The following is a 72,089-nucleotide window of genomic DNA, read 5'->3' as shown; positions in this document are numbered from 1 at the left end:
ACACTGGTGAAGGGAAGTTGACCCTGGTGGTGGCAATGGCGTTGGAACATAATATGCATAAAAGTCAATTGTGAATAACTTTGTAAATAAGTGTCTTATTTTTTTTAAAAAAAATCCTCACTTGTTTTTATGTACTTTTCTGATTTTATAAGAAATTATGATAATACTGTCCTCACCGGGGCCCCTTGGAGGGGAGCGGGTTGAGTTTGCCTCCCCGCCCCGACCAGGGCTCCGGCAGCCGAAGACCTCCAGAAGCAGCCACCACCATGCTGGGACCACTCTCCACATGCATGAAGGTACCGGCAGAGGATCATAGGCATGCGGGTCCTGGGGCTGAGATCTCCAAGCCTCCTCGGATCAGAGCTCCTGCTCACACGGCCGCGCGACATCTTATTATCTCATGTTTACTTTGGACAAACTGGCAGGCTACCGAATGTAACCTGCCCACACGGCAGAGTCTGGCAAACTCCCCGTGGCGTACCCAATATGCCAAATACCAGTAACAATGATGGGTCTCATTCTCCTAACCCTGAAAGAGCCTTGAATCTCAGAGTAGGACAAAGGAGACGTTACTGGGGTCTGACCGAGGCAATCGACGAACAACAGGATGGAGGATGCTCGTGATCATGATCGTGATGATAATACTTGATTTTTGACAATTTGTTTCTATATTTATTTTTCCTATTGTCTGTAGTTTTTATCTTTCTCTAAAAAAAGGCCTTGATCAACAGTTTGAGTCATTTGGTCTCAGTAACTTTATTAACAAAGTGAATGTGCAGACTATTAATGCCTAATTGCTACATATTTCAAATGACTACTCTATTTTCTCTGTTACCAAAAAATGTACTTATAATTTCAGGGGCTTAAAACAACCACAAATACCTATATAACTAATTCTGCAAATCAGAACCGATGCAGCTCTCACCTGGCAAAGATCAAGATGTTGGCAAAACTTTGATCCATTCTGTTTAGTTCTAATGCTGTTTAAGAATTGGGTCTCTCTGTGAGCTCTAAGTTAGGACTGCCTTTACTTTCCCAAAACTTCCTTTTTATTCTTGCACATATGTCCTGATCTCTCAGAACCAACAAAGGGATATGAAATAATTTTCAGATTGCTATCTTCAAGTTCACCCTTTTGCCCTTAGAATCTCTCTGACTGCTCCTGGAAAAGGTTCTCCCCTTTCAATTACTTGTGTGAAAAACATCAGACCCACTTGGATAGTTCAGGACAGTTTCCACATCTTAAAGAGTTTAACTCTAATCTTCCAACAGAGTCTCTGACCATGTAAGGAAGTAAAAATATTCTAGGGAAGATTCTCAATGGGGGCTGCTATTCTTCCTCTCCCACTTTCCACATCTGTCAAATATCCTGATCCTGATCCTGCTGCATCTGTTTCAGAGGGCAGAGACATAGGGGATGTCTTCTCCTATGCTTTATTTCACCAAGATATTGACCTGGCCAATCCTTTTGTTGTGCAACCAAGAAGAGAACAGAATACAGTGTGAGGTAATGGCTTCCTGGAGTTAGGAAAAAATATCTCTTAACTGAAGGATATTTTTTAATGCCACATACCCAGGAAATCTTTATCTACTACTAACCAATTCTGCTGAAGCCCTGGCTGGCATACTTTAGAAAACTACTGTAGCACTGTTCTCCCATTGTTCATAGATTTGCTTGAGCGGGTACCAGTAATGTCTTCATTGTGAGACGTGTTGTTATTGGCATATCAAATACGTCATGGGTAGCTTGCCAGGCTTTGCCGTTAGAAAACTAGAGAAACAAAAATTAATATAAAGTATAAATAAACTATTTTAAATTATTTAAATAGTTAAAGTTGATAATACTTGCAGGATTGTGTAAGGAGTAAAGAAGAAGTTCATACAGAAATTCAAAAACAGCATTAATGTTGAATGGGAGGCCCACGCTTTTAACCAGATATTCATTAATTTAAAATGTACTGAGAAAAGAGGAAGTAATGAAATTTGCCTATAAGTGGATAGACATGGAGAGTATCATGCTAAGTGAAATGAGTCAGAAAGAGAAGGACAGACATAGAATGACTAACTCATTTGTGAAATATAAAATAACATAGTATGAGACTTAACACCCAAGGATAGTAGAGATAAGTGTCAGGAAGACTGCTCCATGGTTGGGAGTCTGCCTTATTAGCTGGGGATAAGGCAGCTGGGTTAGAGAAGGGATCACCAAGTTAAGAATGGTTGGAGGGATTGCTTGGGATGGGAGATGTCTGCTGAAAGTTGATACAGGACCAAACATCACGGCCTCTCGGTATCTGTATTGCAAACCATAATGCCAAAATGAGAGAGAGAGAGAGTAAGAAGGAAACTGTCTGCCAGAGGTAGGGGTGGGATGGGTGGGTATGGCAGAGGAATACTGGGGACATTGGTGGTGGAAAATGTACACTGGTAGAGGGATGGATGTTCGATCATTGTATGACTGAAACTCAATCATGAAATCTTTGTAACTGTATCTCACGGTGATAAAATAAAATAAAATAAAATAAAATAAAATAAAATAAAATGTCCTGAGAGTAAAAATGGGAGCAATTTCCTTTCTTAAAAGTATCATGAAAAGCTTTGTGGAGGCAAAACCTTGATATTGGATGGATAGTGACAGATGATGTTGGGGAGATGGACAATCATGCATCCTTGCTTTGATGGAAAGTATGTGATTACACAAACAATATGATCCACAGATTCATATTCAGATGTTACCAGGTCATATAATTAATTGTACATTCCACAAAAATTGAGCTATGACTATGTTCCAGGCACCACATGTCTCTCTTATAAAGTAGTACAGTCCTGCTGGTTTTCCACTGGGACGAAACCTTGCATTCAGACAGGTAGTGTGTGAAGAGTCGAGCCAGGGTATTGATGAGTACTGATGTCAGGTTCTTCAGGTGTTTGAGTGTAACCTTGTCTGGGCCGGGTGCTGTTCACTTCTTTACCAATGAAATATCCAGTTATTTATATAATATAATAAATATCCAATTATTTTGTAAGAATAAGGAACCCAAATAAAAATTATGAAGCATAATTGTATTCTTGTATTCTATGATAAATATACAGAAAACATGCTTTAAAAATAGTATCAGAATTTATAGCAGTGTAAGAATAAAAATTAGCCAAGAAAAATATTTTCCATGAATGAAAGGTTTCAATCTTCTACCCTATTAGATATTTTCCAAATAGGAAAAATATGTTATTAAACCTAGTTCCACTCCCAGTTTACTCGTTTGGCTCTTGTTCCATCTTAGAATACCTCCAGCAAAACTAATCAAATGTGTGTGGAAGAATCATTCCTCATCTGCTCTGAAATGGGAAAAATTGTGCTACATTTTTTATGACCACTACTGAAGTATCTTTAGGATATAATTTACTGTCTATAATGGGCAATTTCCTGGATCATTGATACAATATATTCACACGTCCACCTAGACCTGCAAGGACAATCACCCTGAAAATAAAAATTTAGTTACTTTTACTAATGTAGAGTCATTGGAATATTTTTAGTTCTATAACCAAAAATTTTATCAGCCTGCAAAATTCCCTCTTATATGTACCCTTTTCATGTAGGAAACTTAAGCTACCCAATATAGCGAGTTTGTTCAAATATATCAGGGATTTATGTAAATTTCTTATTTTTATTAACATTGTAATCTGGCTTTGTTTTTATTAAATAGCAGCACATTAATCTTGGGAAATTTTTTTTGTTATAAATTGTTCAGAATTGGAAGTTAAGCCCTACAGATTATGATGAGTGTTGTTTATGGGCAATCTCATCTACATTATATCATCCTGACATGAACTTTTATTACATAAAATATTTCTTGCTCGGAGAAAGTAGGACAAAGAATGTTAGCTTACTAAGATCACAGGAAAATTCTTTCAGTCTCTGTGTTAGAGGTTTTATAGTACAAATAAAGGGATCTTTAATGATATAGGTATTACCTACTTATGAATTTCAGATCTTTCTCAAACATTATACTTTTACAATTGGGAAAAATATAAAGGAAGTCCCTGTCAAGATTGCTCTTTTTGAAATTGCAAAGTTTTACACTTCAAATATTATGGTGGATTCTTCAGAGTAGTGAGGCAAAGAATTAAAGAAACAATAAGCCACAGAAAAAAGCAGATGTGCAAAAATCAAATGTTCAGACTAATAGCAGGCAATAAATTACTATTGAATATATCTAACCCACAAGAATTTGAAGAAAGGATAAAAAGATACCTGTACATTCCTTATGTAGATTTATTAATTTTAATGTTTTATAATAGCTTCATCTCTATTTCACAGATATTTATTCCTGAGTGACTGCAATAGCTGTCTTAAAGTCCTTGATATATTCAGCATCTTGAACATGTTATATTGGCATGTTGAATATCTTGTTTCCTTAAAATTAGGCACATTTGGGGGGTTAATTTTCATTTAAAATCATTCATACAATATAATTTGTGAGAATTCTGAATACTGACAATTTATCTGGTGAAAATTCCTTTGTTATCTTAAAAGGAAACTAACCCAGTTATCTTCAATCCATGAGAACAATTAAACTTTCTGTGGATGGTGATTCTAGCATCAGTGTAGTCTTTAAAGCCTTTTCTTTTTCTCTTAGGGTTAATTCTGCATGTACATCTTAAGGTTAATCCTGGGACCATTATAATACAGTAGTCTCTCATTCTGGGGTTTCCTTCAAATTTTTCTGCTCTCAATGTTTTCCTTCTCTCTCTCTCTCTCTCTCTCTCTCTCTCTCTCTCTCTCTCTCTCTCTGTGCGTGTGTGCATGTGTGTGTGTGTGTGTGTGTGTGTGTGTGTGTGTGTGTGTGTAGGGAACTAGTGGTGGTTACACCAAGCTCTGTGATTGGTGATCATTCTAGGTCATGTTTGAAGGCACACCAGGTAGCACAGGATATCTGACCCCACCTTGTTCCCCCTACCATCTTTCTGGCCTCTCCCAGTGTTTTTTTTCCCTAGTAAAAGAATTCCTTGAAAAATTTCATCACTTGGGGCTGGAGAGATAGTACAGTGGGTAGGGCGTTTGCCTTGAATGCGGCCGACCAGGGTTGGATTCCCAGCATCCCATATGGTGCCCTGAGCACCCCCAGGAGTAATTCCTGAGTGCAAAGCCAGGAGTAATTCCTGAGTGCAAAGTGAGGAGTCACCCCTGTGCATCTCTGGGAGTGACTCAAAAGCACAAAAAAAAAAAAGAAAAGAAAAAACGAAAAATTTCATCACTCTTATTTTTGTACAGTTTTAAAAATTTGAGATCTTTTTGAATCAAAGCAGAGAGAGAAAGAAAAGTAATGGAATTCCCTTGTTATTTTTGGACTACGGAACACAGAAATTTTCTTGCCCTTCATCATTAATCAATAATAATACATCTAAATTTCCCTTGGATCAGCCCTGAGGGTAAAAAGAAAAATTTGACAAAATGTGCCAATTGTTCTTCATTTATTCTCTCATCCTTAATGTTAGTGATTTAATTTCTTAGCGTTTTCAGGCTGTTGTTTACATTTTTCCCAAACAGGTTTTTGGTTGTTATTAATATGAATTTGATGAGAGTGTGTTCTGTCTCCTTTGGCACTGGAACTCTCTATGCTTGCATGATCTGCATTTTAAAATGGTCTATTGCCAGAACAGTATCTTTTAATGAAATTTAGAATATTGTGCATGGACAACAACAACATATCTTTGCCTGGGAACCTTGATGCAGTAATGATTTCTTTTTATTCTAAGGAAGGAAATGAAATAACTTCCTTTTATTCAGTGGCTGTTCACCTTCATGACCTTTTAGTGCCATAATGTATATACCATTTTATTACATTTACACATCATTTTTACTAGTAATTTATAACAGATACCCTAACAATCTTTAGTAAATGTAGAGTTAAGATAAAGTATTATCAAACTTTTTGTGACAAAACTTCTCCAAGTAATTTTCAAACTGTTGTACATTGTACATAATTTCATTTTCATCTACTTCTAAGAATTATGAGAGCAGAGTCAGCATATGGAAACACAGAGGAAGTTTTGATAGGAAATAACAAGAAGGCTGTGGCGATAGGGCATAGTGTGCACAGAGTGTGCACTTAACCCAGGCATACCTAAAGTTCACTGGGGTAATCAAGGGGAGGAAAGTTATAAATAAACCTTGACTCATATTTGCTGAAGTTATTTTCATTCACATTTCAAACTTTTCCAGAATATGGAAAAAGGTACACTGTGAGTTCACAAAGTTTGGGGGTGCACAACAGGTGCGTTTGGTGACCCAGAACCATTTTGCCAACCTCTCCATCAGAGAGACAAAGAGACGGGGACCATGAAGCAGTTCAGACTGTCTTCTGTCAGGTAACATTAGAATGAGGGAAACTACCGTCACTTTTAGCCCTGATTCAGAAAGAAAAGGAGATAAATTCTGAAATTATGTTCCCATAACAGATACCAGTGAAAATTATGAATTTTTAGGGTGATGCCGTAGTCCACAACTTCCCTAGCCTTTGGAATTTCCTAAAGGTAGACCACTGTAGCACTGTCCTCCTGTTAATCGATTTGCTCGAGTGGGCACCAGTAACATCTCCATTGCGAGACTTGTTGTTACTGTTTTTGGCATATTGAATACACCACAGGTAGCTTGCCAGGCTTTGCTGTGTGGGCAGGATACTCTTGGTAGCTTGCCAGGCTCTCTGAGAGGGGCAGAGGAATCGAACCCTGGTTGAACCTTGTCTTGTGCAAGGCAAACGCCCTACCTGCTGTGCTATGGGATAAATACATCTTTATAATGTAAATGAGGTAACCTTTTGAAACACCTAAGGACTAGGACTGCTTGTGTATCCTCTAACCATATGATTAGAGGGTTGGTGCTTTCAGCCTTCTGGGAGGGGAAAAGTGGTGAAGGTTGAATGACTCCTTGACAGCCAATGATTTAATCATATAGAAGTCTTTACAAAAACCCAAGAATAGGGTTTGCAGAACTTCTGAGTATGTAAATACGGAGAAATTTCAGATCCTTTTAATCACGAGATTATTGGTTTACATTTCATAATAAACCAATAATCTAGTGGTTAAAAGGGTTTCATGAGTTCTGTGAGCTGTGCTAGCAAGTTGATCAAACCAGACAAGAAAGTTATAGGAATCTCCGATTTACAGTCAGAAGTACAGATAGCAAACTGGGCTTATTACTAGTGCTTGAAGTGGAAGATTTTCTCAGGAACTAAGGCCTTCCTCTGGGACTCTGTTGTTCTCTTTGGATATATAGTCAGGATGGAGCTGTTGTTGAGTTGAATTATTGGGCAATATACTGGTGTGCAAGAATTGCTAATTAACTGGAAAAGCTCCCATGTACACTCATGTTGAGTTTGGATCCAGGAACCATATTTATTTACATAGTGACTGAGATTTCATACAACCTGTATAAACATTTACTTCTTTGTCTAAAGTCACAGTTGTTTGTTCCTTCATTCACTATATCCTTCTAATTACCAAAAGAACTGCCCAGTACACTTAGGGAGGCATTCAAATCCTTGAATGAATTTCAGTGTAGAGGTTACAATCCTAAATTTTCATATGAAAGATGGAAGTCGAGAGACTCTCCCATTTCCAATGTGTTAGTTTGAGTAAATTACTAAAACTTATTAAACCCTAGCAATGTATAAACACAGACATATGTCTATGTGATTATATAGTAAGAAACTTACAAGATAATTTCTATGGAATTTTATTTTACCTAGCTTTCCCCCAAGATTCAGGGTTTTAACATCTTGTTTTTATAAAATAAATTTTAGGTCTTTCCCATACACGGTCAGTTTAAAAATATTTTGTGTTAATTTTATTCATAAAAATACAATGAAGAATTGAGTTGAAAATTAGCTGTAATACTATGACCTCATTTCCCTTACTGAGCAGTAGAGCTGTTGCTGTTTTATTTTTAAATCATAATTACTCACCAGTTGTTCACCTACCAAGACAATCAGTGCCATTAACTCAGGGTGCATTATCGGTAAAGGTTACCAAGATTAAAAAAATATACACGATTAGAAGACAAAGTTGACTAATGGGTATGCAACAATTTAAAAGAATGTCTCTCAGTACTTACGTTTATTAACTGTAAGAAAAATAAGAAAACTCTAGGGCTCCATTTTGGTAGAAATCACTATAGCACCAAAAAGCAAAGGAAAACAATTCCAGACAAGGATTACCAGGAGCTACATATAGAAAGAATGATGAAAAGTCCTTCTGGGGTAATTAACAAAAATGATTAAATCCTGGAATACCAAATGTTGATCTCCTTTCAGCAGTGTTGGCTTTATAAGGGAGCATTTTGCAAATGCAGATTCTGAGAACACTGGTGGGGGAAGTTGACACTGCTGGAGGAATTGGTATTGAATTATTGTATTCATACAACACAACTATCAGTACCTTTGTAAATCATTTGATCACTTGATTACATGGTATCCAGTTACTCATCAATTTGCTCAAGCAGGTGCCAGTAATGTCTCCATTTGTCCCTGTCACATGCTAGTGTAGCCCAGTAGTGTCTGCTCACTACAGGAAACGAAGAGCCTCAAACCGTTTGTTCAGGGTCTTGATGAAGAACTATGATGATCTCGTAGGTGGGCAGTCATGCGCTCTTTTGACGTCCCATGGAATCCAGTCAGTAGCATCTCTAGTCCAGCGGTTGTCTTCAAATTGCATTACATGTCCAGCCCATCTGATTTTCTATGCCTTGGCAAACGAGACAGCGTCCCTGATTCTTGATTGTCAATGGAGGTTAGAACACTGGATTCCTTCTCTCACTTAAGTGAAGCTACAGACCACTTTCTGGATGGTTGGGCCAAGCCTCATGCATGAGAGAAGCCCCACAGAACCAGGTAAGTGGAACTTTGTGACCTTGGACTCCAGGCTCAACGCAATCCAGAAACAGAGATCTTCTGCCTGCTTCCACTTATCTCTGGCTACCCGAGATCACACCCAGAAGCCCCACTCTGCCAGTGCCAGATAAATACCCCATCGGCCAACCTCCACTATATTCACTACCTTCACCACCCAACTGCCGCCACACTCCAGGCCACTTTCTAAACCACGTGACCTTCGCGGCCTGCATGACACATCATGAGACACTTAATACTCATCTTCCAAGATTACCACACCATATTTGATGGGATTCAAATATGGTGTGAACCATGGAAATACATATAAGGGCGATTAGAGGCCACCCTAATAACCTTCATCCCTCTTGGAGAGCCCGGCAAGCTACTGAGAATATTCCGCCTACATGGGAGAGCCCGGCAAGGTACCCGTGGAGTATTCCATATGCCAAAAACAGTAAAAACTTTGTAAATCATGGCTCTTTAATCATTTTTTAAAAATAAAACCAAATGTAGATTTCCTAACCCCACCCCAGAGGATGACATTCCCTAAATTGAGAACTTGCTTTTGTCACTGTCACTGTCAATGTCATCCCATTGCTCATTGATTTACTCGAGCAGGTGCCAGTAATGTCTGCATTCGTCCCAGTCCTGAGATTTTAGCATCCTCTCCTTACTTGTCTTTCCCACTGCTGCTGTATTGGAGGCTCTTTCAGGGCCAGGGGAATGAGATGGTAATTTTTACTGTTTTTGGCATATTGAATATGCCATAGGTAGCTTGCCAGGCTCTACCGTGTGGGCGGGATACTCTGGGTAGCTTGCCGGGCTCTCGGAGTGGCTATATATATATAAGGTAAGGTAAAGGTAAAGGCCCTCCCGTTGATCGTCGATTTGCTCGAGCGGGCCCAGTAACGTCTCCATTGGAGACTTTGTTGTTACTGTGTTTGGCATATCGAATACTCTCGGTAGCTTGCCGGGCTCTCCGAGAGGGGCGGAGGAATCGAACTCGGGTCGGCCATGTTGGCTGCTTGTAAGGCGAACGCCCTACCGCTGTGCTATCGCTCCAGCCCCTATATATATATATTTATATATATTTATAAATATATAAAATATATATTTATTTTATATATAAAAATTTATAATATTTATATATTATAAGTATATAATATATAAATATATTTATATATATAAATATATATATATTTTTTCCCCCTCTATGATTTGTTGCCTACTGTCTGAACCCCATCAAATATGGTGTGGTAGCACTGTAGCACTGTCGTTCCCTTGTTCATTGATTTGCTCAAGTGGGCCCAGTAACGTCTCCATTGTGAGACTTGTTTCTGTGTTTGGCATATCTGATATGTCACGGGGATTTTGCCAGGCTTTGCTGTGTGGTGAAATACTCTCGGTAGCTTGCCAGGCTCTCTGAGAGGCGTGGAGTATGGAACCTTGCTGGCAGGGTCAGCTGCGTGCAAGGCAAACACCCTACCCGCTGTGCTATTGCTCCAGCCCATGGTGTGGTAATTATAGAAAATGGGTAGGAAGTGTCTTATGATGTGTCCAGGAATATGTTCACACTTATGTGAGGCTTGGCTCGAGCATGTGGAAAGCAGCCTGGAGCATGGTGGTGGTTGGGTAGTGGAGGTTGGCTGCCGGGGCTGGGTCCCTTGAGGCAGGGAGGGCTCTTACCTGCTCCTCCCCTCTAGGGTGCCCTGAGTGAAAAGAGACTGACACAGAATCCGTTGGCATGGTTATGGGAGCCTCATTTTATGCTCCCTTCCAGGAGAAACAGACATGACTTCTGGAGGGTGGTTGATGAGGAGATTACCTCCTGCTGGGGTCAGATAATCTTATTTAGAACTTGTTTTTAAGTAAAATAATGTTTGAGAAGCAGTGGATTATGTCATTAGAGAAACAGAATAAGAACTGCGTTAAAAATAATTTTTTAAAAATAAACGAGCACAGAAAGTTTTTTAAAACATTTTTTGTTTGTTTGATTTTTGGGGCACACTTGGTGGTGCCAGGGAGATCAAACCTGGGTCAGCTGCAGGCAGCTGACTTGCAAACACTTTACTTGCTGTATTATCTGGCCAGTTCTATTAAACAATTTAAATGACACTGAAGCAAGGATTTAGACCAAAATCCAAAGATTCTCATTATGCCAACACCTAGTGATTTTTACTATCATGTAATCTAAGTGCAATTGTGCAATTTCATCTGTAGCAGATCATACTATTTGGTAATATGATTTTACTCCAAACAATAATACATCATGCTAATCTATTTATGACTATAAGAAAATGCTCTATAACATCATCTTGAAGCACTGGATAGGATTCATGTTTTTCATATGCTCTTGTCTATCAAATACCTATAGATTGAAATTTAAGTTATTCTCAATTTTATGTTATATTTTTGTGATGTTTATTCAGTAGATAAATACACTTGTGAATCTAAAAATAGTCATCATTTGTCACAAGTCACAAAATGCTTTAGCAAAAATAAAATACTCGATCAGTAATCAGGAGACCTCGATTCTAATCTCAACCTTGTTTGTTACTAAATTCTTCATTGTCTTCATCACACTTTCATAAATGAGAAGCTTATAATATCTTAAGATGCTCCAGAATCTCAAGAGTTCACTTAAAATAGGCCTCTTTTATCAAATATTAAAGCTCTTTCTGTAGAGAATTAATTATATCATTGATTAAGCTCCACAAATTATAGAGTGTAGTCTAATATCAATTTTTTGATTGCGCATGTTCAAAGAAATCTTTAGTACAGGTTTGGCGCAGAAAAAGTATTCAATGATTTTTCAGTTACTCAGAACAGTAATTTAGAATTGTAAATTTCTGCTCACTTTAGAAGCTTTCGGGACCATGAGAGAACAAATTAAAATGCCAAATGCTACCACTGAAGAACATGCTAAAAATATGAAGTGAAGTAGAAAATCTTCCTGAATGTAGAGTTGACCTCCAGAAGGTTAGGAAAGGCAGTTTATTATAACGCGTGCACCCTGGGGCTTCGATCCAGGCTCTCTAGCCAGCGCTGGCGCCTGGGATGGGAACCAACAAAGGCAGCCAGGGCTGGGAGCCACAGGCATCTCGAATTGGGTCTCTGACTTTCTAAATTTCAGACCATCAGCACAAGCAAGGGGTTAAAACGTGGCAGGGAGTTACTTATCTGAACCAGAGAAATGTAAACCAAAGGAATGTAAATTCCTGGCTCTTTAGACATTAGGGTTAGGTAACTATGGCAATGATAAAGCGCCTAGGGAGCTGGAGCCTACAACGGTCAAAGGTGGCAGAGTTGAACAGAGAAAACAGAAACAGATTAAAAAAAAAGAGAAATAAACCCGAGCAACACCCTTAAGAAACAGGTTACATATTTCATAATGCTTAGGTGTTACACATTATTCTCACACAATTCTCATAGCCAGCCAAGTGTTTGTCACTGTTCAATACTGTCCTCTCCTTTGTTTCTCTATATTCCACACAAATTTGTGAGATCCACGGCTATTTGTCTTTCTCCCTCTGACTTATTTTTCTTAATCTGATACCCTCCAGTTCCATCGTCATTGCAGATGGAGAAGACAGCTTTCATCTTTTTTCTACAGCTGCATAGCATTCCACTGTAAATGTTATGTCACTGTATCATAACTACTTTATCCATGTATCTGTTCTTGGATATTTGGATTGTTTTTGTATTTTGGCTATTGTATTATGTGCTATAATAATTGTGTGTTACATAGGTGTATATTCTTTTCAAATTAATGTTTTTGTGTTAGGATGTAGCCTCCAAGAAGAAGAATCTTCCTCCTTTTTTTCTTCCAATTTTCCCTTCTACCCAACAATCTTTCTTTTTCATAATTAACCTATTCAGAGGATCATAGTGAACTGGGGCAAGACAAGAAAATATATTCGAATTGAGTCTTGCCATCCACTTGGGGGTTAAAAAATAAAGTAAAAAAAAATTTATGTCTTAATACCGTTTAGTGTAAATTACTTTGCATGGAGTAAATGCTAAAGGAGCCAGTTATTATCATAATGCTTATTGTTTTGTTTTGGTAGGTTTATTTGAAATTCACTATACAAAACTTGTTCTCTGCTTCTTTTTTCCAAAATATATCTTTCTTCCAAAATATAATAAAGTGGAAAATTATAAATTTGGGAAATCATAATGAAAATTTAAAAATAAAACAAAGTCAAACACAATTTGAGAAAGAAATGACTGATTGCAGTTGTAGACTGTCACTTTTGATTCATCTGACTTGGGAAAATCTCGAAACATTGAATTTTTGTCCAGAAAGTGCTGAAATAATTTTTTTGATCACTTTACCAAAAAGTTAAGCTAAAACTTGTAGGAAATTCTTTGTAAACTTAATGAATTTTGTTTTGTATTCATAATCATTGATTTGGTAATCTAATTCATAGGATTTAGCCTAAGGAAAAGATTACAAAGAAGTAAGAAGACTTTACAAATACCAAGCAATTGGAAACAACTAAAATGTGCATTAGTGTACTTAATCTGTTTTAGGTAATTTATCTTAGGTAAATGCAAGTGAATGTTATGTTAGTATAAATGACTATTATGCTAATGCTATATTAATGCTAATATAAGCTAGCTTTGCTATAGAAAAATGTTGTCTTCATGAATATAAAAATGGTATTTTTCTGAGAGAAAAGTTTTGTGACAGATTATATGGCAAAAAGTCATAGAAATCGTATTGTATTACAAACATAATAATGTAATATAGGGTAGATTTGGAAAATGGGGAAAGAATGCAAAAAGGATAAAATTGTCTTATTGCAGTCATTCATTCATTCATTCATTCATTCATCATCCTGTTATTCGTCGATTGCCTCGAGCAGACCCCAGTAACGTCTCTTCCATCCTAGCCCTGAGATTATATTCAAGGCTCTTTAGGAGAATGAGACCCATCATTGTTACTGGTATTTGACATATTTGGTACGCCACGGGGAGTTTGCCAGACTCTGCCCTGTGGGCAGGCTACATTCAATAGCCTGCAAGTTTGTCCAAAGTAGGAATGAGATAATAAAATGTCATAAAAAGATGTCCTGATAAGATGTCACTAGGCCGCGAATGCGGCCGCGCGGTTCCGGGAGCTGGATTTCATAGTCTCTGAGTCTTGGCCGCTGATGGGATTACACGGCACCAGGGGGCCAGGTGGTGGGTGTGACCCCCACCTCCTGGAATTTGGAGGATCTGGGTGGAGGATGCTTGACTCCAATCCGAGTAGGCTTGGAGATCTCGGCACCGGAACCCACGTGGCTTTGTCCCTCTGCCAGTACCTTCATGTGTGAGGAGAGTGGTCTCGGCACGGTGGTGGCTGGTCCTGGAGGTCTTCTGCTGCCGGAGCCCTGGTCGGGGCGGGGAGGAAAGCTCAACCCACTCCCCTCCAAGGGACCCCGGTGAGGAACAGCCAGGCGAGGGGCAGGAGACTGCACTGGTCTCATCCGGGAGCTGGATTTTATAGTCTCTGAGTCTTGGCCGCTGATGGAATTACACGGCCTACTCAGATTGGAGTCGAGCATCCTCCACCCAGATCCTCCAAATTCCAGTAGGCAGGGATCACACCCACCACCTGGCCCCCTGGCGCCGTGTAATTGCGGTCATGGATTCTTTTTCACCTTTCCTCCACGGACACCTGCCGCCAGTCATGGGTTTCTATGCTATAAAAGTCACGAGCAAAATTCAAAATTAAAAAAATATCATTATAAAGTAGGTATAGTAAAATAAGGCAGTAATTTAGGGGGTTCACGGTCCTCCCGTTGTTCATCGATTTGCTCGAGCGGGCCCAGTAATGTCTCCATCGTGAGACTTGTTACTGTGTTTTGGCATATCGAATACGTCATGGGTAGCTTCCCAGGCTCTGCCATGCAGGCGAGATACTCTCGGTAGCTTGCCAGGGTCTCCGAGAGGGGCAGAGGAATCGAACTTGGGTCGGCCATATTGGCTGCATGCAAGGCAAACGCCCTACCACTGTGCTATCGCTGCAGATGTCAGCCTGGTGAATCATCTCTTTCAATATGACTGTATTTTTCTTCATATCAGACCTACTTATTTGACTAATCATATCAATAAAAGTAAATTTTCTGAAACCTAAGGAAAACATAGAAAAGGGGACAACTTTCAAAAATTGGAAATGCATGTTATTTGATGACATTTCCTCCATACCAGATAAGACAAACGATCAAAACAGCCCCTATATTGTCTAGGTTGGAGGCAACCCTACACCGGTAGATGGTACAGGAGAGACTTCTGACAAACATACTTTGCTTTCTACACTATTCTTTTCTCTCTATGGTTTGAATTATCTTCTCCCAATAGTTTGAATTATCATTCCCTCAGGAGGACTGAATGGGAAGGGGCAAATCTTAAGGAACACTGGTCTAAAGCTTGGAATGTGCAATAAAATGAACCATGTTTTATTGACAACACTTGACAGAGACAACAGCTGTCTTTCACGTCTTTAACTCGAGTTTACAAACTCAGAATAAGAAGCTGACAGATGGTACAGAATATGGTGAAGTTGCTGAATTCTCATACGATCTGGAGTAACACCTATTTTGTTGCTTTAGAACATTATGCGAACTAAATGTGCCAACTACATAGAACATAGCACTCTGCTAATCTGCTCTCCCTCATGCCTGCTATTCAGTGGGAGTGGAGAGTTACAGTGGTGCTCAGTGGTAATTCATCATGTCCAGTGAAGAGATGAGGAAACTCATCTCTTTGATCATCCTTACTTTTCTCTTCTCCTTTGCCACAGCTGTTAGTTAACACAGATTGTCCTACAATCTACTTGTAAGAAAATCTGAGCTTGAGCCAGAAAGGATGTCTACAGCTCCTTGCTGCTCAATACAGTAACGAACGACCCTCTGCCCCATCCCCCACACATGTTTCTAGTGTCCCTGTCCAGTATCTCTGTCTTTCCTCACCATCCTGGTCAATTCTTGTTTATGTACCCAAGAACTGGGCTTCCCTTTTTTACTGTCTTCTTGGGCCTGAATTTTCAGAATATGACCCCCATATTAGTTCCTTAGAATTGAAAGGCAGGTTCTGTCTTCACAATTAATATGGCCTCCTTTTGCAGTCCACTGGTAAATGAAATATGTGGAGGAGAGGGAAACATGAATTTTCTCTAATGTGATATCTATGGACTGGAGCTATAGCACAGTGGGTAGGGCCTTGCATGTGGCCAACCCAGGTTCAATTCCTCCATCCGTCTCAGAGAGCCCAACAAGCTACTGAGAGTATCCTGCCTGCACAGCAGAGCCTGGCAAGTTCCCCATGGCCTATTTGATATGCCAAAAACAGTAACAACAAGTCTCACAATGGAGACGTTATTGGTGCCCGCTCGAGCAAATCCATGAACAACGGGAGGACAATGCTATAGTGCTACAGTGATATCTACATGTATGGGATAACAATTTGATTATAGAAAAAGGGTTTTCAGTGACTTAGACTCAGATGATCAACTGCTCTTAGGATTTTATCAAAAGTGGCGGTGAATCTACAAGAATGATTTTAAGATATTTGCAAATATATTTGTCAGAGCTAAAGACAACATTGAGTTTCTTTTTTGCCAATGAAGAACGTTGGTGAAAATTTGTTATTGTTATGCACCCATTACTATATACTTAGTGCTTGGAGCTATATAGAGAAAGTAAATCATAGTTTCTGTCTGTAAAAGTTTATACTCTAGCTTTGATCATGCACAATCACTTTCAGGAAAAGAGAGGAAAAGTATTAGTACAGACAAGATAATAATTATCAGCCAAGCGGCACAAATGCTGGCCAACTTTGACCGTGAGTGTGGAAAGGTAGGACTACAGCTGAATCTTACGAAGACAATGTTTATGAGAAACAGCCTCGTTCCTGATGCCCCATTCGCTCTCAACGGAACGACCATCTCCGAATGCAACAGCTATGTGTACCTAGGTCGAGACGTCAACATGACAAATGACCTGGCACTCGAGCTGCGCAGGAGGAAGAGAGCGGCTCGGAACGCCTTCAAGAACGTCGAAGAAATAGCTAAGAGGATGAAGAACCTCCGGCTCTGGGCACATCTCTTTGATTCCACTGTTCTTCTTGCATTAACATATGCCTCAGAGACCTGGGCCCTACGCAAACAGGATGAGAATGCTATTCAGGTCTCCCAAAGAAGAATAGAAAGAGCTATGCTTGGAATATCACGTTTCACTCAAATGAGAGAAAAAATCCGGAGTTCCGACATCCGTCGATGCTCAAGAATCAGGGACACTGTCTCATTTGCCAAGGTGTCAAAAATCAGATGGGCTGGTCACGTAATGAGATTTAAAGACGACCGCTGGACTAGAACTGTTACTGACTGGATTCCACGGATGTCAAAAGACCATCTGGTAGCCCACCTACCAGATGGTCAGACTTCTTCGTGAAGATCATGAACGATCGGTTTGAGGCTCTTCATGTTCCCAGAGCGAACAGATGCCATTGGGCTACACTAGCACGCGACAAGGACAAATGGAGATGTTACTGGCGCCCGCTCGAACAAATCGATGACTAACGGGAAGTTAAGTGATTAAGTGACGTGAATAATCAACTGTCAGGCTGGAAAATTTACCCAAGAGACTGTGTAGCCTCACAACTCAGGACACTGTTAATTTCTCTTCTCACTATACACATTATCAACTGAGATACAGAATCACAGTCACAGTAGAGCAGCAGTGCCCAGGGTATTTGACTCCAAGCTGTTTTTTCCTATAAGTGAATTCTTCTCATTTTTTACTACATCTTTGTATCATAAGAGATACTTAAAAAAATACAGATGTCTGGGCCAATCTCTCAGAGATTCTGTTCATTCGAATTCAAGGTATTAGAGTATTTAAAGTTTCTGTAGCACTGTAACACTGTCCTCCCATTGTTCATTGATTTGCTTGAGCGGACCCAGTAACGTCTCTGTTATGAGACTTGTTGTTACTGTGTTTGGCATATAGTATATGTCACAAGTAGCTTGCTAGGCTTTGCCGTGCAGGCAAGGTACAATGGGTAGCTTGCCGGCCTCTCCGAGAGGGGTAGAGGAATCGAACTCAGGTTGGCCAAGTTGACTGCATGTGAGGCAAATGCCCTACCGCTGTGCTATTGATCCAGCCCTGTTAAAGTTTCTAGGTGGTTCTAATGCCAAAGTAAAGAACCACTGAGTCAAGAAGTGGTTCTGTTGGTATTTGTGCATCCTATTCATTACTACTGACACTGTATCTGGGTGCCTTTATCTTTTTGAATGTTACAACCTGTAGCAGTGTGGACCAGCTCATTTCTTTACCATTGAGAAGCTGAGATCCAGCATCACTAAGTACTAAATATCATCTGATAATTTGGTGACCCCATCCTGATTTATTTCTTCACATCACCTATACACAACTCCTTCCACAGGCCTGAAAGTACATGGTACTACTGCAAATTGAATGGTAAGATCAATAATCTAAGAAGGTGCTAATTGAATGGGTTGAAGGGCAATAGTTCTATTAAAACCAATCACAATTTTAGGCAGCAATGTTTAAACTACTATGACAGATATAGCTCAGCCTGTATTATCATAATCATCCCTCTCAATGATTTAGATTAGGTCGTGCATGCTCATGAGTTTATGAAATGCTGATAAACACATTTTATGCCACAAAACTTGCTCAGAGCATTTAGTATGCATTTCTTCTTGCCTTTCACTCGCTTGAACATAATGACATGAATCATTTCAAACCATGACCAGGGAAGGCACAGGAATGCCCATTCATGCATGAGCAAAGCATTGAATTTGTAGTTTTTAGCTAAGTTACCCTATTTGGCTTGTGCTGTTAGAAAACAAGTTGTTATAGAATAATTAATTTGGTGATGCAGCTACACAAAGCTTCAAAAACAGAGTGAAGAGCTGAAGTACCAGATGGTGTTATCAATGAACAACAGATGTTTGCCAGTGAGTTGGGATTATGGGTTTAAATTCCCAGACAAAAATAATTTTCTGAAATAGAAGAACCCACTGTTATGGGTCCTCTTTGTAGAATATCTATACACTTTGAGCTGTGCTGGAATGGGAAAATCAGATCATTCTGTGTGAAGTAGCAGCACTACTTTTATCTTTTTTATCTATTGTTGGACGTTTTACTTATCTAGAAGAACTAGTAAAAATGTGTCTTTCTGGTCACAGAAAACTATTAATTTGTAATTGAAGACTAAGGAAAGAGAGTAGCAGAAAAATTTTCTAAATGATTGAGCATCATCATCTACTGAATAAAATAATAGTAATGTGACAAATTAAAAAGATAAAAATTAACCAATGTGAAAAAGCAAATGTTACATACATATACTTAATTCTTAAGAAAATGTGTCTGCTGAAAATATTTCTGAAGAATTATAATCATTAATGTCACTTACATATAAGAACAGAGTTATTAGCTTATAGTCACCAGATATGGGTTTAAATTGCTAATAAATTCTATTAGCAATTCTAGGATGAATCGTTCCTTTTTGCTTTCAGATAGCAAACAGTTAATTAAATGCAAAACGTCCAAATCCATGAAAGAACTGGAAAGCTGGATCTTGGAAAGGAGACGAAACAATCGCTCTTTTCTCAAGGAATTAAGAGTGACTGTCATTGTGGACAGCCTTATTCAGACAGCGACATGTGTAAATTTTGAGAGAAAAACACAGTAGCCTCCTGTGTCCCCCCTGGAGTATTTGCTCAGTGCATCTCTGAGCCCTTCGTTTATTTGGATGAATGGGGAAGCCCTCTGGTTTATGTGCTGCATATGCTTTTGGGGTTAGTTGTGTTCATTCTCTCAAGTTACTGTGCACTTGGAAGAGTGTTGTTATTGTCTGTGGAACATGAAGGAACACTGTCTAACAGGAAGTCCCTCCTCAAAATGCAGCTGAAGGAAGATATTAGGGGCTTAAATACTGGGAAACATTTTAGCACTGTCTTGTCATTCACAAAAAACACTTCACTTACATCAGCTGAGAAAAATGTGACTGGGGACATACTTTTCCCATTTCTAACACATTCTTTTCATTCAAAGTGAGGATCACTGATGTCTGTGGCACAGGTAAAAGGAATAGAATTAAAAAGTCATTTCTCCTAACCCACATTTCTCCTAACCTCACAGGAGAATAAGAAACACTTTTTTATTCAGCCCCAAATCAGAATGTGGTTCACATTACTGATAATCTTATGGCTTTAATAAACATTGACAAGCATGAGAAATTGGCCCCTTCATCCTTTTGCAGGTCAATGTCATCACATTCACCCAATAGAAGTAAATCAATACGAGGTCTCTATATTTAATGAACTTTTGATTGACACTTGTCTTCCTTTCCTATGGGGAAAACAAATTCTTTCAATTCCTCTATCAAGGTATCACCCTACTTCCTCTTCATCTTTACTTGCTTGTTTAGAGACAGACTGAAAGAGTCAGGAAACCTTTGCTTTTCCAGAGGTGTTATCCCCTAATCAACTGGCAGCTGTCATGTTGGTAAACATGGTATAGCTTGAAAATAAAAAATGTTTGCAAGAATGATGGAAGTGTTCAGCCATGCATGACTAAACCTAAGCACTTTTTAACTCATATCCTTGAGTCTCTTATAGAAAGGGCTAAGAAAATCTGTGCATTTATTATTCACTTTGGAGTGCTGTAGTTTTATGTTGTCTAAGCTGGAAATAGATAGAGATGTTACATACATCTACTGTGAAAATAATTACCACCCATGATTGCTATTTATCAAAGATTGTAACTATAGAAACTGCACAGTAAACTTTAAAACATTTTTTTTAAAAAAGGGTGTGGGTGTTTTTCATCCAGTGTTTTTCAGGTTTTACTCCTTACTCTCTGCTTAGGGATCATTCCTGGTGGTTCTCAGGGCACCATATATGGTGCCAAGCATCAAATGGGTCAACCATGCCCAAGGCAAGCATATCACCCACTGTACTATCTTTTTGTTCCTCTCCGCAGTAATCTTAATAGCTGTGAACAGAAGTATATTAGTTTAGACATGCAAGAAATATTAATTTCATTAATTTAAATAAGTGATTTAGTCAAATTATTACTAGCTGATTAGTAATTAAGCCACCCCTTTCTACTTAGAACTATTATAGCCTTTTGGGACACCATCAACATTCAGAAAAGGGAGTTTGAACCTTCCATTTGAACTTTCCTTGATCCTGGCTGCTGAATTCTCATTGTCCATGCTGGAGAGGACACTGATGTATTGTTGAGGGGAGCTCAAAAAAAAAAAGATCATATTCATGGCCCTTTCCAGTTCTTCTACAGAGCCTGTTTAGGAGCTGTGTTTGCTGGCTCCCTTTCCTGACCTGCTCATGGAGATATAAAGGTAGAACTTCCTTTCTCCTCCAGCATATGGGACGTTGCTTCCATGCCTTCTACAAAGCCCATTCTTGCAAAAGATTGCCTTTAAACCAATTTCCAAATGTTAGCAAATCCATTATCTATAGTGAGTTTGGCTTTCCATTAATTGCGGGTGATAAAAGATTGGTAAATTCTTTCTACTTTCCATCCTGTTGGAGGCTCCCTCGATTGAGACAATTTTAACACGTGCACATATACATTCATCACAGATGATTCGGAGATTACTTTACATTTTTTCAGTGCTATAGATGACAGCCATGTACTAAAATTGACATGGACAGGGAAATGAATGCAATATTTAGAAATTCAGGTGATCAGCATTTACATAATTATCCAAGAGATCTTTTTTTTTTAAGATGGCAAGTTGGACCACACCTGATAGTACTCAGGGTTATTTCTGACTGAGTAGTGAGGAGTGACTTTTGATGGTGCTCAGGGTATCTTACATGATGCCACAAATTCAAAGCAAGTTTACAGTTGAAACAGACTATTGTCAGGCAAGTACTTCCTTCCTATATCATCTCCCTGAGTTAATCTTTCATTAATTTTCTAAAAAGTTATTTACTTATTTTTGTATATATATATGTATATATATATATATAGAGAGAGAGAGAGAGAGAGAGAGCAAAAACTGTAGCTATTCTCAGGCCCATATAAGGCTAAACAGACTAGGGTAGATTGAACAGGAATAGGTCAGCCTGGTTCCTGCTCAAACAGAGGCCTCTGCAGCCACTTGTCCCCAAATCCAAAATTGTCCCCCTGCCACTGGCTGGACTCTACCATTTCAGGATGGACCTACCAAGATATTAACCTGCTGAAAATTCAGGTATGTGGGTTTTGTGACTGAAATCTCCAGACTATTTGAGGTTTGGATGGGCTGCCTTCTCCCACCTTCCTTATCTCTGGAAGTCTGGGTAATCATATCCACACCCCCAAGCTACCACCCAGTTAAAAAAAAAGCTGCTCTAGCTGTGCTTCCCAATAAAAGTACTGAAACCCTGAACAAACACAACGACCTCTTAGTACCTGTATTGTAAACCATAATGCACAAAAGGAGAGAGAGAGAGAAAGAAGAAAGATGCCTGCCAGAGAGGTCATTGGGGGGGTGGGCGGTGGCAAAGGGGTGAGGGTGAGAGAAACTGGGGACATTGGTGGTGGGAAATATACACTGGTGAAGGGATGGGTATTAGAACATTGTGTGACTGAAACCCAATTATGAATAGCTTTGTGATGGTCTACCTTATGGTGATTCAATAAAATTTAAAAAAAAAAAGAGGCAACAGTCAATCTGTGCAGAGATGGCAGAGCAAGTAGCTTTCTGAAAGTGATGTGTTATTCTGAAGAAAGAGAGGGCATGGAGCAATAGCACAGAGGTTTGCCCTGAATAGCGTCAACTGTGGTTCAATCCCTGGCACCAGGTGTGGTCCCCTTGGTCTGCCAGAAGTGATCCCTGAGTGCAGAGTCAGGAGTAGAACCCGAGTAATGCTGGGTGTGGCCCCCAAAACACAAAAAATTTTTAAAAATTAGCAAAGAACCTAAATAACATTTTTATTAAAAAAAGATATTCAAATACTCAAGAGCTATAGAAAAAGGTGCTCAACATCACCTATCATTAGAAAAATGTAAATCATAACCAAAATGAGATATCACCTGGGGTCAGTTAGAATGAATTTTATAAGAAAGACAAGATATTGCAAATGCTGGTAAGAATGCAGAGAGACTACCACTGTACCCTGTTGGGAAACTTAGATTACATAACTCGTGAACCAACTACCAGATTCAGGGGAAGAGAGTGCTCTTGTTAGACAGTTCTGGGTCATGTTAACTAAAACTGAGCTCTAAGGCACCAGATTGGTCCCATGATTAGTAGTTCTACAAGAATTTCACCATGTGATGGAAAGTATAATGCAGATGAACATCAGATATCCATGAAATGATATTTGGAGAAATGATATTATATGTCATTAATTAATGAAATGATATTATATTTCATTAATGGAATTATATGAATGAGTAATGAAATAATATTATATTTCATTAATCATTTTACAACAACTACATAAATCTAAGAAATCTTATATTTCATGAATCAGTAGCAGAACAGGTTTTGATTCCAGATTTGAAACGCTGAGACCTCATATGCTGCATAGCTTCTCTGGTTCTTATCTTGGAGATATTTAATTTAGTACATCCTGTGAAGACTCTTACTCTGTACACATCCAGGTCATTTGATTGGTTGAGATATACATATATATATGTATATATATCTTTATATGTGTGTGTTACTTGTATATATAAGAAATCAAGGCTTTTCACCAAAATTTCATAAGCATGGAAAATAAGGAATATTGGAGAGATACAGTGAACCACATAAGTATTTTTGAAAGAAATAAAATTTAAGCAGATTTGAAGAATGTTACGTAACTGACCAAAGAGAAATAGAGGAGGAATTACTCTTTTGTTTGATTGTTTAAAAGTGATTTTTTCTCTAGTTCTAGAAAGAAAGTTATGTTAAAAACCATTTTATTGAGGTACTGGAATTTATAATACTGTTAATCACACTTCTCTAGCTAAGATACTGAACTACTTATAACTAAAGAGATGTGATTCTAGTCCAGATTCAGCTGCCCACTCAAAGACTTTGAAGATACAAATCACACTCTGCCCACAGTTTCCGCTATCAAATACAAACATTCACACTAGCCGTATCATTTCACAGAGGTTTCATGGGAATTAAGAAGGAGAGCAAATACCAAAGTGTTTTGAAAAGCTAAAAACACTTTCCAATAGAAGATTACATCTTTACTTCTTATTCTGTGCTTCCTCCTGGGAAGTTTTCTCCTGACAGTCTTTTTTGAAATTAGAGGGAGAGTAAGATCATATCACAATAGTGTTCTATGAATAGGTAGATGAAGAGAGAAAATGTACAGAATTTATAGGAAATAATACCCCCATTTCTATTTTATCCTCACATAATACTTCTAAATTTGATGAAGCTCTCTATGATAACTAATATTCTCTAGCTAGACTATTGCAGGATAAATTCTGTGTCCAACAAAAGGTTTTGCTTGCAATCCAATAAAACAATTTTTCATATTTACATGCATTTGATGATGTGAGGTAATTTAAAATGGTTTTATTTAAGAAAAGAGAAGAAAAGGAGAGTGGAAGGGAGGGAAGGAGATTCATAAAGGATGAGAAATTATATATCCTAAGTTGAGGTGTGATTTACACCAGAATGGAGTACCTGGTGAGAGATATTGTATTTGATGCCACCTTCCTAGGAATTAATTCATAGTTTTATATACTGCATACAAAACTTCTTTACAAGGTGAGCCAAAATTTCTCCCTGAAAATCAGTTCAACTCATCCTTAGAGTTCTCTTAATTCCAAATCCATCAATTGAAACTGAATGATAATTCACTTATCATTAAGGAAACACATTGAGATGTTGCATTTTGACAAGAACTAGAACAGAGAATAACCCCCAAATGTGATCATTTGAAGTAATGAAATTCAATCTTGGTTTAATTTATTTTAACATCTTCAATTATGTTTGATCACATAAAGTTACTGACATAGTGTTGGCAAAACATCTTTCTGTAGTTCCTGAGCATTAAACTTTGCCCAAAATGGCATCATCACTTGTGTCTTCTAACAAAATGCTTATTTTGTAGGTGTTGGGAATAATTTCCAAGTCTTGTCTGGCAAGGAGAGATATAATTAAAAGCATTACATGTAGGTCCCCCGTTTCACCCCTGTTCTTGAGGGTTGAGTGGCTGACTTTGGCTCCTCTCACTTTCTGAGAGGACATTGATCTTAGAGGACTCTGGGTTTTGAGCATGGGTGGCAGAGAGATCCCCTTATTTTTCTCAAGGCATTCTTCTGCTGGATTCAAAGCTGGGAGGGTATAGCAGCTAGAAAAGAGGAGATACAAAAAATATGTAAAGTAAAGCAATGCCTATATAAAGAGAAAAAGAGATCATACTGTGGCATAATTTTTTTCTGTCAGGGGTGTGGGATGGGGAGCACATTTAATGGTCCTCAGAGGATAAGATGTGGTGCTGGGGACTGAATTGGGGTTGGTCTGAGGCTAGGCAAGTTCCAAAATTTATACCATCAACCTGGCCTAGTTGTATCATAAATTAACCTTTAAGAGTTAGGGGGTAAACCTTCAATAAAAGAGAATAAAAATGATTAAAGCTAATTATTTCAAGAAAATGAGATTTCACTTGGTAAGTTTTGGAATAGAAAGATCTTGCTTTTAATTATAAACCCAACTTTACATTTTAAAGCTACAAATATATATGTATATATACATAACTTTGATATAAATGATAAGTAATACTACAAGTATTATTACAAGTAGGCCATAGACCAAAAGGACCTAAGGTTGGATGGAAAGAAAACTAAATCTTAGAATTCTGGTTTAAAGACTCATGAATATATATTTCACTAAGAATTCACTATGTATGAGACATCATTTTCAAGGCTTTATATTTATAAATTTATTTAATTTTTAAGAAACCCTTTGAAGTAGGTACTATCACCCCCAAATTACTAAGTTATGTAAATTTGTTAAATTATGTCTGAGCCTCTAATTTATACCACTAGCACCAGCGTGAGAATTCAAATCCAGTACTTGTCTGCTATAATTAGGTGATTCCAACACCTGAGACATTCTGAGGATAGTGAGTCACAAGAAGTAATATACAGAAGCTTCTGATGTAGATAGTCCTAGCAAACTTGAGAAACATCACAATAAATGTTTAGTTAAAAATAGTCCTCCCTCACTTTTAAATAGGTTCTCTCCTTTACTCATAAACTTGCACCTCTGGCAAAGACAAAACTATCAAACTCCAGATTCTTACTTTCTATAACTGTGCTGCATGCTTCAGATAGTCTTTGCTTTGTCTTTACAAAACTGTCCTGTGATTTGCTCTCTTTTTTGTTTACTTTTGGGTCACACCCAGGCTGCTTCAGGCTCTTCATTCATGGATCATTCCTGATAGGCTCCAGGGACCATATGAGGTGCATGGGATCACCACATGCAAGCATCTACTTTACTTGCTATACTGCCTTTCTGGTTCCATGATTGGTCCTTTTTATTTTTTTTTGGAAACCCTTTGTTAGGCAGAGCAAATAACATTTCTTTCCACAGTTGAAACCATCTGAAACCTTGAGAAACACTCTCACCCCACTTTTCCTGATTCCCTGCTATTACCCAATTTATAAGTAACACTAATCATTCCTGTTTTGAATCTCTCACAACACCACAATATAAAAGTCCTTGTAGGTTTGTAGTAGGAATACCTGTTTTCCATGTCAAGCCTGAAGTTTGATCCCTTGTACCATTCCATGCCAAACCTAAGAGTAGGAAGGAACCCTTAAAGAACTTGCTGATCTCGTTTATGTATTGATTAAACTTACAATGCATCTTTCACTGAGACTTTTGTGCTATGGATTTTAATTACTGACACATTAATAATATCCCTTACAAATGACCTGGCCAACCCGAGTTTGAATCCTCTGTTCCTCTCGGAGAGCCTAGCAAGCTACCGAGAGTACCTCACCCGCACAGCAAAGCATGGCAAGCTACCTGTGACATATTCGATATGCCAAAAACAGTAACAACAGGTCTCACAATGGAGACATTACTGGGCCTGCTCGAGCAAATCAATGAACAATGGAAGGACAGTGCTAGAGTGCTACAGTGCTACAAAGTTTAGGGGCTTTGTTAGATGTAGGTAATCCTTGGCTATAATTTTCAAAATTGTTGCTTTGTTCTATTATCTATTCAAACAGCAAGAATAATGAAATGTGTGCACTTTGAGAATTAATGACATGAAAAATGATCCAAAACAAATGAGCAAATAAAGAAAATAAATCTATCTAATTTGTAATTAGAGGTCGCATTTCTTGATAATTTGAAAATGAGTTGAACCCTTATGTTACTGTATAAGTTTTAATGCAGTTATGTTTTCATTCAACTTGAAATGACCTCAATAAAAATGCTATCAAGTAAAGGGTAGAGAATATTAACAGACAGAGACAGAGAAGTTTTAGGACAGTAGGACTTCTCTGTAAGGTACTTTATAACAGATTCGTGTCACTACACTTTTTTTCAAATTAAATGACTATATTCTAAGAGTAAGTAGAATCTATGAACTCTGGGGAAAATGACATATCAATCAATGTTCATTCATTCTAACAATTTGGTATATTTATACTAAGGTAAAACTATCATAAGAGTTCTTCGCTATGTGTAACAAATTATAAGTTATAATAAATGTGTCAATCTGATGAGGTTTTGATCATGAGCCATGAACATGTAAGAGAAAGAGAATAAAAGAAGTCTATGTACTTTATTTTTAATTTCATAGTGAATCTAAAACAGTTTTAAAAATTTAAATTTTTTAAAAAACGTGATCAAGAAAGGTGAAGTAATGAAGTAATACATTTATTCTTATATAAGGAAAGTTACTAACAAAATAGAGTCAATTTGTTCTGGTTAGATAGGTAGCATTTAAGGGGCCATATATACATGAGAAATGTGAATATCCAATGAGACACTAGAGAAAACAGTCAGTCATAGCTTAGCAGTTTAGCATATTTACAAAGCCTGGCAAGCTACCCATGACGTATTTGATATGCCAAACACAGTAACAATTGTCACAATGGAGACGTTACTGGGCCTCCTCGAGCAAATCTATGAACAATGTGAGGACAGTGATAGTGGCAGTGACACTAACTTAAAATTATTATAACATTTCATTGTTATTTGTAATTTTTACAAAAAATAAAAATATCTTTCTACACACTACAGATGAGTGAGAACATCTGATTTTTGTCTTTGCTCTGACTTTTTCACTTAATTGATGCCCTTCAGTTCTATCCAAGTTGTAGTGAACAAGAAACTTGCATATTTTCTTTCTTTCTTTTTATTTTTTTATTAGTGAAACACCATGAGGTACAGTTGTAGACTTTCATGCTTGGGTTTCAGTTATTCAATGATCAAGTACCCATCCTTCCACCAGTGCCCATTCTTCACCACCAATGATTCCAGTAGCCCTCCCCCCACCCATCCCTCCCGCCTTTGTGGCAGGGCATTCTCTTTTGCTCTTTCTTTCCTTTAGGGTGTTGTGGTTTGCAATAGAGTTATTGAGTGGCCATCGTGTTCAGTCTATAGTCTACTTTCAGCATGCATCTTGCATCCCAAGCGAATCCTCCAAACATCCTTTACTTGGTGTTTCCTTCTCTATCTGATCTGCCTTTCCCCCCCAGCATGTGCTGCTGGCTTCCAAGCCATGGAGCAGACCTCCTGGTACTTATCTCAACTATTCTTGGGTGTTAGTCTCCTATTTTGTTACTTTATATTCCCCAGATGAGTTCAGTCTTTCTATGTCTGTCCCTCTCTTTCTGGTTCATTTCGCTTAGCATGATACTTTTCATGTAGAACCACTTGTATGTAAATTTCATGACTTCATCTTTTCTAACAGCTGCATAGTATTCCATTGTGTAGATATACAAAAGTTTCTTTAACCAGTCATCTGTTCTCGGGCACTTGGGTTTTTTCATAATTTTGGCTATTGTGAATAGTGCAGCAATGAACATAGAAGTGCAGATGTCATTTTGACTGTACTTTTTTGCCTCTCTGGGATATATACCCAGGAGTGGTATGCTGGGTCAAAGGGGAGCTCAATTTCTAATTTTTTGAGAAGTCTCCCTACTGTTCTCCTAAAGGGCTGAACCAATCGGCATTCCCATCAGCAGTGAAGGAGGGTCCCCTTTTCACCACATTCATCCCAACACCTGTTGCTTTTGTTCCTTTGGATGTGGGTCAGTCTCTGTGGTGTGAGATGATATCTCATTGTTGTTTTGATCTGTATCTCCCTGATGAGTGATGTAAAGCATTTCCTCATGTGCATATTTTCTTACAGGTGTATATTTTTCTATTGTGTACCAGTACCAAAATTTTACCCATACATCTGTCATTGGACATTTGGGGTGTTTCATTATCTAAGATATTTTAGTAAGAACTCTAATGATTTATATTTTGGGCTGGAGCGATAGCACAGTGGATAGTGTATGTGGCCCACCCAGGTTCGATTCCTCCATCCCTCTCAGAGAACCTGGCAAGCTACCGAGAGTATCCCACTCACATGGCAGAGCCTGGCAAGCGACTGTGGTGTATTCAATATGCCAAAAACAGTAACAACAAGTCTCACAAAGAAGACATTACTGGTACCTGCTCCAGCAAATCGATGAACAATGGGAGTACAGTGCTACAGTGCACATATATTTTCAAATTAATTTTTATGTATGGGGGGGTAGGTACCAAAAACTAGGATCACTGGGCCATATAGGAGCTTTAATTTTACTATTTTGAGAAATTGCCATACTGTTTTCTACAGAGGTCCATGCAGGTGACATTCTCAGCAACAGGGAATGAGGGTTCTTTCACAACATCCCCACAAACACTAGCTGTTTCCAGTCTTTAGACATGTTTGGTCCTCACTGGTATGTAACAATATCTCTCATGAAAATTTTTTTAATTGAATCACAGTGATAAACACATTTACATAGTTGTTTGTGATTGAATTTCAGTCATATAATGTTCCAACACCTGTCCCTTTATCCCTTTTCCTACCAACAATGGTCCCAGTTTCCCTCCTGCCCCCCACCCCTCTGCCTGCCACTATGGCAGGCACTTTTTTCCTCTCTCTCTCTCCCTCCTTCTCTCTCTCTCTCTCTCTCTCCTTGCAACACATATAATGAAAGATTATCAAGTTATTCCCTTTACCAACTAATTTCAACATTCATTTCCTAACCAAAATGATCATTTCCAACTATTATTGTCATGTTGGTCCCTTCTCTATCCTAACTTCCCTTCTCCACTTTCCCCCACCCCCCACCTCCCTACTCTTGCGGCAAGATTTCAACCATTGGCCAGTCTTCCTGGACCCTGTTTACCCTTGTCTTGGATATTAGTTTCCACAAATGAATGCAGTCATTCTATACCTGTCCCTTTGCTCCTGAGTCATTTCACTCAGCGTGATACTCTCCATTTCCATCCACTTAAAACAAATTTCATGACTTCATTCTTCCTAACAGCTGTATAGTAGTCCATTGTGTAAATGTACCATAGTTTCTTTATCCAGTCATCTGTTCTTGGACATTCAGGTTGTTTCCAGATTCTGGCTATGGTGAATAGTACTGCAATGAATATTGAAGTGCAGATGACATTTCTACCGTGTGTTTGTGTGCACCCAGGGTATATTTTTAGTTTTTTTTTTTGAGGAACGTACACATTGTTTTCCAAAAGGCTGGCTCAGTCAGCATTCCCACAAATAATTAAGGAGAGACCCTTTCTCCCCACTTCTGCTATAGCACTAGCTGCTCTTATTCTACTGGATGTGTGCCAGTCTCTGTGGTGTAAGATGATATCTCATTATTATTTTTATTTGCATCTCCTTGATTATAAGTGATGCAGAGAAATTTTTGATATGCCTTTTAGCCATGTGAATTCCTTCTTTGAGGAAGTTTCAGTTAATTCCCTCTCCCCATTTTTTTGTGGGGTTGGATGTTTCTTTCTTGCAAAGTTCTACCAGTGTCCTATATAACTTTGATATTAACCCTTTATCGGATGGGTATTGGATAAATAATTTTTCACATTCTGTGGGATGTCATTGTATCTTAGATACTGTTTTTTTTTGAGGTACAGAGCTTCTTAGTCTCATGTAGTCCCATTTGTTTATCTTTACTTCAACTTGCTTGGTCAGTGGTATTTCATCTTAGAAGATACCCTTAGCTTCAATGTTGCAGAGCATTTTGTCTACATTTTTTTCCATGTACTTTATGGATTCAAGTCTGATGTTAAGATCTTTAATCCATTTTGTTCTGAATTTTGTGCATGGTATTAGAAAGAGGTCTGAGTTCATATTTTTTACATGTAGCTACCTGGTTTTCTCAGCACCTCTTGTTGAAGAGTTTTTCCTTGCTCTGTTTCATACTTCTTGCTCCCTTATCAAAAATTAAGTGATCATTTATTTGAGAGTATATGTCAGGATATTCAAATTTATTGCATTGGTATGCAGGTCTATTTTTGTTCTAATATCATGCTGTTTTAATTTCTAATGCTTCATAGTACAGTTTGAAATTAGGGAAAGTAATGTCTCCCATTATTGTTTTCCCAAGGATTACTTTGGCTATTTGTGGGGGTTTATTGGTTTGTATAAATTTTAAAAATGTTTGGTATATTTATTTGAAAAAAGTAATGGGTATCCTTATAGGGACTTCATTGAATTTGTATAATGCTTTAAAGAGTATTGCCATTTTGACAATGTTAAACCTCCCAATCCATGAGTAGGGGATGCATCTTCATTTCTTTGTGTCCTTTTTTATTTCTTGCAGTAGCATTTTGCAGTTTTCTTTATACAATTCCTTTACCTCCTTACTTAAGCTAATTCTAAGATACTTAATTTTCTGAGAATCAATTGTGACCGGGATGGTTTTTTGAATATCTTTCTTCTCTTTCATTATTTATATATAGGAAAGACAAAAACTAGATATAAATTTTGTAACCTACAACTCTCCTATATAAATCTATTGTTTTTAAAAGCTTCTTGGTATACTCTTTATTATTCTCTAAGTATTGTATCATGTGATTTAAAAATAGTGAGAGCTTGACTTCTTCCATTCCTACCTGGATGCCTTTGATATTTTTATCATATGTAATTGCTTTGGCCTGTACTTCCATTACTATATTGACAAGAAGTGGTGAGATGGGCGACCTTGTCTTGTGCCTGATCTTAGAGGGAAGACTTTTAATTTTTTCTCATTGAGGATAATGTTTACTATGGGCTTCTGTTAGATTACTCTGACTATCTTGGGGAAAGTTCCTTCAACTCCCCTTTGGTTGAGCGTTTTTATCATGACAGGGTGCTGAATCTTGTCAAATGTTTTCTCTGCATCTGTTGATATGAGCATATGGTTTTTAATCTTTTCTTTTATTGATATGGTGAATTATGTTGATTGACTTGCAAATGTTTATCCATCCTTACATCCTTGGGTTGGGCTAGAGTGACAGCACAGCAGTAAGGCATTTGCCTTGCATGCTGCTGGCCCGGCTGACCTGGGTTCGATTCCTCCTTCCCTTTCAGAGAGCCCAGCAAGCTACTGAGAGTGTCTTGTCAGCATGGTAAAGTCTGGCAAGCTACCCGTGACATATTCAATATACCAAACACAGAAACAACAAATCTCACAATAAAGAAGTTACTGGGCCCGCTTGAGCAAATCAATGAACAATGGGAGGACAGTGCTACAGTGCAGTGGTACATCCTTGGGATGAATCCTACCTGGTCATGGTGTATGATCTTTTAGATGAATTGTTGGATTCTATTTACTCGTATTTTGTTGAGGATCTTTGCATCTCTGTTCAGCTGGGATATCAGTTTGTAATTTTCTTTTTTTTTTTTTTGTGGTAAATCTGTCTGCTTTGGTTATCAGGATAGATATTTGCATCATAGAAACTATTTGGGACTGTTTCTGTTCCTCAATTTTCTGGAAAAGCTTGAAATGGGTTAGCAGTATGTCCTCCTTAAAGGTTTGAAAGAATTCAGTACTGGATCCAACTTGTCCTGAACTTTTGTTTTTGGGAAGACTATTGATTGCCATTTCAATTTCCTTAATGGTGATAGATCTGTTCAGGTATTCCAAATCTTGTTGGTTCAGCCTTGGGAGGTTATAGAAATCTAGGAATTTATCCGTTTCTTCAAGTTACTCTTGTTTCCAGCCATAATTATTTTAAAACTAATCTCTGATGATCTTTTCAATATCTGAGGTGTCTGTTGCAATGTCCTCTCATTTCTCATTTGGTTTACTAGAATTCTCTCTTTTTTCTTTGTGAATCTTATTAGTGAGTTATAGATCTTGTTTATTTTTTCAAAGAACCAACTTTTGGTTTCATTGATTTTTTTAAATTCCATCTTGTTATTTTCTGCTCTGAGTGTTAGTTCCTCTTTCCTGATTGGTTTGGGCTCCTTTTGTTGATCATTTTCTAAGATCTTAAGCTATGAAGTCAAGTTGTTTTTGTGGGCCTTTTCTTCCTCTTGATGAACGTTTGCAGAGCTATAATCTTTCCTCTTAACACTGCTTTTGCTGTGTCCCACAAGTTCTGGTAGCTCGTATCCTTATTTTCATTTATTTTCAGAAATCTTTTGATTTCTTCCTTAATTTCCTTTCTAACCCGCTGGCTGTTCAGTAGTGAGCTGTATACTTTTCAGCTGTTCGATTTGGATCTCCGCTTCTGTGTGTGATTAACTTCTATTTTAAGTGCATTATGGTCTGAAAATATTGTCGATATCATTTTTATCTTCTTGATTTTATAGAGGTATATTTTGTGGTCCAGCATATGGTCTATCTTGGAGAATGTCCCATGTGCACTGGAGAAGAATGTGTATTCAGCCAAAAAGCTGAAAGATGAAAAAGATATATACAGGGATGAAAAATCCTGTATATATCTACTCCCTCTTCTATTTCTTCCTTCGAAGCCAGTACTTCCTCGCTGAGTTTTAGTCTCATTGATCTATCAAGAGGTGACAAGGTGATATTGAAGTCTCCAACTACTTTTGTGTTGCTGCCAATGACCTACCTGAAGTATGTAAGAAGTTGTTTTAGGTATTTTGCTGGTCCCTCATTGGGTGCATATATGTTTAGGGGTGTAAGTTTTTCCTGATTTACATATCCCTTGTATATTAAGAAATGGTCTTCACTGTCCCTTCTAATCTTTTTTCAGCCTGAAATCTATGTTGTCAGATACTAGTATGGTTACCCTAACATTTTTGCAAGAGTTGTTTGTTTGAAAAATTGTTTTTGAGTCTTTGCCTTTTAGTCTGTTTGCTCTGACTATTTAAATGTGTTTCTTGTAGGGAGTAGAATGTTGGATTCAGTTTTTTAATCTATTTTGCCACTCTCTCTCTTAATTGTTGTTGAGAGAGATTATTATAATGGAGCTTTGTGCCATCTTTCTATAAAAATTTGTTGTGTTTGTGGGATTTGTCTTGCCTTACAGTAGCCTCTTCAAGTCATTCTTTTCAGGTTGGTTTTGATTCTATGAAGTTACTGAGCTGTTGGGCATGATTCCTTCAAACCTAAATGAGCGTCTAGCTGGGGAAAGTATTATTGGTGAGGCATTCATTTCATTAATCACTTAATCACTTAACTTCCCGTTAATCGGTGATTTGCTCAAGCGGGCGCCAGTAACGTCTCCATTTGTCCCTGTCGCGTGCTAGAGTAGCCCAATGGCGTCTGTTCACTCTAAGAACATGAAGAGCCTCAAACCAATCGTTCATGATCTCGATGAAGAAGTCTGACCATCTGGTAGGTGGGCAGCCACGCGGTCTCTCTTCAATAGCCATGTCCACTTGCCAACATACCAAATTCCACAGGATGGATATGTCGTTCCCAACGTTCTCCCTTCCGAAATCCGACACGCCATTTCATCGGTAAAGAAACGAACAGCACCCGGCCCAACCTGAAGAACCTGCCGTCAGTACTCATCAGTATACTGGCTCGGCTCTTCACACGCTACCTGTCTGAATGCAAGGTTCTGTCCCAATGGAAAACCAGCAGGACCGTGCTACTGTTCAAGAAGGGAGACATCCATGACATTGGCAACTATCGCCTGATCTGCCTATTGTATGTCATCTACAAGTTGTTCACTCGAGTCATCCTAAATAGGATTGGCAGAACATTAGATGAAGGACAACCATGCGAGCAAGCCGGGTTCCGCAAAGGATTCAGCACCATTGACCATATCCACACGATAACCAAGCTCATTGAGATTTCTCGGGATTTCAAGATGCCGCTCTGTCTAAAGTTCATTGATTTAAAGAAGGCCTTTGATTCTGTTGAGACGGAAGTGGTCATTGAAGCCCTAGCCAATCAGGGCATTCAAGCCCAATACATCAAGATCCTCCGTGAGCTGTATTGCTAATTTACTACCAGGATCTCACCATTCTACAAAGAAGTAATCATTGATGTCAAGAGAGGGGTTCGGCAGGGTGATACCATTTCACCGAAACTCTTCAGTGCCACCCTCGAGAACATCATGCAACGACTAGAATGGGAAGGAATGGGAGTGAAGATAGATGGTCGGCAACTACACCACCTCCGCTTTGCTGATGACATTGTTTTAATAATACCAAACATCAGCCAAGCGGCACAAATGCTGGCCGACTTTGACCGTGAGTGTGGAAAGGTAGGACTACAGCTGAATCTTACGAAGACAATGTTTATGAGAAACAGCCTTGTTCCTGACGCCCCATTCACTCTCAACGGAATGACCATCTCTGAATGCAACAGCTATGTGTACCTAGGTCGAGAAGTCAACATGACAAATGACCTGGCAACCAAGCTGCACAGGAGGAAGAGAGCGGCTTGGAACGCCTTCAAGAGCTTCGAAGAAATAGCTAAGAGGACAAAGAACCTCTGGATCCAGGCACATCTCTTTGATCTCATTTCATTAAGTTTTTTAAAATTATATTCCACCATTGAACTCAGGCCTGAAGAGTTTCATACCATAGATCTGTTGTCAATCTAAGGGATAATCCTTTGTATGTAATTTTCTTTTTTGATCTTGATGCTTTCAGTATTGTATCTCTATCTGTGATATTTAATATTCTGACTAGGATATGTTTTGGGGTTTTTTTTTTGTTTGGTTCTCTTTTAGCTGGTACCCTTTGGGCTTCCTCACTCTGAATGCCTATGTTCTCCTGCTCTGCAAACTTTTCAGTGATGGTTTCTTTAACTATTACTACCTCATTGGGGTTGCCTCCCTGTCCCTCTGGGGACTCTGATGATTTGTGTGTTGTTCCTCTTGATTTAATCCCATATGTCTCTTATCTGCCCTTGAGCTATTTTGAGATCTTTTTCCATCTTCTGTTATTGTCTGTGTGCTTTCTGCAGAGCATCTTCAAGCTCACTGCTTTTGCCTTTGGCTGTTGTCATTCTCCTGTTAAGAGAATCCATTGAGTTTTTCATTTCATTTACTGAGTATTTTATTGATGAAACTTCTGTTTGTCATTTTCTTATTTCTACTCTCATTTCCTCCTATATTTTATTGGTTGTTGGTTTCACTGTCGCCCTTGCATCTTCCTGTATTTTATTGTATGTCTATTCAATTGTTTCTTTGAAGTCATTGAACATCCTCACCATTTTATCTCTATATTCTTTACCACAGAGATTTTGTATGTGGGTCTTTCTGGTTGGGACTCTTATCTTCCTCCACTCCTTCTGGTGGGGTTCTGTGCTGTCTTTCCATAGTGTCTTTGGCAGTGTGTGCTTTATATATCTTAAATAGTTTCTGTTCTTTTATTTTTATTTTCTTTTTTGGTTTGTTTGTTTATTTATGAGAGTGACCATTAGCATGAATATTTAATGCTGACTTCTGACTCTAAACTCAGGGATCACTTCTGTCTGGAACAATTTGTGGTGCAGGGGATCAAATTCTGGTCAGCAGCCTGTAAGGCAAATGCCTAACTCACTAAACTATCTGTCTGGCCCTATCTTCGATCTTTTATTTTATTAAGTGAGGTGTCTTTGTATTTTAGCCCAAATTTGTTTTGCCATATAAAAATTTTTAACTCCAAAATTACCTAAAAAGGTGGGGGAGAAAAGGGAGGAAAGAGGAAGTGGACTAGAAATAATATTAGATCTTTGATAAAGGAACTTGGGCGCTTTGGTGGTGGAGGTGTGATAACTGTGTACATCAAAATGTGGTTTACTACTGTATTTTAAAAGCCATCTTTAAGAAATTGTACAAGTATTTGAATTCAATACTCAGCAGTATATCTTTCAGTATAGATGAAAATCCAGGTGAATGGCATTGTCAGTACCTTAGTCAGGGAGTTGTAGAAGTGTTTGTAAAGTACACAAAGACAACTCCCATTAGGTAACTAAAAACAATGCAGTAGTGTTGACAAAGTACTTTATAGATTAAGGCTCAGATTAACCATGATTTAGTAATAAGGATGGCTGTGCATGCACACTTCTGCCTTGAAATACCTAAAGAATTACATGTTGACTTTTCTGAAACAAGCAAATGTAGGTCTATTTGGAGACAGTGTTTTAATTATTAGCTGTCATCTTCTTTCATGCCTTTGACACTGACCTTGCTGCCTATGTGGGAAAAGTTTAAGACAAGTTAGGTTTCTCAGTGGGAGGGCAGACATGTTCACTTTGCATATGCCATAGAAAAGATTTTAAGAACATAAATTTTCATTTCTGGTGTCATGGTTCACAAAAGGATTAATGGTATGGTTTTATGCACAACAAATTCCAATATCATATTCTCTACCAGAGTGTCCACTTACCCCCACTATTATCTGAATGTCCTCCCATAGTCCTACTCCTCCACCCCCTTCCTCTCTATTCTTTAGTGGTAAGCTTCTTACCAAAGACAACTTATTAGTGAAGATAATAATTTTATCCTAAACTCACCTCTTCACCTACCTTCAACAATCCTCAGAAGGAAACACTAGCATTTTGTGACTATTTTACATGATATGGAAACCTTTATAGATGACCACCTCCAAAAGAACTACATGTTTGTTAAGATAGAATGCCATACTATATTTCTACTTCATGCTGACAGTGCAAAATTGGAAGGTTACTTAATCTTCATAGGTTATAACCTTACATTTCCACATCTATGAGAGAATATCTAATCCCCAGAATTGTTGCAAAGGCAAATAAAATATTAAGAGAAGAGGCAATGCTACAATTCAAATCTTGCTAGGGTGCCTACACGTTTTTAAATCAACATACAGACATTTAACCTTTATTCTAGCATTTGGTTTCTATGAGTTTATACAGTTACGTAGAGTCTTGTAATCACCAACCTGGTGGTCTCATCATTCCAGTGCTCTCCCTCTGAAGTCATCATTTCCTCTCTCCCTAATCTGAAAACCACTGATTGGTTCTATTACTTCTGTCTTTTTGAGACATAAACGAAACCATGCTGTATGCAATCATTTGGGATTGGCTTTTCTTTTTTTTTCCACTCAGCATAACATTTTTAAGATTGATACAAATTGTTCTGTCTAACAATAGTGCTGTCTGAGTCTTTTCATTGCAGGAAAAATATTCTGTTGAATTACATGGATCAGGCTGTTAGTTCAATCACTCAGTAAAGAACTTTTTGGGTTTGCAGTTTGGTCTGATGATGAATATCAGAGCTTCTATTAACATTCATATGTGTGCACAAGTTTTTATTTCTTCAGGTATTCTATGCTACCTTTGCCTTTAGATATTTAACTTTGCATAAGTCTTAATTTTATATGAAATTACAAAATTTTCCATAGTTAATAGTTTCTTAATTCAAGCATGAATATTATGAGTATTTTAACTTCTGGCCACGTATCAACAGTAATACTATAAATACATTTTGTTTTTGTTTGGGGGCCATACCTGGCAGTGCTCAGGTCTTGCTCCTGGCTTTGTGCTCAGGGATCATTCCAGGTGCTGCTTGGGGGACCATATGTGTTGCCAGGATAGATCCAGGGGCAGCTGCATACCAGGCAAATGCCCTGCCAGCTTTACTCTTCTTCTGGTAACCATAAATACTTGAATGAACCCACACATTGGCAATACTCGCCTCCCATGGATTGTTTTGGCTCATTTTTGTAAGGATATTTCTCTCTATGGATTTCAATTTTCTAGTTATCTTTAATTTCATAATGCTCAGTAGGTTTGAAAATATGGTTTTGTTAATTATGTTCTCGTTATGACAATAATATCAGTAGTCTACCAGTATTTATTCTTTACCTTTTTGGAAAATGAAGTATCAGTGATATAGTTTATGCTTCTAACTTTAACTTTGATTAAACAGGATATTTTTTTCAAATCTGCAAAGATAGTGAAAATAGTGTGCAGTTGCTGAAAATAATGGGTGATTTTCAGTGATGTAGTTTATGCCTCAAACTTTAACTTTGATTCTACAAGCTATTTTTTCAAACCTGCAAAAATAGTGTGTGGTTGCTGAAAATAATGGGTGATTTTAATAAACAGGCACAAGGAGAAGCAATTGGGTCAAGTTTCTGCAGGTAGTGTCTAATGTTAGAAAAAAGGTGGTAATTGTATTGGTAAGTTATTTGCACTCACATTTCAGTTCTGGCCCATGGTTTTAAAACTGACTCCTGGGGCCAGAGATATAGTACAGTCGTAAGGTACTTGCATTGCATATGGCCTACCTGTCTTTTATTCCTGGCAACCATATGATCCTTGGAACCTACCATGTGAGATCCCTGAGTGCAGAGCCAGGAGTAAGCCCTGAACATCACTGCTTGGGTAACATAATACAAAAAACAAATAATCTCGTTCTTCTCTCGTACCCCCTTGATAGAAGCTTTCCCCAGTCCTGTATTTGGATAGGGATCACTTTGTGTTCTGACTTCTTAATCTATTTTTCTAATTCCGGAGGAACTGTGGCATAATCATCTAGGTTGAAAAGTGATCAGTAAGGCATGAAGAGATGGCAGAAAGCCGATGACCCTACAGAGCTCCATAACATTACTGAGAAGAGGGGAGTGTTCGGCCTGGATTTCCCTGCAATATGAAAAGAGGGAGAAAGAGCACTGTCCTCTCTTCTGTCAAGAGACCACAGTCTACCGGGTACCTTCACAGAATTAGGATCTGTAATGAGTCTTCATCAAAGATCCCAAACGGTTGCTTCTGTGAACATTCCTGACTTCCAATGCCAGAAGTCATTTCTTTAAATATTCACACACTCTAGTAGCTGAGAACACTGTTCTCCTACTTCTACCTATATTGGAGTTATTTTAAGGTTCAGAAAATTTTGTTGTAATTCTCTCCTGGCAAGAGTTTGTGTAGGAAGTTTACTTGAACTCTGTTGGAAACATGGATGTGAATGATAACATTTTCAAGATAGCTTTGGCCCAGATACAGTGATTAAATTTTCAGTGATGTCATCAACTAAATAACTATGCTGGAGGTAGTACTTCTTTTTTTTTTTTTTTTTTTTTTTGCTTTTTGGGTTATGCCTTGCGATGCTCAGGGGTTACTCCTAGCTTTGCACTCAGGAATCACTCCTTAGTACTCAGGGGACCATATGGGATACTGGGAATTGAACCTGCGTCAGCTGCGTGCAAGGCAAACGCCCTACCCACTATGTTATCACTCCAGCCCTGGTAGTACTATTTTTTAATAATAGGCATTTAATTGACTTGAGGGTTCATTTATTTGGAGTTTTAAATATTTATTGTCTAATTGCTATGTTCTAACATCAATGTTATTAAGTCTCTGAAGACTTAGGAACTTGAAGAACTTTAGCTCTACTTTTTTTTTTTTCTTTTTGGGTTAACCCGGCAACACACAGGGGTTGCTCTTGGCTCATGCACTCAGGAATTCCTCCTGGCGGTGCTTGGGGGACCATTTGGGATTCTGGGAATTAAACCCAGGTTGGCTGCGTTTGCAAGGCAAACACCCTACCCACTGTGCTATAACTCCAGTCCAGCTATACTTTTTAAAAAAGTTATGTCTATTAAAGAAAATTCATAAAAATAAAAAAAATTCATGTATTTTCAACTAAATTTTTGAAATGGTAGCAGAAGTGCTAACATACTCTTCTAAAATTCAGAATTTTAGGTATGGAGGGTGTCTTTGATATAACCAACCTCTTAATTTGGAGCGGGCGAGAGTCCTCCCCACCCCTAGGGACCCAGCCCCGGCAGCCGACCTCCACTACCCAACCACCACCATGTTCCAGGCCGCTTTCCAGATGCTCAGGCGGAGCCTCAGGCATGAATGAAGTCCCCAGGAACCCAGATAGTGCAGAACTTTGTGTGGATTCTGGACTCAACTGGATCCAGAATAGAGATCCTCTGCCTGCTTCCTCCAGTCTCCTGTGACTCAGTGATCACACCCAAAAGCCACACCCTGCCGGCACCAGATAATCTCCTCATCGGCCACCCTCCAGAACTCAGGATGCTTCTCCCAGACGGGAGTATAAAATGAGGCTCCTAGAACCATGCCACTGGACTCTGCGCCAGGCTGTGGGGTGGGTGAGAATCCTCCCCACCCCAAGGGACCCAGCACCGTTAGTTGACCTCCACTACCTAACCACTACCATGCTTCAGGCCTCTTTCTGGACTGTGCGGCCGCGTCACACATTATAAGATACTTCCTACCCATTTTCTACAATTACTACACCATATCTCATGGGGTTCAGACAGTAGGCAACAAATCATAGTGAAAAATATATAGATGTATGCCTTTCGGAGAGCCAGGCAAGCTACCGAGAGTATCCCACCCACACAGGAAGAGCCTGGCAAGCTCCCCATGGCATATTCTATATGCCAAATACAGTAACGACAGCAGGTCTCATTCTCCTGAACCTGAAAGAGCCTCCAATCATTGGGCATAGATGATTAAGAAGAGGCTGTTAAAATCTCAGGGCTGACCTCATGGGAAGGGGGGCGTTCCGGTCCGTCCTTCACGCCCTACCGAGGTCACCAGTTGCCCCCCACGAACGGCTCTCCAGCACGGCCACAGCCCCAGAAGCACAAGGGCTTAATGCAGAACCCGGCAGCTTGGAGCAGAAAAGTGAAAGGACTATGCGTTAATCCAGGCAATCATTTCTGCCCAGAGGGGAAAGGGTGTTGCTCCCTTCTGCCCTCCTCCCTCTGGAAAGAAAGATGGCGGCCACATGGGGGCCTTGTGGACAGCAGATATGAGCCGGGGGTGTGGGGGCGACTAAAACCTCAGAAGGGGGGGCGTTCTGGTCCGTCCTTCACGCCCTACCAAGGTCACCAGTTGCCCCCCACGAGCGGCTCTCCAGCACAGCCACGGCCCCAGAAGCACAAGGACTTAATGCAGAACCCAGCAGCTTGGAGCAGAAAAGTGAACGGACTCTGCATTGATCCAGGCCATCAAGTCTGCCGGAGGGGAAAGGGTGTTGCCCCATTCGCCCTCTCCTCTCTGGAAAGAAAGATGGCGGCCACATGGGAGCCTTGTGGACAGCAGGTATGAGCCGGGAGTGTGGGGGCGACTAAAACCTCATGGGAAGGGGGGCGTTTCGGTCCGCCCTTCACGCCCTACCGAGGCCACCAGTTGCCCCCACGAGCGGCTCTCCAGCACGGCCACAGCCCCAGAAGCACAATGACCTAATGCAGAACCCAGCAGCTTGGAGCAGAAAAGTGAAAGGACTATGCGTTAATCCAGGCAATCATTTCTGCCCAGAGGGGAAAGGGTGTTGCTCCCTTCCGCCCTCCTCCCTCTGGAAAGAAAGATGGCGGCCACATGGGAGCCTTGTGGACAGCAGGTATGAGCCAGGGGTGTGGGGGCAACTAAAACCTCATGGGAAGGGGGGCGTTCTGGTCCGTCCTTCACGCCCTACCGAGGTCACCAGTTGCCCCCCGCGAGCGGCTCTCCAGCACGGCCACGGCCCCAGAAGCACAAGGACTTAATGCAGAACCCAGCAGCTTGGAGCAGAAAAGTGAACGGACTCTGCATTGATCCAGGCCATCAAGTCTGCCGGAGGGGAAAGGGTGTTGCCCCATTCGCCCTCTCCTCTCTCGAAAGAAAGATGGCGGCCACATGGGAGCCTTGTGGACAGCAGGTATGAGCCGGGAGTGTGGGGGCGACTAAAACCTCATGGGAAGGGGGGCGTTTCGGTCCGCCCTTCACGCCCTACCGAGGCCATCGGTTGCCCCCCGCGAGCGACTCTCCAGCACGGCCAGGACTCCAGAACACAGAAACCAATTTCTTAACTATCTGACTTTCAGTAGAAATACTTCCAGGGTCAATAGGTAAAAGAGCAGAAATCCAAAACCAACATTTAATTCTTGAACCCAGCCGTAGAAAGCAAATCACTTCACAATGCTTTTTCAGCATGTCTGATTTGAGGGGGGGTAAACTCTAAATAATAGTGGTGAATCTTTTATTGAAACAATGAATCTAATCAAAGCAGATAGAGTGTTAACTAGAATTCATCTGCTTCACAGGGACGGGGAGGGGTGGGGGGTGGGGTTTTATTGGGGTTCTTCATGGTAAAAAATAAGTATTGGTAAAGGGAAATGTGTTTGATATTTGCATGACTGAGACATAAACCTGAAAGCTTTGTAACCTTTCCCACAGTGATTCAATAAATAAATTAAAAAAAAAATAATACTGTAAATCACAGTACCTCAATCAATTACAAATTTAAAAAAATAATTAAAAAATTAAAAAAAAAAATAAAATCTCAGGGCTGGGAGGAATAGAGACGTTACTGGTGCCCGCTCGAGTAATTTGACAATAAATGGGATGACAGTGATACAGTGACAGCTGAGAGGTGGCAGGAGAAAGTATTCTTTGCAAACTGGAGGCACTTGTCTGGTTGAAGTTGGGCAACTTCGTTTGTCATGTAAACTCTTCCTAAGACATTACAAAGGTGAGCAAAGTCCAACTGTGTTGAACTGAGTGCCCAGTTTTGTCCTCCTGCATCCAAGAACTCTGGAGTGTCTTTTGATTTTTTTTTTGTGTTTTTGTTTTGGGGTCACACCCGGCGGTGCTCAGAGCTTACTCCTGGCTCTGCACTTAGAAACTACTCCTGTTGGTGCTCAGGAGACTATATGGGATGCTGAGGTTCGAACCCAGGTCAGCTGTGTGTGCGAGGCAAAGGTACTACCTGCTGTACTATTGCTCTGGAGTGTCCCAAAGAAGTCAAAAGCAAATGCCTACAAAATAAGCAGTAGCATTGCATGCCTTAATATTCATATTAATTATTGATATTCACATTAATTACTATTCATACAGCATTCATACTAATATTACTGTGCATCATGATATTCCATAATTTAATAGTAAAAAACAAAAGGGAGAAGAGGAACAAAATAAGTTGATGGTATTCTCTAAAAAAACATTTTAGAACCCGCAGACGCTGGGACCTGTCTCTCTGCCTACGGGCCTGGGCATTGCTGAATTCAGCTTAAACAAGAGCCTGGTGCAATAAAGATCAGGGATGTCTGCAGGCTGGCATTCCTTCCGTGAGCACCGGGAGAGTAGTGCCTCGGAGGTCGGGAGAGGAAACTCAGGAGATCAGCAACACACAGTCTGTGCACGGTAGGTTCCATCAGGGTGCAGCGGCTAAGAGAACAGAAGTCATCAGCCCACTCTGCAGCGCCAGGGCCGGGATGCCGCAGGATTGCAGGCGTTGTTGGGGAGCCTCTGCGGACGAATAGCAGCTGTTGTGCGTCCCCACACCCGCCCCCGGTGTCTCCCGAGCCCACAGCGAGGTGCGGGAAACCCTGCTCCAGGACCCGCGTTTCCTCGCTCCGCGCGCGGCTTCTGTGGACCACAGCGCGTGGCTAGCGGAAATCTCCGCTCCCGTCGCGTGGGGGCTCCTTGCTCCGCAAAAGCAGCCATCAAGCTTAAAACTGGGATCCTGAGAACCACGCTGCAGAAAGCCCCGCGTTGCTACCTCGAGTCTGCGACCGCTGGTCACTGTCCCCGCTGCCCACTGCGAGACATGCCCGCCGAGCGCTCTCTGCGCGCCACACTCCGGTGCCTGCGCCGGCCGGCCGGCCAGGAGGTGCTCCCAGGTTCCAGGCTCGCGAACCCGAAGGTCTTCACTCCCCTACCAAAGGCTCCAGCTAGTCCTTTGTTTATCCTCGCGCACCCCCCAAACTGAAGTCCAGGAGAGGTCGCGAATTGCGGAACTTCGGAGTTTAACAGTTGAACCCCAACAGAGCACCCGCTGGAGCAGGAGAGGCTAAGGCCAACCCGCTGTGCATTTGTCCTTGATTGACACCTCTGCAGGTCCATCAGCCCTACTCTGCTATTTGGCTGCTAGAGCAGCTCAAGAAGAGGAGGGGTAATGGGATTGAAGTTGCAAAGGGTTAAAGCTTTTATACTAGGAGAGTGTACTTTATTTATTTATTTATTTAAATTTTTATTAGTGAGACATCATGAGGTACAGTTGTAGACTTACAAATCTTTGTGCTTGGATTTCAATTATATAATGATCAAGTACCCATCCCTCCACCAGTGTCCATTTCCCACCACCACGGATCCCAGTATCCCTCCCAACCCCCATCCCCCCCATCCCACCCTGCCTCTGTGGCAGGGCATTCCCTGATCTCGGCCATTTTTGGGTGTTAGTCTCCTATTTTGTTACTTTATGTTCTCCAGATGAATGCAATCTTTCATACAAGTAGTACTACATGGAAAGTATCATGTTAAGCGAAATGACTCAGAAAGAAAGGGATAGACATAGAAAGATTGCATTCACCTGGAGAGTGTACTTTTTTCCTTTTTTATTTTATTTAAAAACTTTTTTTATTTTATAAAGTAGTTCATAATATTTCATTGCATTTAATATTCAAACACGAATCCCACCACCATCACACCTTCCCACCACCGTATTTCAGATGTTTCCATCCTGAACCCAAATCCTTGCCCCAAAGCAGAACCGAAATAATATATTTTGTGTCGTTTGTTATGAAAAATCATTGAAAATGCTACAAAAAAGTATCCTCAGAAAAAAGAGTGTGGAGATTGTTGTGTTTCACCCAGGAGCCATTAAGTCCTTCTATAAGAGATCACTAACATGTTCTTAAAGGTCGAGCCTTGGGTGCTTTACAGTAACAATAATGGGTCTCATTCCCCTAATCCTGAAAGAGCCTCCAATATGGCACCATTGGGAAGGACGAATAAGGAGAGGCTGCTAAAATCTCAGCGCTGGGATGAATAGAAACATTACCGGTGCCTGCTCGAGTAACTCGATGAACAACGGGATGACAGTGATACAGTGATACATATATATAGGTATGTATATGTATCTGTAAAAACAAGTGCATATTTCCTTCTAAGTCTGATTGCCTCCTACTTTGAACCTTATCAAATGTGGTATGGTAATCTTGGAGTATGGGTAGTGTGGTGAGCAGGAGAACGTATTTAGTGTGTGGTGAGCAGGAGAACGTATTTAGACTAGAATAGATGAGGCTTCTGGGCTCAGGAGACACTGCACACGTGTCTTTGTCTACCTTTCTCAGATGTCATATCACCTTCTTCAAAAACATCTCTTGCATCTTTCTAAACCCAACCCCCTGAGAAAAACCTCCAGAACCTGCAGACTCTGGGACCTGCCTCTGTGCTTATAAGGCTGAGGCATTACAGAAGACCCCACAAAGAACTGGGGTGTCATCATGCTGGCTTTCCTTCCAGGTACTTTCCAGGTCACTAGCTAGATTTTCTGGTGGGCACCAGAGGTTATGTTTATTGAGTAATTTAGAGGGGGTGCTCGTCCCTTGACCCTTCTTTCCCCGGAGAAGAACTTCAATGGACAACCGGTCCTGCGAATTTTCTGTTTCCTGAACTACTTTCATTACGGCTGACAGCACCCTCTGCAGTACCATACCCAGAGGAGTTGCTCAGTCCTGGAGCTTACTGCTTTGGGATAAGCAATTATTCTGTGTTGTAATCAGCCCAGGGAAGATAAGATTTCCCAGTGACAAGTATTCCTTGCTGTCCCCCGTTACCTGACCTCTTCTAATGAACACGAATAAGGAGGCGACCTCCCTCATCTCTTTCCAAAGGGAAGAAAAGGATTGCTCAATTAGGAGAGGTTGAGCAGAGGTGAGCGGGGATGTGTGGGCTTCCCGTAGACTCTGAGCTACTGTGAGCTTTGGCTTTTCTGGGGGACAGGTTAGGTTTCTAAGGGAAGCCTACATTCTTTAGATCTTAAAACACCATCACAGTCTAAGCTGGTTCTGGAAAACTTAGCATCCTGATAAAAACAACACGAATGTAACATCTAAGTACTATTTTAATTGTTCTCCAGGTACAGGAAACAGTTATTTCAGTAGTCATGTAAGTGTCAGGAAGGTCCCAGAAAGGTTTTATTTTTATTGTATTCATTGTCAATTGATAATGAACTTTGCAAACATTAAAAAAGAGCTACTTTAGTTTTCCTGAATTCCTTTGAGGGACAGGCATAGACTGTCTTGCCTCTATTGATTTTGATATAAGACAAATCATAAGATCAACAATTCTTACACCATTTGTTAATTTTTTTGCCAGTTTTTGAACATCAAGTAAATATGCACTATTTATTTTAGTCTTTTTTACTCAAGATGATGTTTCTGATATTTATCTGTAATTGGCCTTTTAGAAATCAAACACTTATTCTGAAATAACCCAATATTATCATGCCTGACCTTTGTTTTTAACTTTTTGGTGTGATATAACAAAAAAGTAAAATATCAAAGATATTTTATGAGCCTCATCCTGTGGCAATCAGACCTTTTAGAGGTCTTGGAGAGACACGTTGACAAAATTAAGGAAGTTGTTTTCTGGGAAGGAGAAATTATGAAAATATTATTAACCAAAAGGTATTATGTTGGAGTAACTGTTTCAGAATATACATGAACGTGTGACAGGAACACAAAGCATGCTGAGATTACATGCTCCAAATTGTTCTGTGGAAGAGATGAATATCTGCTAATTCTTAAAGAATGCGTGAGAGTTCACAAAGTAGAAACTTGAAGATTCTTATAGGAAAATCTATGTTCCATTAGGCTATGTCAACTAGACATGGTATCTGTTTATTTTTTTATTTTGGGGTCACAGCTGGTGGTGCTCGATGCTCACTCCTGGTAGGGTGAAGGGAACCATATGGAATGCCAGAGATCTAACCTGGGTAGGCCACATGCAAGGCAAGTGCCCTACTTTCTTTACTTTCTAGTCAGCCCCTTGAGATATGGTCTCTGAGTTCGGTTCCTCATTTCAGAGGGTATGTCCTGCACTATTCAGACACATGAGATCAAAAGCAAGAAATGCTGTTATGACACAGTCTTCATGCTAGCAGTGCTGCATAGAGTTCACTGTCTACTGCAAGTGGATTCATCATTTGTTGAATATAACCCAGGTACTAGGAAATGCTCTGATGAAGATACTGAGAATGGAACAGGTATCCCTCCCACCATGGGTTGATTTCCATCTTCCTTCTTATATGGTGAACTTTAATTCTGGTGGCTTATGGGTAGAGTGGCCAACAAACAAGTGAGAAAGGCACAGAGGACAGGAAGCAAATAGAGAATTCAAATATTTCTGGGAATGTTAATTTGCAGATGACTGGCCGGACTTGGAGATGAGTGAGGAAAATACAAATAAATACTTCGACTGCAAAGGCAGTGTGTTTTGGAGAAGAGAGTGTGCATTTTGTACACAAATAAGGTAGGAGTCGAATCTTGACCTCAAATTCTGCACCTATTGAACAAATGATGTTTTTAAGCAAGCTATTTAATACTGTTGAGATTTAGAGTATCCTATCTGAAAGCAGAGCTTTGTATTTGTTAAATAATGTTTGAAAAATTACCTGACAGACTCATTTAGTAGCTTATTTAGTATACTCTGATTATACTGTGGGGTGAAGGCTGCAATAACCAAGGAAAGGCTGATGCTTGGATGGAGCATATTATCGAGAGTATATAAATGAACTAGAGGTTCCCTGCTTACGATATGAGTGAGTCAGTGTGTTTATAGTCAGGAAAGTTGTTAAAAAGATGAAAGGAGGTGATACCAGGCTGGTAAGTAGAAGTAAAATGTTAGCCAGGAATTTCTTGCTCAGCCAATGCTCTATGGTATACCATAATAATAATAAGACCCTGATGGCATTTAGACATGAAATGTATCAGCCCTTGAAAGTGCACACAGCTTAGAGTTGTCTCTAGAGCTTTTTATTAAAAATGAAGACTTGCCCTGGCTTACTTTAGAACATTGCCTTTGGTGCTCTCATTAGGAAAGGAATTGGATTATCTCATGGGAAAGTGTCTGCTACCATTTGGTGTCTTCCAGAAAATAGCTGGTTTTGTTAAGAAATTATCCTGTACAAAAAAAAAAAAAAACAATAGCAACTTCCCTGTTTGCCAACAAAAATGTCCCAGTGAAGAAAAGGTATCTTTTCTCTTAGGGTAGAATTGTGTCACATAAATTTGATTAGGCTTTTAAACTTGATTCAATGCATACAGCTTGCTGGAAATTTGAGTTTGAAACTGACAAGAGAGCCACTGGTTAGCCTTTTCACATGCTTATTTTTCAGGGCCTTTTTCTTTTGTAGTCAACCGTCCTTCTTTCCTTCAACATTTTTGTTCCAGTGCATCCTTTCTAGCTCCAGGGTCCTGTGGATAGAGTGTAAGATTAATTCCTGGGAGACCATATGTCTTCAGCATTAAAACTTCTTTTCATTTAACAGCTCTTTATTTTAGAGCTTATGTAGGTGTGTCTCTGCAGGCTGGGACAGAAACCCCAATCATTGCTCCTCTTTTCCTCTTTTTTTTTCAAACAAAATGTATTTTATTTATTTATTTTTTAAATTTTTATTAGTGAAACACCATGAGGTACAGTTGTAGACTTACAAATTTTTGTGCTTGGGTTTCAGTTACACAATGATTGAGTACCTGTCCCTCCACCAGTGCCCATTCCCCACCTCAAATGCTTCCGGCATCTCTCCCACCCCCACACTCCCCCATCTCACCCCACCCCTGTGGCAGGGCATTCCCTTTTGTTCTCTCTCTCCTTTTGGGTGCTGTGGTTTGCAAAAGAGGCATTGAGTGGCATTCATGTTTGGTCTATAGTCTACTTTCAGCATGCAACTCTCATCCTGGGAGGATCCTCCCAACACCCTTTACTTGGTGCTCCCCTCTCTAACTGAGCTACCTTCTCCCCCAACATGGGCGGCTGGCCTCCAAGCCCTGGAGTGAACCTCTTGTACTTGTCTCAGTTATTCTTGGGTGTTGGTCTCCCATTTTGTTACTTTATATTCCCCAGATGAATGCAGTCTTTCTATGTCTGTCCCTCTCTTTCTGACTCTTCTCCCTCTTGCTCCTGTTTTCCTCACTGTCTTGGTCATAGACATCTAGGTCATCTGCTGATCTTTGCTTCTCTGTTTGTTACCTGCCCCTTGCTACTCACTGTCTGCCTTCCTGTATTGTTTTCTTTTCACCCCTAGTCTACACTGCCTGCCTGCCTGCTTGATTTCCTATGAAAAGGCATTGTATCTTTATATATTTTACTATCCCCATCCTTAGCTGTTCCTGCTATATTTTTTTTTCTTACAACTTGCTTAGATGAGGTTTAAAAGAACCAATCCGATCCTTTTGATTATCTGCATCCACCCTTGATTTTTCCTAGCATTTTGGTGATTCATATTTGAAATGGGGAAAAACATTAAAAATGTGGGTCTTTCACTTGGCTTTGATAAATGTCTCATTATATTCTCTGGATGCTGAACAGTGAGCATACTAATAACCAGGATTTGGATAAATTCTCTGTTTAAATTCCTATACTTTTTGTAAAACATTTCACAGTAACTGTATCAATCCATATTTCCCACCAACAGTGCACAAGGAATCCCTCCTCTCTTTTTTTACATCTTCATCAATGTATCCTTGTTATTTTTGTCTTTTTTGATAATAGTCATTTTAACAGACCTGAAGTTATACCTCATTGAAAAAATTTGCATTTACCTTGTGATTAGTGCTAACTTTTATGTATGTGATGGCTACTTCTGTTTCTTATTTTGAAAAATGTCTATTCAGATATCCTGCAAATTTTGATTACACATTTCTGCTTGCTTTTGAGTTGTCTGAATTCTTTATATATAGTATATAAGCCCATGATCAAATTTTGATATGCAATGTTTTTTACTAGTTTGCCTTTAATTTTTCTGTTGAGTTAAATAAAAATTTTTATGTAAGGTTACTTGTTTATTTTTGCTTTTGTTATATTGGCTTTTAATTTTAGAACAAACATACCAGTGTTAAGACCAACGTCAATGACTTACCACTCAGGTTTCCTTCTAGAAGTTTATGGTATCAGATATTACTTTTATAAGTCTGTATATTAATTTTATAAACCTTTAATTCTTTTTTTGAAGGACAAGTAACTATGTTGTCCTCTCTCTGACTCTGAGTTTATTTCTAAACTCTCTATTGAGCTATAAATTTCTTTTTATAATTTTATTTATTGAATCACCGTGAGAGCAGTTACAAAGCTTTCGGGTCTAAGTCTTGGTCATACAATGAAACACCCATACCTTCACCAGTGCCCATTCTCCACTACCAAAAACCCCAGTATACCCCCATCCCACACCCTCCCCCTACCTGTGGGGCAGATGATTTCCATATTACTCTCTCTCTACTTTTATCACATTCAATATTTTTACACCAAACCCACTATTATTATTTGAGATTTTACCCCAACACTCAGATCTGCTGAAAAGGCAACAGTAGACAATTTATGTTCTATTTCTGGTTATGAATAACATGATGTCACGTGGCTGCAGTAGGGCCACGTGATTTTGAAATTCCGGAATTTTTTTTTAAACACCATGAGGTACAGTTGTAGATTTACAATTTTTTTGTGCTTGGGTTCAGATTATACAATGATCAAATACCCATCCCTCCACGATTGCCCATTTTCCACCACCATGGATAATATCCCTCCCACCCCCATCCCTCCCATCCCACCCTGCCTCTGTGGCAGGGCGATCCCTTGTGTTCTCTCTCCTTTTGGGTGTTGTGGTCTGCAAAAGAGGCTTTGAGTGGCAAACATGTTCAGTCCATAGTCTACTTTCAACATGCATCTTCCCTCTTGGGAGGATCCTTTAAACATCCTTTATTTGGTGCTCCCTTCTCTATCTGAGCTGCCCTTTCCCCTAGAATGCCTGGCTGGCCTCTAAGCTATGGAGTAATCCTCCTGGTGCTGATCCCAGCTATTCTTGGGTATTAATCTCATATTTTGTTACTTTATATCCCCCAGATGAATGCAATCTTTCTATGTCTATCCCTCTCTTTCTGACTCATTTCGCTTCGCATGATACTTTCCATGTTGTACCACTTGTACATAAATTTCATGACTTCATCTTTTCTAACAGCTACATAGTACTCCATTGTGTAGATGTACCAAAGTTTCTTTAACCAGTCATCTGTTCTTGGGCATTCAGGTTTCTTCCAGTTTCTGGCTATTGTAAAGAGTGCTGCAACGAACAAACAAGTGCAGATATCACTTCGACTATACATTTTTGCCTCTCTGGGATATATTCCCAGGAGTGGTATTGCTGGGTCAAATGGGAGCTCAATTTCTAATTTTTTGAGCATCATCCATACTGTTTTCCAGAAGGGCTGAACCAGTCGACATTCCCACCAACAGTGAAGGAGTGTCCCTTTCTCGCCACATCCACGCCAGCATCGGTTGCTTTTGTTCTTTTGGATGTGGACCAGTCTCTTAGGTGTGAGATGGTATCTCATTGTGGTTTTGATCTGCATCTCCCTGATGATTAATGATGTAGAGCATTTTCTCATGTGCTTTTTTGCCATTTGGGTTTCTTCTTTGAGAAAGTTTCTGTTCATTTCATTGCCCCATTTTTTGATGGGGTTGGATGTTTTCTTCTTGTGGAGTTCAACCAGTATTTTGTATATCCTGGATATCAACCCCTTGTCAGATGTGTGTTTGGCGTATATCCTTTCCCATTCTGTAGACTGTCTTTGTATTTTGGTCACTGTTTCTTTGGAGGTGCAGAAGCTTCTTAGTTTAAGATAGTCCCATTTATCTATCTCTGTTTTCACTTGCTCGGCCAGTGGCGTGGCATCATTGAAGATACCATTAGCTTCAATATCATGGAGGGTTTTGCCAACTTTGTCTTCAATATACGTTATGGTTTCTGGTCTGATGTTGAGGTCTTTAATCCATTTTGATCTTACTTTTGTACATGGTGTTAGGAAGAGTTGTGAGCCCACTTTTTTGCATGTAGCCATCCAGTTCTGCCAGCACACTTTGTTAAAGAGGCTTTCCTTACTCCATTTCACATTACTTGCACCTTTATCAAAGATTAGATGATCATATGATTGAGGGGAGATGTCAGTGTATTCAACCCTATTCCACTGGTCTGCAGTTCTGCCTTTGTTCCAGTACCATGCTGTTTTCATTATTACTGCCTTGTAGTACAGTTTGAAGTTCGGGAGGTTGATTCCTCCCATTTTCTTTTTCCCAAGAATTGCTTTAGCTATTTGTGGGGGCTCATTGTTCCATATAAATTTCAGGAGTGTTTGCTCCATTTCTTTGAAGAATGTGGAGCGATAGCACAGCAGGTAGGGCGTTCGCCTTACAAGCGGCCAACATGGCCGACCCGAGTTCGATTCCTCCCCCCCTCTCGGAGAGCCAGGCAAGCTACTGAGAGTATTCGATATGCCAGACACAGTAACAACAAAGTCTCCAATGGAGACGTTACTGGGCCCGCTCGAGCAAATCGACGATCAACGGGAGGACCTTTACTTACTTACTTATCCTTATAGGGATTGCATTGAATTTATACAATGCTTTCGGTAGTATTGCCATTTTGACAATGTTAAGTCTCCCGACCCATGAGCAGGGGATATCTTTCCATTTCCTCATGTCCTCTTTTATTTCCTGAAGTAGCGTTTTGTAGTTTTCGTTGTACAGGTCCTTTACTTCCTTAGTTAAGCTGATTCCTAGGTACTTGATTTTCTGGGTCACAATTGTGAACGGGATTGTTTTTTTCATGTCGCTTTCTTCTCTCTCACTGTTGCGTATAGGAAAGCCATGGACTTTTGGGTATCGATTTTATAGCCTGCAACTTTACTATACGAGTCTATTGTTTCTAGGAGTTTTTTGGTGGAGGTTATTGGGTTCTCTAAGTATAGTATCATATCATCTGCGAATAGTGAGAGCTTGATTTCTTCCTTTCCTACCTGAATGCCCTTAATATCTTTTTCTTGCCTAATTGCTATTGCAAGTACTTCCGGTACTATATTGAACAGCAGTGGAGAGAGGGGGCATCCTTCTCTCGTCCTTGATCTTAGAGGGAAGGCTCCCAGTTTTTCCCCATTGAGGATGATGCTTGCTGTAGGCTTGTGGTAGATGGCGTTAATTATGTTGAGGAAGGTTCCCTCTATACCCATTTTGGCTAGGGTTTTCATCATAAAGGGGTGCTGGATCTTGTCAAATGCTTTCTCTGCATCTATTGATATAATCATATGCTTTTTATCTTTTCTTTTGTTGATATGATGGATTATGTTGATTGATTTCCGAATGTTGAACTATCCTTGCATCCCTGGGATGAATCCTACTTGGTCATGGTGTATGATCTTTTTGATGAGTAGTTGGATTCTATTTGCTAGTAGTCTGTTGAGGATCTTTGCATCTGTGTTCATCAGGGATATCGGTCTGTAGTTCTCTTTCTTTGTGTTATCTCTGTTTGCTTTTGGTATCAGTGTGATATTTGCTTCGTAGAAATTGTTCGGAAGTGTTTTTGATATTTCAATTTCGTGGAAAAGCTTAAAGAGGATTGGGAGTAAGTCTTCTTTAAAGATTTGGAAGAATTCACTAGTGAATCCATCCGGGCCAGGACTTTTGTGCTTGGTGAGACTTTTTATTACCATTTCAATTTCCTTGATGGTGATATGTCTGTTCAGGTATTCCAGGTCTTCCTGGTTCAGCCTTGGGAGTCTGTAGGAGTCTAGGAATTTATCCGTTTTCTCGAGGTTTTGATGTTCCATGGCATAAAGCTTCTCAAAGTATTCCCTGAGTATCCTCTGAATTTCTGTGGTTTCTGTTGTAATAACCCCCTTTTCGTTTCTGATTCGGTTTATTAGGGTTTTCTCTCTCCCTTTCTTTGTGAGTTTTGCTAGAGGCTTATCGATCTTGTTAATTTTCTCGAAGAACCAGCTCTTGGCTTCATTGATCTTTCGGATTGTTTTTTGGGTTTCCATCTCGTTAATCTCCTCTCTGAGTTTTATTATTTCCTTTCTCCTGTTTGGGTTGTGCTCCTTTTTTTGGTCCTTCTCCAAGCTCTTAAGCTGTGAGGTTAGGTTACTTATGTGTGCTCGCTCCTTCTTCCTGAGGAATGCTTGTAGCGCTATAAACGTTCCTCTTAACACAGCCTTTGCTGTGTCCCATAAGTTTTGGTAACTCGTTTTCTCATTTTCATTCGTTTCTAGGAATCTTTTGATTTCCTCTTTGATTTCCTGTCTAATCCACTCATTGTTCAATAGCGCACTGTTTAATTTCCAGGTGTTTGATTTAGTTTTCTGTTTTTGTGTGTGATTTACTTCTAATTTCAGCGCATTATGGTCTGAGAAGATTGTTGATACAATCTCTACCTTCTTAATTTTATGGAGGCATGTTTTCTGGCTCAGCATGTGGTCTATCTTGGAGAATGTTCCATGTATGCTTGAGAAGAATGTGTATTCAGCTTTTTGTGGATGAAGTGTCCTGTATATATCTACTAAGTCCCTTTCTTCCATTGTTTCCCTCAAAGGAAGTATGTCCTTGCTAAGCTTGAGTCTGGTTGATCTATCAAGAAGTGACAAAGCGGTGTTGAGGTCTCCCACTAGTATTGTGTTGCTATTGATGTCTTTTTCCAAATCTATGAGTAGTTGTTTTAAGTACTTTGCTGCTCTCTCATTAGGTGCATGTACATTTATTATTGTATGTTCTTCCTGTTTTACAGATCCTTTGATCAATAAGAAATGGCCTTCACTGTCTCTTATGACCTTTTTCACTCTGAAATCGATGTGGTCTGATAGTAGGATGGCTACCCCAGATTTTTTATGGGAGCTGTTTGCCTGTAGGATTGTTTTCCAGCCTTTGACTCTGAGTCTGTGTTTGCTTTGACTATTGAGATGCGTTTCTTGCAGGCAGCAGAATGTTGGGTTCAATTTTCTAATCCATCCTGCCACTCTATGTCTTTTAATTGGTGCATTTAGCCCATTGACATTGAGAGAGATTATTGTTATGGGATTTTGTCCCATTGTTCTGTTAAAATTTGGTGTATTTGAGGGGCCTTTCTTGCCTTAAAGTAGCCCATTTAGTTGTTCTTGTAACCATGGTTTTGAGTCTATGAAGTTCCTGAGCTGTTGTTTGTCTGTGAAACTGTGTGTTGTTCCTTCTATTATGAATGAGAGTCTCACTGGGAAAAGTATTTTGGGGGAGGCATTTATTTCATTGAGTTTTTTTACTATGTCCCACCACTGTTTTCGGGCCATGAGGGTTTCATCAGAAAAATCAGCTGTGAATTTTAAGGATGCTCCTTTGTAAGAGATTTCTTTCTTCGATCTTGCTGCTTTCAGAATTTTGTCTCTGTCTAAGGTTTTGGTCATTTTGATCAGAATGTGTCTTGGGGTATTTTTATTCGGATTTCTTCTAGCTGGTACCCTTTGGGCCTCCTGAATGTGGTCACAAGTTTTCTTCAGCTCTGGAAATGTTGTAGCAATGATGTCTTTCACAATTTCTTCTTTATCAAGGTTTTCTTCCTGTCCCTCTGGGACTCCAATAATTCTTACGTTAGCCCTCTTGACTTCGTCACGATCTTCTCTTGCCATCTGTTCCCGAATAGTGAGTCTCTTTTCCATTTTCTGCTCTTTCCTGGAGAGTCTCTGTACTTCATTTTCGAGTTCACTGATTCTGTTCTCAGCGGCTGTTACTCTGCTTCTAAGGCCTTCCACTGAGTTTTTCAATTAGCCTACCAGGTTTTTCAGGTCTGACATTTCTGATTGCATTTTCCTCATTTCTGCCTTCAAATTCTCTTGTGTTTTATTGGCATTGCTTTCCACTGTTTCTTTTAGTTCCCTAAGCATCCTAAGTAGCTCCCTTCTGAATTCCTTGTCAGAGAGGTTGTCTAACACTACAGTACTGTTGATGTCTTCTGGGCTAGCCTCTTCAATAAGAAAGTTTGGTGGGCTTTTGCGTTGCTTTACCATTGTGACAAATGTGGTTTAATCCTTCACGTTCACTGTTACTATTCTGCTTGATATGCAGTGTGAGTTGAGATAGGCTTATGAGTTATTGGCTACTGAGTTTCTAGTGACTGAGCTAAAATAGAAAGATTCCATCTAAGAAGGTAGCTTATGGTTCCTAGGGCATATGTAGTGGGAGAATAACGTGGCCATGGCTCTGGAAAGGGTCCCTGCTCTGGTCCCGCGCAGATCAGGGGAAAAAACCGGCTGTCCTATGAGATCGAGCTAGCTGCGCATGCCCAGAGAAAGTCCCAGGCCTTGGGGGTGGGCTGTACCTGAATGGAAGGGGAGAGAGTTGGCGGAGACCTTCAGCTTTGTTGCTGGGAGATGGACTCGGTTCCCGTCCCGCGCAGATCAGGGGAAAAAACCGGTTGTCCTATGAGATCAAGCTAGCTGCTCATGCCCAGAGAAAGTCCCAGGCCTTAGGGGTGGGCTGCACCTGAATGGCACCTTTAATTCTTTTCCAATTAATTTTTAGGTATGATACAACCTGGAACAATAGCACAGCGGGTAGGGCTTTTGCCTTGCATGCAGCCGACCTGCAGAACCTGGGTTTGATTCCTCCGCCCCTCTCGGAGAGCCTGGTAAGCTACTGAGAGTATCTTGCCCGCATGGCAAAAGCCTGACAAGCTACCTATAATGTATTCGATATGCCAAACATAGTAACAAGTCTCATAGTGGAGACTTTACTGGGTCCGCTCGCGCAAATTGATGAACAATGGGAGAACAGTGACAGTGACAGTGATACAACCTCTGGTTCCATTTTATTTGCCTGTGACTGTCCAGTTTTCCCAACATAACATAATCATAGTGCAACAAATTTCCCTTTTTGAGCAGTTTTTTAGTCATACCCAATAGTTCTCAGGGCATACTTTTGGCTCTGTGCTCAGGGATCACTCGTGATAGACTTGGGGGACGATACATGGTAATAGGAATTGAACCCTAGTTGGCAGCATGCATGTGCCCTGCCCGATATACTATCACTCTGGTCTATATTTCCTAATGTGCTTTCTTATACTTACCCACTTACCAATCATTTTGAAACACAAACATCTAATTATGAAATAAACCAAACTTTTATCAATTTTGTGAATTTCTTAGTGTTCCTTTGCATGTGAATTGTGGGGCTTTAAATCATGTTCATGGAATATTTTTATTGTTGCTATGATTCTATTTAGGAAACAGACTCTATTGTGATGCACCCACGGAAGAGAGAGAGGTGTGATCTTGACAGATTCTTTAATGGATGATGATGATGATGATGATGATGATGATGATGATGATGATGTTGATAATGAAACTGATTGTGAGGAGATTGAAGATATTGACTCTAGAATTGTGAGGAATTTAAATGTTCTATCACTCAGGATGATTCATTTCTTTATCCATTTTCAATTTACTAATGTGGGGCTGGAGTGATATAGTACACAGCAGGGAGGGCATTTTTTGCCTTGCATGTGGCTGACCTGAATTCAATCACTGGCATCTCATATGGTCTCCTGAGCACCACTAGGAGTAATTCCTGAGCGCAGAGTTAGAAGAAACCCCTAAGCATAGCCAGATGTGACCCCAAAAGCCCCCCAAAACAAAATAAACAAACAAAAAGAAAAAAACAAATCAACTTATGAATGTTCCCTTTAAGGCTAGAGAGATTGTAAAGGGGTCCTGGCATGTGGCTAATTCTGGCTTGATCACTGGCAGGCTATTGTCCTATGAGCACTGTCAGGAATAATCCCTACGCATAGATCCAGGAATACACCCCAAGAACCTATGGTTGTGGCATCAAAACAAATACAACAACAACAACAAAAATCCTATTTTTCCATCCTTTTTTCCCCCTCTCTCTCTAATTCTTGGGGAAGTGGTCACTAAAAGTCAGCAGGTGCTCAACCTTAACCCCCATGAATTAGAGACATGTTTGGAATCTGAAGCAATAATTTCTAACATCAGTCTAGATCTTAGATGCAACAAAAGAAAAAATGTCCTCTAAATTACTGTACTGGGTTGATTAGTGTGCTTCTAAAATGCATGCCGATCTAAGGCCTTGCCTGTGACCCCATTTAGAAATAGTCTTTGCAGATATAAGGAAGCTTAGATGGAGTCTCCCTAAGTTAGATGGTTCCTTGAATACAGACTCCAAAGAAAGGAGGTGAAGGCTATGTGATAACAGAAATGGAGATTAGAGTTTCAGGTAGCAGAGGAATACCAAAGATTGCCAGCACTTACAAGAAGCTGGAGAGAAGAAAGAAATATTCTTTTCTGAAGACTTCAGAAGGAACACAGCTCTGACAACAGCTTAATTTCAAGTTTCTGGCTTCTGGCCCATGAGAGAATAAATTTCAGTATTTTAAAAGCCACCTTATTTGTGGTAATTAGAATGGCAGCCCTGTGAAATGAATACAGATAGTTTGTATTTTAATAAGATATTTATTCCAGAAATAGAGGGCATTAGGCATAAAAGAAAAATGTCTCCCCAGCTTCTGTGTATATATTCCTTCTCTTTCCTTCTTTCCTAATGTAAGTCATTTCTACTAGTTGTACTTCAAAGCTCATTGTTTTCTTTGATTGTTTCTGTTTCTGCAAGTGCAAGGGGTGCCATATTTTGCAAAATCCCCAAATCTCATGAGCAGGCAGGCAGGCAGGCAGGCACACCTACCACAGACCAAAATTCTCCGCAACTTGATGGGAAGATGCAAGTTCTGCATGGCAGACAGGAAGTTTAGGGACCACTACTCTAGATTCCTGAGGCAGTTGTGACTCCAGGATCTGGCAATGAGGCTACTAGTCCTGCAGATTGAGATGTTTGGATCTTGGTAATGACAACCAGGGAAACTTCCCCGTACAGTGTGTCACATCTCAGGCTAGATTGTCACTTATTTTGGTTTTCTGAGCGCTAGTAGATTGCATACTTTTGTTTCAATAGAATTTGGGGTTTAATACTAAACCAGCATGAATTTTGAATGGTTATTTAAAATTTTTGGCTGATGTATTGAAGTTTCACATATATTGTGAAAAAACTCTGTGCTGTTACATATCTATGACTACAATGCAGAGCTATTGGACGATATTGAATTGTACAGGTGTAAAGAAAAATAGTGTAATAGTTCTCCAACTAGAAAAAAGGACATTTTAAAGTAAGACTCTAAAGATTTGATTTGTGTATAAGTTGTTTTTAATGTGCTATGTTTTATGAAAATTAAATGAACCATTCACTCAAATAAATAAAGAGTGTGAATTCTGTAAATTCCAGTGATTTTCTGAAAAATCACTAGCTACCAACTTATAGTATTTCCAGTAATGTATGTGCTCATTTTATCACATATATTTTTATGGAATATGTATTATTAATGATAAATATGTCACAATCTCCTTGAGTGATAAAGAACATATATTTAATTATTTATTTACTATTTGTGATTTCTTCTGATTTTTCCTTTTCATCAGGCAGAATGTAGATTAGAGTAGTACAGGAATGGTGGAGCTCCTTAGCAAGGTTACCGTCGCTGTTCCTGGGTGTCACCACCCCACAGTGACCCATGGGTTCCCTTGATACATTCCAGGCTGAATCACAACCACCCTGGCTGGCTGATGGGGATGGAAAAATGAAAGAATGGGGACCACAGGCTTGTTGGTAATCAGTGGCCATTTATTCAAGTCTCTCAGCATTAGTTATAGAGAAATCATGAAGGTTGGGGGAAGCAATTACACATAGGTGTCTCATTTGCCAAGGTGTCGAAAATCAGATGGGCTGGTCACGTAATGAGATTTAAAGATGACCGTTGGACTAGAGCTGTTACTGATTGGATTCCACGGGATGTCAAAAGACCGTGTGGCCGCCCACCTACCAGATGGTCAGACTTCTTCGTCAAGATCATGAACGATCGGTTTGAGGCCCTTCATGTTCCCGGAGCGAACAGATGCCATTGGGCTACACTAGCACGCGACAGGGACAAATGGAGACGTTACTGGCGCCCGCTCGAGCAAATCGACGACTAACGGGAAGTTAAGTGATAAGTGATTAAGTGGTTGAATGTTATCATAAACAATGAACAGATGTAAAGGCCTTCCTTCAGGGAAGTTTTCTAGGAGATTTACTAAAGGATAGAATCTCATCTAGGTGCTCAGCACTCTAAATTCCTGCTGGGAGATGTGCCCAAGGGCAGAATTTCATCTAATAGCTTATTGCTATCTCCTTTCCTTAGCTAGTAATCCATTTAAACAGTCATCTTAAATTTACTTCTTAATAATATTTCTAGTCATTTTGTATGGACACAGTAGAAGATATAGTAATCTTAAAAGGTGGTTCTTCCTGGGAATATTTCACTATATATCCTAGACTATAGTCCTCAGGCCAGGTTAGTCTTTCCTAACCCCAGCAGGATTTTTATTCAGTCACTACTTTTTGGGTTGTGTAAGAGTTTGTTCCATGACCTTGCTCTTAACTTATTATACTTTATATGCTGCTTAGACTGTCCATTTTCAATGCCAGGGTAGCTTATGGCTTACCCTGGGTCCATCCAAGTACATTGCTGGGACACCCTCTTTTAGGGAGTTAAGAACTATGGGCAAGTGAGGCTTAAGTCAAATAAATATAATGAATGCCTAGAAATAAATATTATTAGGATTCAATTAACTCCCAGGTTACAAAAACATAGCAGTAACTGTCTTCCTATGTCTATAAAAAGTGGACATTGCACTAAAATAAACTATGCAAAGGACATGATGGAAAGAGAAAATCAATGTTTTACTCACATATACAAAATCCAGAGCCCTCAGAAGAATTTGACTTGACAAATTACAGGGTTTGATTTGGGAATATTTGTGATTAACAAATAGGGAAAGAAGAGCACAAAGAAGAAGTGAGAGATAACACAGAGGATTGGGAGTGCCTGATGGACTTGGGCGTGCCTCAAGAGCACTGTGGTGGGAGTGACTCAATAAACCGAAGCTCCCCGTGTGGAGAGAAATGACAAACCAAAGTTAAACCCAAAATGCTTAGAACTATGATCCAACAGGTTACAAATCCCATATCACTATTCTTACTTGAACACACTGGCTGTTTGTTGGGCTTGTGATTAGAGAAGTGGTGGAATTTCTGATTGCAATAAAGTATTTCAATAATGAGTTTGTAATTATTTTTAGATGATAATGGGGACGTATTTTTCCTTCTATCTTAAGATCCAAACTTGTGGTTTTTCAAAAACATATTCTATAACATTGAGGGGTTGCTGCAACATGTAGGAAGCTATGTGTACATGCTGGTAGGGAGAGTACAATGTGCAAGATAACTGGAATTAGGGGACAGATGAAAGAGTTGTTGAATTTACTCTATTTTCTTGAGATATTGAATAAAAACTGACTTAGGGGGAAAAGTACAAATATGGCAGAAATTTTAGGATTGTTACTAAAATATTTAGGAGAATACCCTCTAGAGGAAAAAAATAGTTCATTTTCTATAAATTTTTTGTCTCCCACTATCCTTTGAAGAGTGACTTCTGCAGAACATTCAAGCACCTGGTACCACCCCATTTCACCAAAAGTTCCTCACCTTTAGTCAGAGGGTAGATGGGGTATCCTCAAACTTATTTGCTCAGAAAATACTTTGCACAGGGCTTGTAACCTTTTTATCCATGTTTCCTGGGAGAAAAGGGGGAATTCCTTTTAATCCTCTTACTAAAGAAATTTTGATCATGCTATCAAAAAATTTGGGTGAATAAGGAAAGCACAAACCCCAGAGTGTAATGATTCTGACATTGGTTGGTGGGATTAGAAAACTTGTCTTTCATTTTTAGAAAAATTTGCTCATGACATTCTAGAGGAGATGGAGGACATGGAAAGATGGTAGGTGACAGTAGACAAACTGGGATTACATCTGTCACCAACTGGCCAAGGACATGGATGAATTTTTATGTCCCTTGGCTTCAGATTTTCAGTTATAAAATTGCAAAATTTCAGGGTTAAACTGATCAGCTCTTAGGAAAAATTCCCACCTAAAATTCCACAAGACTTTTATTTCCCTTCTCATTTTTTTTTTAAATTTGGGGATGAGAAGGCTTGTGGGATGCAACCCTAGGCAGTGGTCAGGGACTAGTGGTGCTCAGTGGTTACTCTTTGGAGGGCCTGGGGGAACCAAGCAGTGCTGGGATAGAATCTGTTGTCCCCACATGGCACCCACATCCTCTATCTTAAACTTTTCCAAATAATTCAAATCTATATCTCTTTTTACATATGTTTCCTTAAAAGGGATTTAGGCTACAAAATTCATTTCATATTTTCTCCATGTGTCTAACATTGAGGTGAAAATCAATGTATTCTTTACCCTCAGTCATTTCCCTTGAGCATTTTTTGCTGCTCAAAAACTAAGTGCTTGCATAGGAGAATAGCTCAGAAAATATTATTTCTCATAGATATTTTGTGGTTCTTTCAATGACTAATAGAGTCTTCTGAATTGCCTGCATAGTTTCATTACTTGGCTCTTTCATTCATTCAAGAAATATCCAGTGAGCACCTCTGAGCCCCAGGTACTCTGTCAGATACAATAGTGCTTCCCAAGGACTATTTGAGAATCACTTTTTTGCTAGTCTAAATAAAAATCTGTTTACTCACCTGAATGAATCTTTATCATGGAAGAATCTCAGATCTTTTAGGGGATGTGGTGGTTCTGCTGAAACTTTTTTTTTCTTGATTTTTTTTATCTTTAGGACTTAACTCCATCAGAAGAGATAACCCTCTCCCGTTAACTTTTTTTCTTGGTAAAGAACGCTCAAAAACACATTTAAATTTTTATGAAGCACTTGGTTTATTATACTAATAAATCCTCTTTTGGTTTGCAAAACATTTGCAGTAAATGTGATGAGTTTATAGGGAGATTAAGTTAGCACTATATCTTTTTAATTAGACAGACATATATGCAAAGGGAAACAAATGTCTACTAGAATGAGAGAAAGATTGGGCTTTGATCAATTTCTTCTCGTTGTTTTCATAGGCAAATTTGAAGACTGCTGACTCATGGAGTCTATTATGTCTATTTGGTGTCTCCATCCAAAAAGGTAAGAAAGCTATTCTTTTCCACACTAGGCAATTTATTCAAAATTTCACCCTTCTCAAACTAAAAATATTGATGTTACAGTCAAGAAAATGAATTTTTAGCCTTTTAGGAAGAATGGCAGAGGCCCACCATTTACCTAAAATATTAATTTGTGACCATGGCTGTACATGGGTATCACCTGGGTGGGTTTTCTTTTCTTTTTGGGCCACACCTGGCGATGCACAGGGGTTACTCCTGGCTCATGCACTCAGGAATTACTCCTGGCGGTGCTTGGGGGACCATATGGGATGCTGAGAATTGAACCCGGGTCGGCTGCGTGCAAGGCAAACACCCTACCCGCTGTGCTATCGCTCCAGCCCCCTTACCTGGGTGTTTTACAAGGTTCTAATATTTAAATTTCATTGCAGAGATGTGAATAGCAATTATAATCTCTGTAAGTAGAGTGCAGGCATCAGTATTTTCACTAAATCTCCCGATAATATGTGCTTGTTGAAATGAAAGTCTTGCGTAATTTCAATAGAGATATGAAATATAATGTATTATACAAGTTAGATTGTCACAAAACAAAAAATTTAGTCAATGTAAGAGCATGGAAATGGGAACTAATTCAAATTAAGACAAAATGTAAAAATTAAAAAAAAATAAGAGAACAAAAGGGAATGCCCTACCACAGAGGCAGGGTGGGATGGGGAGGATGGGCGGTGGGAGGGATACTGGGATCCGTGGTAGTGGGAAATGGGCACTGGTGGAGGGATGGGTATTTTATCATTGTATAATTGAAACCCAAGCACAAAAATGTGTAAGTCTGCAACTGTATCTCATGATGTCTCACTAATAAAAAGAAATAAGTGTTAACTAAATTTTATTGTATTATGAATATTAACATATGTTGTGGAGCATGGCAACAGGCACCAGAGCAGATAGATTTGTTCCTGCATAGCAGATAAGACCTGTCCCTGCATAGTGACCCAGTAGGGAGTGTCTGGGTACATTTTACAAGCACCAGGTATCCTGTGTTGAGTCTCACCCAACCTCCACCTCCCTCCCAACAAGAATTGTCACTGAACTGCAGCATCTGGCCCTAATTGGGATAGGGGCAGGGCAAAGCAGAGTTGGAAAGGTCAGTGATGCTAAACTTTATGTGATTGGACCATCCCCTTAAACCAAGATCTCCTATAAAATTTGGCAATAAGGTGAGCAGCCATCATTTGTCTCCTGGCGTGGTTTCTCCACACACCCATCATCCTCCACCCCGTGTCTGCCCAGACCCAGTGCACAACGTGTCTGGGCACGTTGGAAAAACTCTGTTCCCCAACAATATGTAAATTTGAAGTTTTAAATTCACATATAAAGCATATGTGAAGTAAAGATTATGAAATATTAGTAACTTTTCTTCCAAAGTTGATGACAATGTCTAGTATTTTTTCTTCTCCTTCTGACTTATTTCACTTAACATGGTGTCCTCCAGTTCCATCTAAGTGGCAGCAAAATGCAAGACTTCATCTTTTATTAAAGTTTCATAATAATATATATCATAGTTTTTTATCCATTGATCTGTTATTTATTATTTATGTTCATGTTTTCCTGAAAGCTTAATTTGGAGAGCATTTTAAACTTGTAAGAAATTGTAAAATTAAATATTGCTAAAGTGCCCATAATTCTTTTATTCATAGTCATATCTTTTATCAATTTATCTTTTTTAACTTTTTAAATGAATCCCTATGAAATATACCCTTATAAAGCTGTTCATGATTGGATTTTAGTCATACAGTATTCCAACAACTGTCTCTCCACTACTGTACATTTCCCAGCACCAATGTCCCCAGGTTCCCTCCCATCATCCCCCACCCCCCACCAGCTGCCTGCCTCTATGGCAGGCACTTTTCTTTTCTCTCTCTCTCTCTCTCTCTCTCTCTCTCTCTCTCTCCTTTCAGGCATTATAGTTTACAATATTTTATCAATTTATTTTATTATTTGCAATGTATAGATATTGATAAGGAAACATAAGCATAAATAACATATTAATCAATTTATACATACATATATGATTTTTTACATATCACTTGAGTGATCCTTTATATCCACACTTTATAGCCCCTTCAAGATCTTATTTCCTAAATCTAATTATATTCTTTTAAATTTCCACAGCCCAGTTATCAACTTTATAAAATTACATTAATCCAAAATATTACTGAATCTGTAATTCTACAGTGAAATTTCTGTGTGAACATTCCCTATATAAATTGCACTGAATGTTTTAGCAGACATAAATTTATTATTGCCTGAGTTTAAGAGCAAGAGCTGCCAGCTTCTTTTGAGAAGATTCTTGGAGTTGTACTGGTATTCACTCTTCCCAAGATCTTGTTATTTCTCTATTTCCTCTTTTTTCCCCTATTTGCTTGTGTCTATTTTTGTTATTTCAGATCAAAAGAACTTAATCCATGATCAAGTCACTAAGATACTAAGTAGATATTATATTGATGTGAATATAGATTTGCTGAATTCTAGAGCAATCATTTATGTTCACAGGACATGTTTTACAAAATGAATTGCAATCTAGAAACAACGTTTTTTCTTTAAAAAAGAATAAACTGAACATTTGTGTAAATTTTCCCTTAGCCATATTTAATTGCTTTAATTGATTTGTTTTTCTTTTTGCTAAGTCGCATTTAATGATTTATTTTTAAAAAAATTTTATAAAGTAGTTTACAATATTTGATTACATTTAATGTATTTAATGATTTTTAAATTAAATTAAAATATTATGTTTTACTCATTCAGGAGCTTTTCCTCTCACCTCTGACACCTCCCATTTGTACAATTTGTCCTTAAAAAAACTTTCTAGAATGTTCTTGACAAGATTATCATTTTATTGTATGCCTTTCTAGCAAGATCAAAGGATCAAAAGGTGAATGTTCTGATTCCTTCCTGTTCCTTCCTGAGAAATGCAGCTGACCTGCATACCCAATTAACTCCTCAGTATGAATTTTGGGATTCCACAGAGTTCCTGGACAAGCGTGTGCTTTTCTACGTTCCAAAAGGTCACATTAAGCTGGGAATTCAAATCATGGCTCTCAGCATCTCTGCAAACATCTGCTGTGCATTGATAGCACTGTCAAGCACTTATTTCAGCTCTTGGCTCTGTTGTAAAAGCACCTGCTTTCCTGAAGCTGTTTATTCTGAAATGATATGCTGGAAGCATAGGCCAAATAGAGTTGCTTTGCTGGAAGCTACAAGTTAGGGTAATAATCTTTCTTTTTTACTTTTTTTTTTTGAATGAACTTTCTGATGCCTTCACCTTGTCATGGTTTGAAGCATATCAATTCACTACACTTAGGAAAAATACATATTAATGTGTTCAGGAGGTAACTTGGGAGGAAATGTGTTTATCTTATTTTACCAAAAGCTGATGGGCGTGCATTCCTAATCTGAATAATTTACTTAGAGGAGGGTGATTACCATCATACAGCTTGGATTGCATCTGTCACAGGTACTTTTGCAGTGCTTCCTGGAGAAGTGATTACTTTGAATATATCCATGCCCTTGTTCAATTAGTAGCCCCCTGAATGATTGATTTCATGGCTCTATTTTGCAGTGGAATCATCAGGGCCAGCGTCTTGGGCATGCCTCCTGTGAAATCACTCAGAGGGGCCCTGCATTTAGCACTTTGTTTTAATACTTTGTAGTTGCTGTCCGGATATTCTTCAAACATTTGGAAGAAAAGCTCTGATTTTTCCCTTTGCATTGGGTTTCGTAGATATGTAGCCAGTCCTGGATATCCAGAGACATTAAAGTGGCCTGAGTCAAGTAATGCTATTAACACAGTGGTAGGTCTCTGGGTACTTTATATCCTGTGGTTAGCTTGGGCCTTAATTTTCTCCATAAGAAACAGGTACATTGCGCCAGCATGTGTAGCTTAATAATAATGTTCCATGCCCTGCACATATGAGGTCCTGGTTCAGTCTCTGATAAAGTCAAACAAACAAAAATTAAAGCACAAAATATACTAACACCCCATTCTTTCTCCTCAAGCTTTGGCAATCAAATAAATGAAGTGAAAAAAATTCTTTCCATTTGCAAACTTTTGTGGTTTATTTATTCTATTTTATTAATTTACTTTTGGTTTTTGTGCCACACCCATTGGTGCTAGGGGCTTACTCCTGATTCTGTGCTCAGAGATAACTCCTTATGGGGCTCAGAGGACCATATGCTATGTTGGGGATCGAACCTGGGTCAAGTTGCCTGCAAGACAAACACCATATCCACTGTAATATCATTCTAGCCCTTCAATTCTTGTGATTTTTAAAGGGTAGATATGAGGATACAATTCAAGCTAGCATAAAAGATATGTATAAAATAGTAGCATATTCATTTACTTTGTACACAGTTGAAATCAGGTTAAGACTTTAGAACAAAATATTTATGATTGGGAAAACATTTTTTGGGGGGGCAAACACTTTTTATCAAGAAAATTATACTATATCTCAATTTGCCCGCTAGAAAATTTCACTTACTGAAATTCCTTTATATATGTATATGTGAGAATAAATGAATATATATATGTATATATATTAGCATTTGGATCATAAAATGCTGTTGTATTAGCTCTGTACTCCACCTTGGCTATACACCGAACCCTCTGACACAGTTAAAAAAATGTACTAAGGGTCAGACTTCAACTAAATCAGAATCTAAAAAGGAAGCCAGGATAGATCACTTATTCACTTATTTTTGTCTTGCTTTGTTTTGTTTTTAGTAGAAATAGCATCATTGTTGATATCCAATAGATTTGGCTCTGTCCAATTTTCTAATTGTGAAAGTGGACAAAAAAGTAAGTGAAAATTTCAAAAATTTTCAAATTTTTCAAGCCAAAAAAGTCACTGTTGTAATGTAACTGGCTCCTAGACTTCCAGTAGGTCACCACCCTTATTTTTTAGGTGCCTTATTTAATGAATGTTACATATATTTGTGAATGCATGCATGTATCTGTGTATGATTGGTGTGTGTTTGTGTGAGTGTGTGTGTGTGTGTGTGTGTGTGTGTGTATGCACATCTCCAAAGCTGATTTGTAAAGACTTGGAGACCATAAATTGTGGTTTTCTCTTCTTTATAATGCCCTAAAGCTTCTAGTATAAAGCTGAACATTTAAAAAATAGGTTCATGAAAACTATTTTTGATTGATTTTTGGGGCAGAAATTAAATTAAAATTCAACTTAGCTCTATCAAATGGATTGAAAAACACCCAAATTACATTTTGGCAGAATCATCACAGTTTTCAATAAGCTCCTAAGAGCATTTGCTCCTCTGTCTCTTGATTACAGGGTTATTTTTTAATAATCAGCTTGTGGGTCACATCAGTTTAGAGATTCCATTTGGAGAAGTGGCACATTTCTCTTAGTCTCATTCTGTGTCATGTGAAACTGCAAGAGGAGAGCTATGCGTAAGTTCTACAATTTCCCAAGTGCTCGTTCTGAAAAGACTCATCCAGATGCCATGTTTCGTAAACTGGAGGTATTCGAGGTGATGGTTGAAGAAAAAATTGTTCAGGAGAGTAGAGCTAAGTATAGAAAATACGTCTAGAACACATTTGGGAAACAAAAGTCATGCAATAAATATTCAAATAACAAGGGATGGGGATGGAGAGAAAAGACACAGTAGTCAATACTGAAACTAATTGTTTTTGAAATCCGAATAAAAGATGGTCTGGCCTTGGTTAGGATTTGCTGGATCTGGGGAAAAAGTTTATTTATTTATTTATTTTGGGGGGGGGAGGTTTAGGGGGAAAGGAGATATACAGGAGTACTCTGCTCCAGGCTTGGGCTAATTTTAGAATTGGAACAGAAATGAATAATTTGATTAGGATCTAATGGGCTCTATGATGATGAATTATCAAAAAGGAGACGCAAGAAAGGTCATAGAGCAAAGCTGGAGTGCTTTTTCTACAGAGCATACTGCGTTACTGTGTAGGTTCTCCTGATATTATCCACCATGCGATGGGAAACTGGCAGAAATTGGAGCAGACTGGAAGCTCAGAGACATTTCTATTGATAGAGAGGGAGACTGTATTTCCTAGCCACTGAAGTGTCTCTTTGGACAAACTTGCAGGCTATCGAATGTAGCCTGCCCACAAGGCAGAGTCTGGCAAACTCCCCGTGGCGTACCAAATATGCCAAATACCAGTAACAATGATGGGTCTCATTCTCCTAAAGAGCCTTGAATATAATCTCAGGGTTAGGATGAAAGAGACGTTACTGGGGCCTGCTGGAGGCAATCGAAGAATAACAGGATGATGAAATGAAATGAAATGAAGTGTCTCTAGCTCTCACACCCTCTTCCCATGACATCTCAGGCCCAATGTTCTTTCCCTCCCAAGCAGACCCCTCCTTATCTCTTAATTGACAATTATGATTTTGATATATACTGTTACTTTTCTTAGCACCATCCATGTGATTGAAACCCTCCACTTATGCTCCTGAGTTACTTCCTGTCAACCCGTTCCATATCCTTACCCTGTTATTTCACAAAAAGCTGGTGGGATTTCATTTCCTAATCTGAATAACTTGCTTAGAGGTGGGGGTGGGGGGGAGGGTCACAGAGCTTGCGTTGCAACTGTCACAGGTACTTTTTCAGGGATTCCTGGAGAAGTGGTTACTTTGAATACATCCATACCCTTTGTCTTGTTAGTCAGTAGCTCCTTGAAGGATGACAGCTCCTTGTACATTTATTTCAATATTTGCTGATTCTCAATTATAGGGAGTAGTTTGTTGTGGGTGGATGAGTATGAACTTGAGGAGATCCAGATTTATTAGTCACAATCTCTACCTGGCTTTGGAATTTATGTCGCAGATAGAATTTATGGAGAAGACAGCAAAGTAGTAAAATCATTTTATTTTTTTGAAATATGAGAGAAGAGAGAGAGAGAGAGGGAGAGAAAGAGAAAGAGAGAAAAGAACTCTGTAAAGTAAATGAAAGGAGTTCAGTATCCAAAGTGGGATGTAGGCATAAGCAGCCAAGAATGTGCTAAAAAATAAAGGGAGAAAGAATAGAGGGCGGTAGGTGTCTCAACAATAGAATGCAAAGTAAAAGAAAGAATTGCCCGCTGCTAAATTGGGGTGTAGCCTATTCCAGAAAGGAATGTTCAGAACTCTTTTGTAAAGTCAAATTTATAGATTGATTCCAAATTGCCCAGACTTAGGACTTTTGATACAGTTACGACTCCTTTATCAGGATGTCAGAGAGAAAATGACTTCAAATTTAAATGATTTTCATTCATCTTGCAGAGTTCAACCAATGCCTTGTATATCCTTGATATCAACCTTTTATCAGATGGGCATTGTGTGAATATCCTTTCCCATTCTGTAGATTGTCTTTGTATTTTGGTCACTGTATCTTTTGTGGCGCAGAAGCTTCTTAGTTTAATATAGTCCCATTTGTTTATCTCTGTTTCCACTTGGTTGGTCAGTGGCATGTCATCTTTGAAGATGCCTTTAGCCTCAATATCATGGAGGGTTTTACCGATCTTGTCTTCAATGTACCTTATGGATACTGGTCTGATATTGAGGTCTTTAATCCATTTTGATCTGACTTTTGTGCATGGTGTTAGGTCGAGGTCTAAGCTCATTTTTTTGCATGTGGTTGTCCAGTTATGCCAGCATCATTTGTTAAAGAGGCTTTCCTTGCTCCACTCCACATTTCTTGCTACTTCATCAAAGATTATATGTTCATACTTTTGGGGTTATGTGTAGAAACATCCAACCCCATCAGAAAATAGGGTGATGAAATGAACAGAAATTTTCTCAAGGAAGAAATACGAATGGAAAAAGGCACATGAGAAAATACTCTTCATCACTAATCATCAGGGAGATGAAGATCAAAACAACTATGAGATACCACCTTACACCACAGACACTAGCCCACATCCAAA

Source organism: Sorex fumeus, unplaced genomic scaffold, assembly GCF_029834395.1.
Source record: "Sorex fumeus unplaced genomic scaffold, SorFum_2.1 ptg000043l, whole genome shotgun sequence".
Lineage (NCBI taxonomy): Eukaryota > Metazoa > Chordata > Mammalia > Eulipotyphla > Soricidae > Sorex > Sorex fumeus.
The sequence above is the reverse complement of the archived record's forward strand: the minus strand, read 5'-3'. Positions refer to the sequence as shown.